The sequence below is a fragment of the Mizuhopecten yessoensis genome, unplaced genomic scaffold (assembly GCF_002113885.1).
Source record: "Mizuhopecten yessoensis strain PY_sf001 unplaced genomic scaffold, ASM211388v2 scaffold6169, whole genome shotgun sequence".
NCBI lineage: Eukaryota > Metazoa > Mollusca > Bivalvia > Pectinida > Pectinidae > Mizuhopecten > Mizuhopecten yessoensis.
Window position 1 is genome coordinate 452773 of NW_018406415.1, and position 62842 is coordinate 515614.

At 35.3% G+C, this 62842-nt stretch overlaps 2 protein-coding genes across 2 annotated transcripts; one reads left to right on the top strand and one right to left on the bottom strand.

The window, feature by feature from the left end:
- Positions 1-7904: 7904 nt before the first annotated feature.
- LOC110451700 (bromodomain-containing protein 8-like) lies at positions 7905-33715 on the bottom strand. Its single transcript, XM_021499836.1, has 20 exons — positions 33620-33715; positions 31834-31924; positions 31302-31371; positions 30060-30109; positions 28945-29064; positions 28200-28280; positions 27638-27699; positions 25964-26076; positions 25327-25479; positions 22409-22547; positions 22117-22245; positions 16631-16782; positions 15956-16118; positions 15488-15540; positions 14911-15059; positions 14399-14479; positions 13249-13317; positions 12606-12783; positions 11355-11441; positions 7905-9852 (listed from the first exon to the last, which is right to left on the bottom strand). The coding sequence occupies exons 1-20, from the start codon at positions 33630-33632 to the stop codon at positions 9769-9771; spliced, it is 2037 nt and encodes a 678-aa protein (XP_021355511.1). The 5' UTR covers positions 33633-33715; the 3' UTR covers positions 7905-9768.
- Positions 33716-36785: 3070 nt separating this feature from the next.
- Positions 36786-60676, top strand: LOC110451701 (V-type proton ATPase subunit B). Its single transcript, XM_021499837.1, has 14 exons — positions 36786-36936; positions 45351-45406; positions 46195-46293; positions 50357-50450; positions 51082-51159; positions 52522-52661; positions 53195-53299; positions 53619-53716; positions 54437-54560; positions 54795-54945; positions 55488-55570; positions 55965-56069; positions 56551-56680; positions 57512-60676. The coding sequence occupies exons 1-14, from the start codon at positions 36822-36824 to the stop codon at positions 57706-57708; spliced, it is 1575 nt and encodes a 524-aa protein (XP_021355512.1). The 5' UTR covers positions 36786-36821; the 3' UTR covers positions 57709-60676.
- Positions 60677-62842: the final 2166 nt, after the last annotated feature.

The following is a 62842-nucleotide window of genomic DNA, read 5'->3' on the forward strand; positions in this document are numbered from 1 at the left end:
GAGACTATATGAAAGCGCTAGACATGTTTTAAACATTGAACAAGTCTAGCTCTTTTATGAAAACATTGAATGTTAAGAAAGGACATTTTATATGAAGTTTCAGTAGTTTTTATGGTCAAAGGTCTATGGTTTTACACTTATATATACCGGTAAAATATGTTACGCGGACGTTTTACTATCACGTTTGTAGTTTCCCATAGCAACAATCATCCTTTTGTGAGACAGTTGGCTATTGATGATAAGTTTAATATGTAAAAGTACATTCAAATATATTTAACTGTCATCACCATATATAGCCATCACATTGTACAGTGTGACCACTACACCGTATATAACCATCACATTGGGAGTGTGACCATTATACCATATATAACCATCACATTGGAAAGTGTGACCACTACACCATATATAGCCATCACATTGTACAGTGTGACCCCTACACCATATATAGCCATCACATTGTACAGTGTGACCACTACACCGTATATAACCATCACATTGGGAGTGTGACCATTACACCATATATAACCATCACATTGGACAAGGTGACCACTACACCATATATAGCCATCACATTGTACAGTGTGACCACTACACCGTATATAACCATCACATTGGGAGTGTGACCATTACACCATATATAACCATCACATTGGAGAGTGTGACAACTACACCATATGTAACCATCACATTGGGAGTGTGACCATTACACCATATATAACCATCACATTGCAGAGTGTGACCACTACACAATATATAACCATCACATTGTAAGGTGTGACCACTACACCATATATAACCATCACATTGGACAAGGTGACCACTACAACTTATATAACCATCACATTGGACAAGGTGACCACTACACCATATATAGCTATCACATTGGACAAGGTGACCACTACTCCATATATAACTATCACATTGGACAAGGTGACCACCTCACCATATATAACTATCACATTGGACAAGGTGCCCACTACACCATATATAACTATCACATTGGACAAGGTGACCACTACCCCATATATAACTATCACATTGGACAAGGTGGCCACTACACCATATATAACCATCACATTGTAAGGTGTGACCACTACACCATATATAACCATCACATTGTACAGTGTGACCACTCCCCCATATATAACTATCATATTGGACAAGGTGACCACTCCACCATATATAACCATCACATTGCAGAGTGTGACCACTACACCATATATAACCATCACATTGGACAAGGTGTGACCACTACACCATATATAATCATCACATTGTAAAGTGTGACCACTACACAATATATAACCATCACATTGGACAAGGTGACCACTACACCATATATAAACATCACATTGTACAGTGTGACCACTACACTATATATAAACATCACATTGTACAGTGTGACCACTACACCATATATAACCATCACATTGGAGATTGTGACCACTCCACCATATATAATCATCACATTGTACAGTGTAACCACTACACCATATTTAACCATCACATTGGACAAGGTGACCACTACACCATATATAACCATCACATTGTACAGTGGGACCACTACACCATATATAACCATCACATTGTAAAGTGGGACCACTACACCATATATAACTATCACATTGTAAAGTGTGACCACTACACCATATATAACTATCACATTGTAACGTGTGACCACTACACCATATATAACTATCACATTGTACAGTGTGACCACTACACCATATATAACCATCACATTGTACAGTGTGACCACTCCCCCATATATAACTATCACATTGGACAAGGTGACCACTACACCATATATAACTATCACATTGTACAGTGTGACCACTCCACCATATATAACCATCACATTTTGCATACCCCCTACCCCCCAAAAACAAATTCAAACTTATTACATATATATCCAAAAACAAAAGCTACACGTCACACAGGTAACTTTCACACAGGTAAGTTACCTGTGAGGTAAGTATGAAACAGTCTATAATTGGTTTGCCATTGTCTTTCTATATCAACACTTTTCTTTGTTTTCTAAAAAGTGAGGAAACTGAGAACACCCCGTATTGTTACTGGTCGATGCATGTGTTTATCGGAGATTAATTTCATTGCCTATTGCAATGTCCATCATTAACTGAATTCAGAAAAACGTCTTTAGATAGGTACTATTATATAAGAAATAACAGACATGTACGTACCTTGAATATTTTAAGTATGTTTCTCTATACTTTGTATTGTAAAGAGAATAAACTGAATGGAATTGAATCGGTGCAATCCACATTAATGTGCTCGCTACATTATAGGATAACTGGTTTCAAGATATGTCAGGAAGGTGGGAGTTGAAAATATGGTCCACACCATATTTTAAACTTCCGGCTGATATAAACTAGCAAGCAAGTCCAACGATTTCTTCAACAATAAGATATTGAAGAAATATTTGGACTTACATGCTAATTCATGTCAATGGGGATGGTTAAAGGAAATATCAAGATATTGTTTTTCAACTGATATTGTAGAACTGAAATTAGGTATATTTAGTACTTTGATACACATTAAATAAGGTTGAATGAGCGAATGATATACTGATGTTCATTCAGTACATCTTGTTTTCTAGCTTCAAACGACAGGAAACAGCCCATTATGATAGACACGCGGGATCCAGTATGATGTCGTCTGGTTACAAAGCAACGGGACAGGTAAGAATATCACAACGAGGTTCAGGTCAGCTACTGGGAAATTGTCTTTCAGATAGAACTATACAAAACTGTCACAATAGATAAAAAGAAAGAATAGACTACCTAATGTTGTATATCAATGCACAAAGCCAGACAAGGTCAAAACTATTTCCTGTACTATATAGACGTATTGTCGATTTAGGACTTAGTGGTACTATAGGTCACAAAAATATGTATCTGAATAGTCCCGAAACATATTGTAACGATTTCCGCCGACGGCTATCGAGGTCCGCTTCGCCAGTTTAGCGAAATAGTAGTCCCAGACTACTTGAAATCTGCCGCATACAAAACGTCACTCCGGGCAAGCTCAGGAATTCTTCTAGAGGGATCTTCTCAGTGTCAGTAACAGTTAGAGTACATGTTAACTCAGTTAAATTAATTAGTAGAAATGAATGACAAAGGCCAGTTAAAAAAAGTATAAAAAAAAATATTGTAAGAAAAAGAATAATTACTTACAATACAAATCATTCAAACATAGCAATCTCAAGCTTTCGAGCATTAAAGCCATTTTGGTCTCTGTGGAGTATAACATATAGACAGATAGACCTTCACCGCCATAGTTGACGATAGCAACTGTTCAAGTTTCAAATTTACAACTTTGCATACAGCAGATAATGTATTCTTAAACAAAAATTACATTTCAACTTTGCCAGATTAAATCCCTGCACCATATGGCCATTCAGTCAATTGTTAGTAATGTTTCGAGTCGGTAGGTATGGTTTGGATGTCAGTAACTCCTATATTTAAATGCAACGACAGCTGTCCCAGTGCAGGGCTGTCAGAGTCGGGCACGTATATAGCTCCTCACCATACCTGCATAAAAATAACTACAAATTAAATACATATATATGAAATAAATCAAATCAAATATACCTTACAGTTGATACACTAGCATCAAAATCATATATTATATGTATTATCTATCCATGTGATTAATCTTAATTGCATCAAATTAAACTCCGCGAAAAAAAGTTCCCAACAACATTTTATTCCCAATAATTGCTGTCAACCCTCCCTCATTTTGACCACAATTTACCAATCTCCCTCATTGAAGTCAAAACTCAAAATCTACATCCTGTTGTCAAATCATCTACTAGTTACAGCAGGACAGTTGTAATGATCATAACAGATGTGTCTAAATCAAATTAATTCTTTTTTGGGTTATTTTGATGGGTATTAAGGGGACAGATAGAAGCAGTTTCAATCGCGTTTCACGCACTTTTTCCCTATTTGAAATGTGGAATGAGGGAGATCTCACTCATTGGAGGTTTCAGAGGTTGACACCTATGTTACAGACTAAGATTCGTTAAATCAGAATCTATAAAAAAAGTTCCCAACAACATATCTTTTTGTCATAATACTAAGATCACAGACAGAGATATGTGGAATTTGGGTACAATCCTGACTGAGTGTGACACCCTTTTAAGACGTTAATGTCATCGATGACTACCAGTTTCGTATTACAAGTTTCTGCCGTAAAGCATAGCATGTGTAAGATAACAGACACAGACAAGTAGTTTTATTCATCTTAATTGTATTGACACGATGTGTATCGTTATTAATCTTACACAGGTGACCGTTAAGGCCCATAGTTTTTTGTTTCATTTGTTGGTGGATTTACGTGGGAATGAATTGGAGGGTGTTTTCCCGTCCTGCATCCCTGGTTGTCCTTGTTAAGTTCGAATTGTTAACGTCTTGAGACTAAGGTATATCTTACTGAAATTTTCAAAAAACATCTTCTAGCTACGACCGTGGCTCGAACATGCCGTTCAAAATGGCACGATTTCAGACCTTATAGGATTAGCTTACCTTTAAATGTAAACGAAGTATGCCTAGATCCTTCGTAGCTTCAATACGCGATGTGTTATTGTTTCGTACATTTTAAACTGTCGGAAACATCTTAGTCTTGTGTCAGGGCCAGGGGAAACTCGGACTGACCAGTTACCACTGTTACCATTGACAGGATATTCGAATAGACAAGACCCCAGTTGCGAAGGTGGTGATGTAATAGTTTGATGTTTAGGTCAAAACCTATGCATGTACGTTAAAAAATTACCTGGTTTTGGCTTTAGGAGGTTATTTCCTCTTAAACTAGCATTTCATGTGCCAGAACAAACTCCATCTAAAATACGAAGGCCAACCTTGTGGACAACCTCGTCCGACAGCAGAGCTAACCCCCTTGTTACGTAAAATAGTCACTAATAATACGAAGTAAACAAACTTATAAGGCAGTAATAAGATCTGCAAAGCTTATGATAAACATCAACCCTGGAGACGCGATAACAGTAGCGTCAACAACACTAGGGAAATAAACAGAGAGGTATGCCTAATAGTGGGTAAAAATTCAAATTCCAGAGTGGCAATAGTACTTAATCGCAAACTGGAACAAAGGTCGAGGTTATCTTATAGTTAAGGAGCAGTACCACAAACTGAATGACAAATCGCATAATTGAACAATAGCATAATGTTATAGATGCAGGCATACTCCGCAGATTTTTTGATGATTGATTGATACGAGCAGGATAAGGTAAATACAAAATAACCAGCATATCAGTCAACCCAAGGATTAGTTCGAATTATTCTGACGTTTTATCGACTTTTTTTTGTAATCGACGACAGACCGATATAAAAAAGTCAATAAAACGTCAGAATAATTCGGACTACCCAAAGATATGTTAAAAATTGAATCCTTCTACTAGTTGCAAATACTCGATTTGGAAGCATTTAGATACTGGGAAAAGAGACATTTAAATTAGTTGAAGCATCTTTGCCAAATGATAAATTTACCAGACCAATTTCTTCGATACCCCGTGGACTAGGCAAGGCTAACTTCCGAAATGTTGTCTGCAAAACGCATCTTCATTTAAGGGGTTTTACGCACTTCCTCTTCTGAAGTGCTTTTTGCTTAGTCGCTATTAACACTGAAGATGCCCGCATGACTTTTAGCTCACCTGCCCGAGGGGCAAGTGAGCTTATGTCATGGTGCGGCGATTTTTCATATTTGGCTGGTAGCTTCATGGGATAGAGCCGGACGCAGTTTGAGAATGAAAATTTCCTTGACCTACTTTCAAAGTCTCAGGGGTCAAATATGTCAAAACATTCAAACGATTTCTTCTGAAAAACTGAAAGGCATAGAATCTTCATATTTGGTTGGTGGTTTCCTGGGACAGAGCCCGGCAAAGTGTAAAAAAATGACCCTGGCCTTCTTACAAGGTCACAGGGGTCAAATATGTCAAACAATTAAACATCTTCTTCTGAAATATCTTAGAGCATAGTGTTAAAATATTTAGCTGGTAGCTTCCTGGGATGGCACCTGACAAAGTTTGAAAATGAAAATAACCTAGATCTCCTTATAAGGTCACAGGGGTCAAATATGTCAAACAACTTCTTAAAAAGAACCAAATAGCATGGAATCATATAATAATATTTCGCTGGTAGTTTCAACAGATGGAGCCGACAAAGTTTGCAAGTGAAAGTTGAGCGATACAGGCCCTCTCAGCCTCTTGTTCTAAAACAAGTTACCAAAACTGTAGTTATGGTATTTATAAAACAGTCAATGTATTATGAAGAGTAATATATGGCTGTAACATAACTCATATAATTAGAGGAAGTTACAGATGAGCACATGAACAACATTTCATCACATCACTAACTGTCAGTATACACCAACATTGTTGGGGGTGAAATCTCTAACAAGTAATAACAGTCAATGTAACATCGGAATTAAGGCAATAGACATGATGTTTCAGTTATTCAGAAGAAGTGGTTTAAAGTGTTTGACATATTTGACACCTGTGACCTCCAAAGTAGGTCAAGGTCATGTTCGTTCTCAAACTTTATCAGGCTCCACGCCAAGAAGCTACCAGCCAAATGTTAAGATTCTATAACTTTCAGTTCTACAGAAGATGTCGGTTGAAGTGTTTGACATATATGAGCCTTGCGACCTTGAAAATAGGACAAGGTTATTTTCGTTCGCATCATTGACCTGGCTCCATCACAGGAAGCTTCTGGCTTAATATTATAATTCTGTGCTTTTAGATTATTCAGAAAAAGTCGTTTAAAGTGTTATGACACATTTGACCCCGAGACCTTGAAAACAGGTCAAGGTCATTTTCATTCTCAAACTTTGTTGGGCTCCATTCTGAGAGCTACCAGTCAATAATGAAGATTCTATTTCTTTCAGTTCTTGAGAAAAAGTCGTTTGAAGCATTTAACATATTTGACCCATGTGACCTTGAAAGTAGGTCAAGGACTTTTCATTCTCAAACTTTGTCAGGCTCCATTCCAAGAAGCTACCAGCCAAATATTATTTTATACTTTTCAGGTCTTGAGAAATCGTTTGAAGTGTTTGACATATTTGACCCCTGTGACCTAGAAAATAAGTAAAGTTCTTTTTCATTTTTATACTTAGTAGGACTTTAGGCAAGGAAGCAACAAGCCAAATATTATGATTCTATACCTTTCAGTCCTTGAGAAAAAGTCGTTTGAAGCGTTTGACATATTTGACCCCTGTGACCTTGAAAGTAGGTCAAGGTCTATTCCATTCTCAAATTTTGTCAGACTCTATCCCAAAAAGCTACCAGCCAAATATTATGATCCTATACCTTTCAGTTCTTGAGAATTCATTTGACTTAGTTGACCCCTGTGACCTTGAAAATAAGTAAAGGTCTTTTTCATTCTCAAACTTTGTCAGACTCTACCCCAGGAAGCCACCGGCCAAATATAATGATTCTAAACCTTTCAGTTCTTGAGAAGAAGTTGTTGGAAATATTTGACCCTTGTGACCTTGAAAGTAGGTCAAGGTCTTTTTTTTTTCATTTTCAAACTTTGTCAGACTCTATCCCAGGAAGCCACCAGCCAAATATTATGATTCTATACAGTTCTTCAGAAGAAGTCGTTTGAAGTGTTTGACAAAGTTGATCCCTATGACCTTGAAAGTCATTTTTGTTTTCAAACTTTGTCAGGCTCTTACCAAGGAGGGTTTTAGCCAAATATCAAGACTCTCGGCCCATCCATTCTTCATAAGAATCGTTTAAAGGAATGTTGAACGATGAGGACGGACGGCGTGCGATGACATAAGCTCACCAGGTGAGCTAAAAAAAATCATTTGGGATTAAAAGGGGTAAAAAAAATCTCAATATGAACAACTCAACAACTTTCTCTGTATTCTTGTTTTATTTGCTTCATAAATCTTGACCAGGTTTATAAGCCTGGCATTATAATCACACTGCGAAGTGAAAGACTGCAACATGATTAATATAAATGTTCAAAACCATGATTAAGGCAAATGTTGTCAAGAAAAAATGATACTGATACAAAATTGGCAGAGCTTTTCTGTTGACTGAGCACTTTTTGAACATCATGAAGTGCGGCTTCTGAAGTAAAAGAGATAAACATAATTATTTTTAGTATACACCAACATCGTTTGAGGTGAAATCTCTAACATGTAATAACAGTCAATGTAACATCGGAATTAAGGCATTAGACATAATGTTGCAGTGTTGTGATTTGGCCTAGACAACAGTACCAATGAAATGAAAATGATGACGTCGAGGACTTGACAATGGCTATAGAACACAAGTTTTTCACAAATATTCACATACATTTTTGTGAATGTGATAATACAGATTCTGAAAATTGGTTTGCATTTCATATAGATTAATGAACCTCATCACAAGCATGTTTTAGTTAAGCAGAGCCAGGCTAAATTGAATATTTCTAGACTTGGTCTCATATAAAATGTCACTCATTTCAGAACTTAAATGAATGCATTATATTAAGGTGAAGGGCACCACTACACGAGCTATACCGTCTGTTATGATGATAGAGAGTTCCAATTCAAAACTGTTTTCTACTTGGGAGTTTTCTCCCTGTAGAAGATAAGCAAAGATAAAGGTTCACTTCCATTCGCAACGTATTCACCTTTTGATACTTAGCTTGACATTTGCTAAATATCAAAATTGGTAAATTGGGATTGTAAGTGAAAAGATCCAAAGTTCAACCCCTAGAATTCAGTTTTGCTGTCTACTTTCAAGCTACTCAAATGTCAAACTGCAAAAACTACTGTAATATATATTTTATCCAAAATGCATCTGTAGAAATTTACTTCTGACAAGGTTTTGAAAATCATCATTCAATCAATTATGCAGAAACAATTCAATTCAGGGTTGTTTTTCCTTTTTGTGAGAAAGGGAGGGGCAGTCTAAGAACATTTTCACAAAACAATCCATAGATGAAAACTTACTTTCAAACTGTTTAACATAATCATCCAAATAATATGTTGTAGTTGAGAGTTGGAACCAATTGACATTCGAAAACGTTTACACATGTCTTACTTAAATTCTATCTATCAAAGTTACTAGCAGGTGGTGCCACTTAGTTATTCCAGAACTTAAAGGAAGTGTCGCCATTTAATTCTTGAAGGACTTCAAGTAGACATGACACTGTTGGAGTTTCTTCAAACCAATTTATTCAAAAATCACCTACTTCGGAAAACTTTCTGAAATCTTCCTAAGCCTTCCTTGCCAAAACTAGAAGGAGGCATCTACCAATCTTGCTAAATGTAGAAGAATTCCAATATGTCCACTAGTTCTGATGTGTTGCTATACAACGTTGATTTCATGGCATATGACTGTGCTGGTAGCTATTTTGAACCACATTTGACATGTTTATTTACATACTAGGTGAACATTCCTGTAAACATGCTATTTGTTAACAATGCTCATCTTCTGTGCGCTTGATTTCAACATGAAAATTTGGTTCTCTGTAAATCTTTTTCCGGGGAAGAAGACTGCTAATCATGGTATTCTTATGTGTTGCCACTTGAAACTCCAAGAACATCTAACAGATGTGGCCACTTATTTATTTCAAACCTTTCACCTGCTGTCACTAATGTGTGCATATTAGCACAGAATGTTGCCTCAAATATCAAAATGATTTCAAGATTCACACTAGATGTCAGCCAATCGTCAAATCAGTTTCAAGAAGGTCTCCCTTCGATCAGCTGAATCTCCCTCTAGGCGTCGCCTCAAGTTTTGCGTTTCTTCGCTTTTCCACCTTCCGTATGTATGTGTGAGTCTGTGGAAAGTCGACGACGTTTTGCCTCCTCCTCCTGGAATAGGAGTCCATCAAGATCAATTAGATACTCATAACAGCAATCAGATACTTTAAACATACATATTCCGAAATTATTCTGATTTCAGTGCTTTTCAGGGTTTGAATTTCGTGCTAGTTGAAGTTTCTGAATATAGTGTGCTATTGCATATATTGATTGTGAGTGCGCCAATTCATCGATGCGCTTATCTGTTTACAGATTGAAAATATGTAAATATTTAAGTCTGCTAAAACAGGCTGTATATTTACGGTAAAAAGACAATACCACACATGTTCATCTAAAATTCTAGATTGCACAAAAGCATTGCACATGGGTACATGTCCATTTGAGCAATGAACAAGTGCAATCTGAAATGTCTGATGCACATGTGTGTTATTGCATTTATGAAATATGAGGCAGTGTTTAGTTGTGCTCAGGATTACGGTCTCCTTTTAGCTTCATGCTAAAGGGAATTTCCCTTTAACTCAGTGGTAGAGCATTCAATATTTGATCTATTACAAATGAGACACTTCATCCAAGTTAATTTTATACAAATTAAAGTAAACTATTATGAGAAGAACATACAAAGTTAAGGACTAATTTAAAGAGAAAACCCACCAACTATAAGAGATCTTTATACAAAGTTTGAACAATAAAAATGGAGAAACTTGCATCAGGGCGATCTATATACAACGTTAAGATCTATATACAACGTTAAGATCTATATACAACGTTAAGATCTATATACAACGTTAAGATCTATATACAACGTTAAGATCTATATACAACGTTAAGATCTATATACAACGTTAAGATCTATATACAACGTTAAGATCTATATACAACGTTAAGATCTATATACAACGTTAAGATCTATATACAACGTTAAGATCTATATACAACGTTAAGATCTATATACAACGTTAAGATCTATATACAACGTTAAGATCAACATTAAGATCTATATACAACATTAAGATATATATACAACGTTAAGATTTATATAAAACGTTAAGATCTATATACAACGTTAAGATCTATATACAACGTTAAGATCTATATACAATGTTAAGATCTATATACAATGTTAAGATCTATATACAACGTTACGATCTATATACAACGTTAAGATCTATATACAACGTTAAGATCTATATACAATGTTAAGATCTATATACAACGTTAAGATCTATATACAACGCTAAGATCAACGTCTTAGATCTATATACAACATTAAGATATATATACAACATTAAGATCTATATAAAACGTTAAGATCTATATACAACGTTAAGATCTATATACACCGTTAAGATATATATACAATGTTAAGATCTATATACAACGTTAAGATCTATATACAACGTTAAGAACTATTTTGAAGAGAAAATCCACCTATTACAAAAGAAACTAAAATATGGCGATCTTTCTTCAAAGTCGGAACTATTACAAATATGAACTTCAACCAGGATAATCCCTTGCTATGTTACCAACAGGAGCAATCCTTAGTTAGTGCCTACCTTATCACTAGTGTTGTCAACTCGCCGTGTCGTGCGCAGATGTTTGGTGTCAGTTGACTGGACCATCAACTGTGTACTCACATATTGCTGTGGAAACAAAGGGTCATTCTAAAACATCACACAATTACTCCTTCATATTGTGATTGATCTCCCTTCAATTAAACAAATTCAAGGCTTCGGAGTGTTATTCGACATCACTAGGATATTCAAATTAATTCCAAAGTACTTCACACACATTGCTGCAAAGCTCTTCTTACTGGGAAAACATGCACATTAAAAACTTGTGTATCCGATGTTTTGCTAACACAAAATATTTCATGCATCAAAAATGTGAAAATCAACATTGAACTGATGTTGGAGAAAGTCTGAGGGACAACCTCAGCTGGAACCTGTGTCAACTCCAAAATCTATGATTTTACCAATGTTGTCTGCAAAGAAAGTCTCTGCTACACCCTGTACCTCAAACTGTAATAGACCAGGCCCCACTTGTATAAAACATCTCAACTCTTGAGATGTCTCAAGTCTAAGATTTCCCATAGACACTACATTGCTTGAGATTTTCCCAAACTTTGAGATGTATCAGTTTAAGTACAGCTGTATAAAACCATGGTTTAACTGTATACATTTGAATGTACTTTGACAAGTTTCATGGTCTGCTTGATCATTTGATCTCTACTTAATGACCATTGACCCTTTACTCTTGACCAATTCCCACCAAAATCTATTCATGTATAGAACATTTTGTCATCATATTATGACATGTCAAGGGAAGCTAAATCTTTTGACTTGTAAATGGGATATCTTCAGTATAATAAGCGGATTTCTGCTTTCATGATATGGTAAAATAAATCTGTTGTAAGGTTCTGGAGATATCTTCCACACAAGCTTTGTATTATGGACGGACGGTAACACTGACACCAAATATTATATCTACTCCCCTTACCTAAGTTGGGGTAATAACAACCCTGTTATTATACCGACCAACAGACTTAGCAGAGTGCTGTATAGTTGTTGAATTTTGCGGAGCTAATATATTGTGGCTGTCCCAACAAGAACTAGTTTGCTGGGATTAAACTTCGCTCAATAAGGCCAGGTAAAAATATCATGCTCAGTAGAGACTTTTTAATTTGGGTGATTGGTGTTTTGTCAAAATAAAGTAAAATACAATATCCAATTATTGTTTTATGAGGCTTTTTCTTGGTTACGACAAATATAGCGAACATAATATAATGCCCTGCGAATATATGGTACCTCAATGTGCTGCATGACATCGTGGTACATCTCAACCGCCATCTTGTACACATTGTGGTTGGAACTGTTGTACATGATGGCATTGGTAAACATCAGCATTACATCACGCTGGAACTCGGCAGTCGTTCGAATGATTCCATTTTCTACATTCTTCTTGATAGTACCCAGATTCATTGGTCTGAAAGATTTAGAAACAAAGATTTATTCTGCAAAACAATTTACGTCTGAATGAGAAGATGAAATATTTCTTGCCTTTTTGATTTGAATTATACAAATTTATTTTGAAAAATCACATCTTTAGCATGGTTTTTTGGACAAATTCTCATGATAACGTCTGAAAACACATGAAAATGCTGGGTTGACAGTTTTTTCACCGAGTCAGTAATCGGGTTTAGTTACACATTCTGGATGCAACATGTAAAATGTAATGCAAAAGACAATCTCAATGCAGCGGTCAAACAATTTCCAGTTCTAAATCTTAGAAACCGGCGAATGACATTCATCTGATTTTCTGCAAGCAACAGACTCACGAGAGGTGTTTATGGAGACACCACTAAAACAACTAGAGCAAGCTCACAAGATATACCCCCTCCCCCCTCACTTCAGCTTATCTAGGTATTCCTTGTAAAGACCATAGACCTACCTGAAAACAATGCTGGAATAACCCGGAGCTATGTCCTCGGTAACTGGATGCATGAACACATTGGCATACCTGTAGAATATCAAGAATTCAATTGTCTTAACTCATTTACTGAATTTACATGTATCATACATTGATTTTTACAGGGATCTGCTTATATTCATACCATATTTTACCACAAATAAGCCCCCTCTCGCAAATAAGCCCCCTCCCCATTTTGGTCAATGTCCTGGGAACAGGGTGGGTGCCTGCAATCAAGCCCCCTCCCTAATTTTGTCTCCATCTCAAAAAAAATTTTTTGTCAATTTTTGTCTCTGACATAAGCAAATTAGCTAAATGGATGCAAAACAACATAAACCCAAGTTTAAATACTACAAATAACTTTGTTTCTGAATTAGGCACAATAGTAAATAGCATGTAGTGACATGTACTCTTTACCGAGTACTGTGATTCTGTATATTTTTTTTTTATATAGAAAGGTAGTGTCATATAAACCAGAAGTTCAAAAATTGCAGTCCCCAATTGCTTTCACCATTTCAGGCTCTTCTGGAGGAAAGCTTATTTTTATTATGACATCATAAGAAATATAAACGGTTTAAAATTAACATCAGGAATTGATGACATCATAACAATAATATATACACAAACTGGTGATGTCCCATGACTAAAATGATTTCTTATTTTATAAAGAGCTCTGATGGACTCCTTCGGAATGGATGTTATTTAAGGAGGATTTACTCTTTATACAAAACACAGAGAGTTACATTATAAAGGGTAGCATATATTTCCTTGAAGAGTAGAGGAAAAAAACAGTTTAATTCTATTTCAATTATTTATAATATTGAATTTTTACTTCCAGGGAGTGAATTTCACCAAAATTTGAATCGCTATCTTTCATAAGGAAGTATTTGAAACATATATATACCATTTTAGCAAATTTAGATTTTTTCCCCCCGATCAGCCCCTTTAAGCCATTCTTTTTACTTAAAGAAATAGGGTGAAAATTGATAAAGATTTGGGAGATTAATTTCAGCCCTAAAATGGTAAACTATCTCATTCCTCAAAGAAATTCTAGGGAAAATTTTGTAGCTAAAAATATCTTGCTGTACATAGTTATAGTGCTGTTACTATCAGCTGGTTAATGGGAACATACTTGTGGCTGGCAGCTGATTTCCACACCAGCATAATAGATTTCTTCCAGTTTTTCCAGTTCTTTTCATCTTCGGTATCACTGCTGTAAACAAGACCAGACACTTTAATTATAAGGCCACATATTTTTACAGGTACTTAATGATACTGTCGTTAATCCTCTAATTATCTGACGTCCGGCCAACACCCGTATAAACACAATGAGCATGTCGATGGCTCAATTGTGGTATGTGTGATATACAGGTGCCACTACCTGTTCAACAAATGAACAGGTTAAAAACTAAGTGTTTGAGTGGCCGGGGATAAACCAGAGTTTTGAGAACACTGGTACTTGAGCAAAGGCAGTCGGAGTAATCCGAGGTTAATTTACAAAGAGTATATAAGTACATGGTCTGGAACAAGCGACGAACAATTCAAGGAACAGGGGGTATTCGAGTAATGCAAGTTTGAGTAAGTGGTGTTTCAGTGTATACAGCAGTCAGTAACAATCTGTAAATTGGTTGAGGGTGACCTTACCAATGGGACAGAGGACTGTTCGGGATGGACTCTGAGAAAGTCCCCGATGTTCCTGTCTGGTTGAGAGAACTTGAGGCTAGGTCATCATCTTCCTCTGTAGTTTCTCCATCACTAGGTCGGGACAAAGAGTCATCCTTTCGTTCGTCTTCCTGATCAACAAATAATAAATAAATTAAACACAATAACAGCCAAAAGTCCATGGTACAAATAATTTAAAGCGCAGACTTCATATTTGTTACAAGTAATTTGAATACATGACGAGGCAAAACCATAATTATTTGAAACAAAAAGGCTTCATCTGGACATTACAAACAAATCAAACAGATTAGTTTTGCATGGCCTTACAAAAAACAAGGAAATTAATTTGATGGAGCCTTACAAAAAACAAGGAAATTAATTTGATGAAGCCTTACAAAGAACAAGAAAATAATTGGATGAAGCCTTACAAAAATCAAGAAACTAAGTTAGTGTAGCCTTACAAAGAATAAGAAAAGAGTTTTGTCTTTGCTTACATGCAATGCAAAACTGATTTCTTGTGGGTTACAAACAACAAAACATAAGTTTGGCGTGGCCTTACATGTAATGCCCTCCTTGGTCTTCTGGATGGTCGTCTGCCTCCGCGGGACCTTCCTGTGACAGCACAAATAGAAACCCTTATTCATTAATTTGTGTTACGGTACAAGTTGAACATGTACAATATGTCTGCCTTTAAAAGATCTTTTCTAAATCAGAACATATAGAGCCTATCATGCACTGAACTTCAGGGGGAAAAACCAGATCGAATCCCATCCCCTGACTTTTTACTGATGGACAGATAGTAATAAAATAATTGGAGGTTCTTATATACCGCTTTATCTCATCCTAGTTCGTAGGTGGTCTCAAAGCGGTTCACAAATTATTATCCGTGGTTATAGGGCCTTTGCAACCAGCCAATACATTTCTCAACTCCCTGGGGATGGAAATATTTTTGTTGGAAGAAACATCTAATACAGTCAATGTTTCTCTCCAAGATACCTATTTACACAAGGATGTGAAAACAACCCACCCCTTCCTCGACGTCGAACAACATTTCTGATGTTGTCAGACTCGCTGAGTTTAGAGGACACACTACTGGCTGGGGAGAGAGGCTCCTCTTCTTTGATGGAAATTTCGTCATCCACGTTGATGAAGCTGGCACTGTTTACATCAGCAGACTCTGTGCTGTCCTCCTAAAGTCATGGCAACAGTTAAAACAATGAAGCTACCTCTCCAATGTTACATCTTACTGTATGTGAACTCTGAAGAAGATATAGTACAGTAAAACCTGTCTAATCTGACACTCTGTGGGGTCTAAATATTGTGTGAATAAGACAGGGTGTAACATTTCACAATAAAATATGTTCATATACTTAACAGAAGAAAAGGTATTGTCTGAAATTATTTCTGTAAAAATATTTCCCTGTAATAGGAAACTCAAACGGAGAAAGCAGTGGTTTTCTTGCCTCAAACGGAAAAATTGATTGACGTCAACAACAGATATGGGAAATAAAACGTAGGATTAATTTTTTGAAACACTCAAGTTTCTTTTTACAAGATCTTAAAACTATTACCACACCTCAGTGAGCTGAGAACTTTACAAAATATTTTTCGATAGAAAAGGGACCATTGATAGCTCCTGTAGAATTACAAGAAAAAGCCGAGGAAAGGCACCATACCACGGTCTGAAATCAGTCAAACCTACTGGAATATCATCCACTTTGTGTATCGACATTTCATCGTCTTTGCTCATAACATCTATTGTGGAGTCCCTTGTGTCATCGTCATCCTCTGTTGTCACTTCGTTCTTTTCGTCTTCCTCCTCCTCTGTCACAACCTCCTCTGATACCATGATGTCTGAAAACCACAGAATCGTATCTCTAATGTATCGATTAACAGAACCTTATATATGCCTAACTCTAATTTATTGAATCTCTAATGTACCGAATAACAGAACCTTATATACGCCTAACTCTAATGTATTGAATCTCTAATGTATAGAATAACAGAACCTTATATATGCCTAACTCTAATGTATTGAATCTCTAATGTATCGAAAAACAGAACTTTATATATGCCTAACTCTAATTTATTGAATCTCTAATGTATTGAATAACAGAACCTTATATATGCCTAACTCTAATGTATTGAATCTCTAATGTATCGAATAACAGAACCTTATATACGCCTAACTCTAATGTATTGAATCTCTAATGTATCGAATAACAGAACCTTATATACGCCTAACTCTAATGTATTGAATCTCTAATGTATCGAATAACAGAACCTTATATACGCCTAACTCTAATGTATTGAATCTCTAATGTATCGAATAACAGAACCTTATATACGCCTAACTCTAATGTATTGAATCTCTAATGTATCGAATAACAGAACCTTATATACGCCTAACTCTAATGTATTGAATCTCTAATGTATCGAATAACAGAACCTTATATACGCCTAACTCTAATGTATTGAATCTCTAATGTATCGAATAACAGAACCTTATATACGCCTAACTCTAATGTATTGAATCTCTAATGTATCGAATAACAGAACCTTATATACGCCTAACTCTAATGTATTGAATCTCTAATGAATCGAATAACAGAACCTTATATACGCCTAACTCTAATGTATTGAATCTCTAATGTATCGAATAACAGAACCTTATATACGCCTAACTCTAATGTATTGAATCTCTAATGAATCGAATAACAGAACCTTATATACGCCTAACTCTAATGTATTGAATCTCTAATGTATCGAATAACAGAACCTTATATATGCCTAGCTCTCTAATTTACCGGTACTGAATTGATATCAAACAGAATCTGAATGAATATCAAACAGACTCTTTTCTGCCAAACTCAAATGTATTGTATTATAGTAGGAGCGGAAAAATGCACGACCAGACTGGGGTTCGAACCCAGAACCCTCCTAACTCTAGAAAACCGCTCTGCCAATTGAGCTACCTGTTCACCGACGATCGACCCAGTCAAGTTCCACTACAGAATCATATATAACAGAATGGTATGTGCCTGAATCTCCAATGTACTGAATGAATGTCAAACAGAATCTCATAATGTACAGAATTAATATAAAACAGAATCTCATAATGTATAGAATTATTATAAAACAGAATCTTATATGCTTACCTGTAGCTTTGTTTTTGTCTAACATAATCTTACATGCTTCATAAAGTCAAATTGAATCTGATTGCCCATACAGTAATGTACTTAAAATAAGTTAATTATGTAAATCAGAATCTTGTACTTTTTTTTAATGTAATGCACTAAATCACATCACTCCTTAATGTACTACTAAACTTTATCAAATACAATGTTATATCCTTAACTTCACTAAATTTACATGAAATTGAATGTTTGACCTCTAACTGAATGAAATGATATATAATTACATTCCCCAATTCTGTAACAAACTGAATAATACCCCTTAAGTAACATCTCAATGAATATTTATTACAGCCCTTAAGTAACATCTCCATGAATATTTATTACAGCCCCTTAAGTAACATCTCCATGAATATTCACTACATACCCTAAAGTAACATCTCCATGAATATTTACTACATTGAATATTTATTACAGACCCTTAAGTAACATCTCCATGAATATTTATTACAGACCCTTAAGTAACATCTCCATGAATATTCACTACAGACCCTTAAGTAAAATCTCCATGAATATCTATTACAGCCCCTTAAGTAACATCTCCATGAATATTTACTACATACCCTTAAGTAACATCTCCATGAATATTTACTACATTGAATATTTATTACATATTTATTACAGCCCCTTAAGTAACATCTCCATGAATATTTATTACAGCCCCTTAAGTAACATCTCCATGAATATTTATTACAGCCCCTTAAGTAACATCTCCATGAATATTTATTACAGCCCCTTAAGTAACATCTCCATGAATATTTATTACAGCCCCTTAAGTAACATCTCCATGAATATTTATTACAGCCCCTTAAGTAACATCTCCATGAATATTTATTACAGCCCCTTAAGTAACATCTCCATGAATATTTATTACAGCCCCTTAAGTAACATCTCCATGAATATTTATTACAGCCCCTTAAGTAACATCTCCATGAATATTTATTACAGCCCCTTAAGTAACATCTCCATGAATATTTATTACAGCCCCTTAAGTAACATCTCCATGAATATTTATTACAGCCCCTTAAGTAACATCTCCATGAATATTTATTACAGCCCCTTAAGTAACATCTCCATGAATATTTATTACAGCCCCTTAAGTAACATCTCCATGAATATTTATTACAGCCCCTTAAGTAACATCTCCATGAATATTTATTACAGCCCCTTAAGTAACATCTCCATGAATATTTATTACAGCCCCTTAAGTAACATCTCCATGAATATTTATTACAGCCCCTTAAGTAACATCTCCATGAATATTTATTACAGCCCCTTAAGTAACATCTCCATGAATATTTATTACAGCCCCTTAAGTAACATCTCCATGAATATTTATTACAGCCCCTTAAGTAACATCTCCATGAATATTTATTACAGCCCCTTAAGTAACATCTCCATGAATATTTATTACAGCCCCTTAAGTAACATCTCCATGAATATTTATTACAGCCCCTTAAGTAACATCTCCATGAATATTTATTACAGCCCCTTAAGTAACATCTCCATGAATATTTATTACAGCCCCTTAAGTAACATCTCCATGAATATTTATTACAGCCCCTTAAGTAACATCTCCATGAATATTTATTACAGCCCCTTAAGTAACATCTCCATGAATATTTATTACAGCCCCTTAAGTAACATCTCCATGAATATTTATTACAGCCCCTTAAGTAACATCTCCATGAATATTTATTACAGCCCCTTAAGTAACATCTCCATGAATATTTATTACAGCCCCTTAAGTAACATCTCCATGAATATTTATTACAGCCCCTTAAGTAACATCTCCATGAATATTTATTACAGCCCCTTAAGTAACATCTCCATGAATATTTATTACAGCCCCTTAAGTAACATCTCCATGAATATTTATTACAGCCCCTTAAGTAACATCTCCATGAATATTTATTACAGCCCCTTAAGTAACATCTCCATGAATATTTATTACAGCCCCTTAAGTAACATCTCCATGAATATTTATTACAGCCCCTTAAGTAACATCTCCATGAATATTTATTACAGCCCCTTAAGTAACATCTCCATGAATATTTATTACAGCCCCTTAAGTAACATCTCCATGAATATTTATTACAGCCCCTTAAGTAACATCTCCATGAATATTTATTACAGCCCCTTAAGTAACATCTCCATGAATATTTATTACAGCCCCTTAAGTAACATCTCCATGAATATTTATTACAGCCCCTTAAGTAACATCTCCATGAATATTTATTACAGCCCCTTAAGTAACATCTCCATGAATATTTATTACAGCCCCTTAAGTAACATCTCCATGAATATTTATTACAGCCCCTTAAGTAACATCTCCATGAATATTTATTACAGCCCCTTAAGTAACATCTCCATGAATATTTATTACAGCCCCTTAAGTAACATCTCCATGAATATTTATTACAGCCCCTTAAGTAACATCTCCATGAATATTTATTACAGCCCCTTAAGTAACATCTCCATGAATATTTATTACAGCCCCTTAAGTAACATCTCCATGAATATTTATTACAGCCCCTTAAGTAACATCTCCATGAATATTTATTACAGCCCCTTAAGTAACATCTCCATGAATATTTATTACAGCCCTTTAAGTATATTTATTACAGCCCCTTAAGCAACATCTCCATGAATATTTATTACATATTTATTACAGACCCTTAAGTAACATCTCCATGAATATCTATAACAGCCACTTAGTAAAATCTCAATGAATATTTATTACAGCCCCTTAAGAAACATCTCCATGAATATCTATTACAGCCCCTTAAGTATATTTATTACAGCCCCTTAAGAAACATCTCCATGAATATTTATTACAGTCCCTTAAGTAACATCTCCATGAATATTTATTACAGCCCCTAAGTATATTTATTACAGCCCCTTAAGTAATATCTCTATGAATATTTATTACAGCCCCTTAAGTATATTTGTTACAGCCCCTTAAGTAACATCTTCATGAGTATTTATTACAGCTCCTTAAGTAACATCTTCATGAGTATTTATTACAGGAATAATTTTGCCGACTGTTCAATTTACCTATGCTCACCTTGAGTTATCACCTCATAACCTGACCAAAGTATTATAAGACTCTTTCATGCCCAAGGGTGTAGGATAGGGAAAGTCCATCCTCAGGATTTTCAAATTTGGCAAAACCCTCCGCTTCTATCCTACACCCTTGGCCATGAAAGAGTATTATTCTCTCATTCCAGCTAGATATGTACCAGGATAAGTTCAGACACCATGAAAATGTATTTGGACTGGCTACCATTTCGAAAATATTAACTTTTCCCCTGAGGTTTTTGACGAAAAAGCAAATCTTATCAACGAGACTTAGCATACCTCATATATGCAAACATAGTTTACGCAGAAATATTTATCTCCTCTTTCTAACGTGTACGGTAAATATATCATAAAAGGTTTCAATTTCAACACATCGCCTTTTCTGCATTGCGGCATCAGAGATTTCCAAATTCGTGACATCAATTTTTGTTGAGCCATTGTGACATTACGTCAAGTGAAATTAGGTTTAAGATAGAAATTTATTACACCCCTTTCTCACCCTGGACAGCTCTATCTTACACGACCGGAATTGAGAGAAAAAGCTATTCCTTATATTTACAGCACTTTTCTGTGAATGTTTCATAACTATTTCATTTATGATTCTGATGAAGAGACAAAAAGTTCATTTCAAAACTTAATAATAAAGAGTTCTCGCTTCAATAAAAGTAAGTCTGAAACTTGCATAAGCCTCGGTTAACTCCGCCCACATTTACTGTTGATGATGTCACATAATTAAATGTGTCTCGCTTGCAGAAAATGTGCATGTCTCTGCAGACTTGTACTGTTGTCAACGTCATGAAAACTTGTCACATTCTATGTTCAGGTTATGAGACAATAACTCCAGTTGTTATTGAATGAATGTCAGTGCAGACTATAAATATAAATAAGGGGGGAAAAAGGGATGAGTTCATACCTAATGTGTGGTCGTCAGTGGTGATGGATGCAGAGTCTGTTGCCCCGCCTGTCAAGTCTGCCTGTGGTGTGTCCTCATCAAGCTGACCCTGACCAGGCTTCTCCAGCAATTTGGTCATGGTGGGGGTCACTGAAAATTACAGCAATACAGCCAGTAACATTACAGCAATTCAGTATATAACTTTCATTATATAACTGGGCAAGTCAAGTTTTAATGAGTAGAGGTGAATGAGTTAATAAGAAAAATGTGTTCTCTGTCCTCACGATAGGAGAGAGGCATCACCAGTTCTCACCATATGAGGATGACGAGTCCTCAGTACTGGAGGCGGGGTCATCGTCTTCCTTGATGGGCGGAGCCTGTGGGGCAGCAGTTTTACTTGCAGCCTTGGCTGCCAACTGCTGTGCATGTAGTTCTTGTTTCAACTCAGCTTCCTACAGAAAAAGTTAACATACCACATTGAACTAGCATTATTATGTATAATTATATGGATTAAGAATATAGACTAAACAAGCAAATTCATGGAATTTATATCCCCCGCTTGCAGGACATATTGTAGGTAAACATTATTGAGGTTAGGTTTCATGTGAGTAACGTGCTGTTGAGACATATTGTATAGCTTAAAACTCGAAGAAAAAAAAGCCTTATACAGAAATTAGACTTTTTATTGAACATGTAGGTATATAATGACGTTTTTTGTTAATCAAGGGGCCATAACTCTGCCAAATAAAGTCTGCTTAAAGTGGCCATCAAACTTACTTAAGGCATTTAACCCAAGTATTAAGTTTGAAGAAAATCGGTTAACATTTGTTGCAGTTATTGCACGGAAATGAAGCGTGACAGACAGAAGGACAAACCCCAAATTAATATCTCCCATTTCGGTGAAAGGGGGGGGGGGTGATAATAACAAACAATATGATATAGACCTTTTGGTCTCAAACCCAACCCCCTTACACCATCACAACCAATATTACTAAATATATCACAAAGAGGGGAAAGTTTGAAATCTGTTGCCTACTAAATAATAAACAGAAATGCATTAATTGATATAAAGGCCTAATACAACAGGAGTACCGCGTGGCGGAACAATATACACCCGTCGAATGCCATATAGTGTTATATACTTTCTTACATTCAAATAAGATCTCTCTGCAACATTCTTAGAGTGGTTAGCTGACATGCTATAAAAAAAATGTAGGAGAAAATCTCCAGACAAAAAAATCAAATACTGAAATGAACAAAGGGAAATAACTTTGGCAAAATTCGTGGAATCAAAATTCTTTTATTAAAGGGAGACACAACTTCATAGCATGATTATAATGTATACCAAATTTCAAAGAGATCTGTTGGAAAATGGAGGAGGAGATTGCCAGACAAAAACCAAATACTGAAATAAACAAAGGGCAATAACTTTTGCAAACATTGTCGAATCAAAATTCTTTTCAATGAAACACAACAACATATCATGATTATATAGCCTTCTAAGTTTCAAAGAAATCCGTCAAAAAATGGAGGAGAAGATCGCCATACAAAAAATCAAATACTGAAATGAACAAAGTGGAAAAACTTTTGGAAAAATTGTCAAATCAAATTCTTTTAAGGGAGACACAACTTCATATCATGATTATAATGTATATCAAGTTTCAAAGAGATCGGTCAAAAAATGTAGGAGGAGATTGCCGGACAAACAAAAGTTTATGCTGGACGGACGGACGGACGGACGGACTACCCCATACCATAACACTTCCATCAAATTTGACGGGCGTATAAAAATGTTGTACCTACCAAATACATGCAGTTTGGTTCCTACCCAGAATATGTTGCCCTTTTATAATGGGCAGAGTAAACAGTCAAATATTTGTTTGCTCTAATCTATGTAGTATGGGCCTGCATTGATCACCTGGTATTATCTTACACTCGTAACCTTAAAAGTATTCAGAAGAAGTTGTTTAATCAGTTTAAACACATTTGACTACTGTGACCTTGAATATAGGTGAAGGTCATTATTGAGAACAATCCTCAAAGTTTATTATTTGAGCATGTAACTGGCCACATATCATCATCCTAGGTCTTTTGGTTATTCAGAAGAACTTGTTTAAAATTTTAGCAAACAAATTTGTTAGCCCTTTATCCCAGCATGCTACTGGGCAAATATCTTCATCTTTGGTCTTTTGGTAATTCAGAAGTTATTTCTGTGTTTTTTTTAAAGAAAACTGACCCCGAAGACCTTGAATATGGATGAAGGTAATTAATTTGAGCAAAACCTGGTAGCCCTTCATCTCTACTGGCCAAATACCATCACCCTTGCCTTTTTGAATATTCAGAATAACTCTTTCAAATTGTTTTTAACACATTTGACTCCTGTGACCTTGACTATGAGTCAAGGTTATTCACTTGAACAACCTTTGTAGCCCTTCAACCCTGCATGCTACTGGCCAAATACCATCACCCTTGCCTTTTTGAATATTCAGAACAAGTCTTTTAAATTGTTTTTAACATATTTGACTCCTGTGACCTTGAATATGAGTCAAGGTTATTCATTTAAACAACCTTTGTAGCCATTCATCCTTGCATGCTACCGGCCAAATACCATCACCCTTGCCTTTTTGAATATTCAGAATAAGTCTTTCAAATTATTTTTAACATCTTTGACTCCTGTAACCTTGACTATGAGTCAAGGTTATTCACTTGAACAACCTTTGTAGCCCTTCATCCCTGCATGCTACTGGCCAAATACCATCACCCCTTCCTTTTTGAATATTCAGAATAAGTCTTTCAAATTGTTTTTAACATATCTGACTCCTGTGACCTTGATTATGAGTCGAGGTCTTTAACTTGAACAACCTTTGTAGCCCTTCATCCCTGCATGCTACTGGCCAAATACCATCACCCTTGCCTTTTTGAATATTCAGAATAAGTCTTTCAAATTGTTTTTATTACATATTTGGCTCCTGTGACCCTGAATATGAGTCAAGGTAATTCATTTGAACAACCTTTGAAGCCCTTCATCCCTGCATGCTACTGGCCAAATACCATCACCCTTGCCTTTTTGAATATTCAGAAGAAGTCGTATAAATGTTTAAAACATATTTGACCCCTGTGATGTTGAATATGTGTGAAGGTCATACATACCAATTAGTGTAACTTTAATTACCTAGTACAGAACAAAATTTCCAAAATGTAGTAACAATTCTGTTTTCCTTCTATACCTACCAACTGGTTGACAGTGTAGTGTTTACTCTGTAACAAAGAAGATAGCAGTTCAGATGTAGCGGAGGACTTGGGCTTGTCCTCAACAGGTGTTGTGAGGTCAGTCTTCAGGGTCAAGGCCGTAGTGACGGAGGACCCTGAAGGGCCTTCAGTGGCCTAGAGAGAAAAAAAAATCATTATAATTATCACAAAAGTGTTTTATAAAATTGCTTCCAATTTTTCTAAGTAATCAATTAAGTAAATGTAATAAACCATGTTGAAAATACTCTATTCTCAATCAAATATAGATGTGTTTTGCCGAAGTTGATCCTTTTAAATAATTTCCCATTGGGAGATCTCAAACAGTAAAAGAATATTAAATCTATATGTATTTATTTAAATAACCCCATGGGTCCTTTTGACAGGAGATGACAAGCTAGATGAGTTTCTACTTATAATTCATAATGAGACGGACAAAATAAGTAAACAAAGGGCAATAACTTCATATTTAGTGGACCTTATTTCAGTATGTATCACTCTGGCATCCTTAAAGGTGCTAACACACAAAATTCAGCAATTGTAGGTGACAGGGTGAAGAGATGTACTGACTAACGGACAAAATGGTAGTGCCGTGGGGGGATTTTAATAAGAGACATCTCACCAGAAGAGGGGTTGGCTCCGTACCGGGCTCCTGTTTAATATTCTCCACATCTATCAAAGTATTTCCCTGTTCAGCAAACAGGCGACTCACAGTTCCTTTACGGGGCTTGTTGGCTGAAAATAGATTTTTGCAACTCAATATTATCATTGTAGTAGACAGATCTGAACATTTAAATATCATCAATGATTCATCATAATGGTGGACTAGGACAGAGCTTTCTAGGGGAGATCTCAAAATAAACATTACATGAGTGACCAGGAAAGAGCTCTCAATAAACATCATGTTGGACCAGGTAAAAGGCCCTGTAGGGAATGTCTCAAAATAAATGGAAGCACAGTGGACTGGGGCAGAGCTGTTTAGAAGAAATCTCAAAATAAACATCACCTTGGTTGACCAGGGAACAGCCCGTAGGGGAGGTCTCAAATAAATATAACTATGGTGGACTAGGCCAGCGCTGAGTAGGGGAGATCTCAAAGGGTATCATGATGAGTGACTAGGGCATAGCTGTATAGGGGAGATCTCAAAATAAACGGAATCATGGTGGACAAGGGCAGAGCTGTGTAGGGGAGATCTCAATATAAACAGAATCATGGTGGACTAGGGCAATGCTGTGTAGGGGAGATCTCAGTGAACATCATGGTGGACTAGGGCAGAGCTGTGTTGGGGAGATCTCAACGAACATCATGGTGGACTAGGGCAGAGCTGTGTAGGGGAGATCTCAGCGAACATCATGTTGGACTAGGGCAGAGCTGTGTAGGGGAGATCTCAACGAACATCATGGTGGACTAGGGCAGAGCTGTGTAGGGGAGATCTCAGCGAACATCATCACAGCATATCTCAGTATAAACATCATCAAGGTAAATTTGGACACTGAGGGAAACTTACCCACAGATGTCATGTTTAGATTTGTCCTTGAGAAATTTTCCCCTGAAAAATCTCATCATACACATCTTCATGGTGTACTATTCAAGCACAGCTGTCACAGTTAGATTTACCCTAAAAAAACCTTATCCTAGCAAGATACAAACCCAAAGAGTAATGGAAAGATATTGACTGAGAATTCTGTGTACTGAAGATTTGAACCAGAGAAATATCCATCCTATAGATCTGTACTGAGGAGATAACTATACACCAATATATCTGTACTTGAGTCATGAGATACCCGTCATACTCCAAATATTTCTCAGTGATACGTGCCCAAGTTTTTTGTTTGTTTTCGTTTTATGTCCTATTGACAGCTATGGTCATTTAAGGACGTGCCAGGTTTTGGTGGTGGAGGAAAGCCAGAGTGCCCAGAGAAAAACCACCAACCTGCCGCCAGTAACTGACGACCACCCTACATAGGCCTCCAACCAATGAACCAGTGGTAAAGGGCTAGTGATCGTAGATAGTCAGTAGTAAGGGGCTAGTGATCGTAGATAGTCAGTGGTAAAGGGCTAGTGATCGTAGATAGTCAGACGCTCTAACCACTTTGCCACCGTGGCCCCTGTGTTCCCTGTGTCCAAGAGAAATACATCTCTGAAGCATAGATTTCCTTGGAACCAATTTCAAAATGTGTCCAAGAGAAATTGGTCCTAAGAACGTCTGTACGTCAGAGATGTATTCTACAGAGGGCTGAATGTTCGAGAGAACGTTGTTCTTGAGAAACTTTCAAAAAAGAGTGTCCCAACTGACCTTCAGCCTCCTCTGCTAGCTTCCTCTCTAGTTGTTTGGCCTCCTCTGCAGCCTTTTTCTCCCTGTCACAAAAACATTCAAATAAAGCAAGTCAGCTCCTGGTTATAAGTCCACATTATTCATCAATACATCATTAAGGAAATCATTTTATTTGCGTATATATGCATGTTTTCGTGTTTTTGCACACATACTTATTGATTCATGAGAACATTTTTTTTCGATAGAAACTTACAAAAACTAATTTCTTTCATAATTTGGTCCAACGATACTCCACATGCTTCGTTAAGAGAAAGGTGATCTTGTTCTTGTTTGATAGATTTCCATGTGAAAAATAAAAAATAAGTTGGAAAAAGATTACCCGACATTTTTTTAAAGAAATTAGCCGACCATTAGCCAGGGGACACAACTCTGTCTTCTTTATAAGCTTGAATGTGTAGAATAATGTTTTTGTTGTGTTTTACTGTATTTTTAAAAGTCACATAATGCAAACTTCCAACACAATATCTGATAAACACTTGATTCAAGTGTAACTTGATTTTGTCATCATCAGTGCGTCACTCACATCTGCATCTGTTGCCATATATCAGCCAGTTTATCATCCATTTGTCCAGATCGGATACTTTCCATTTCCTTCTTCAGCTTCCTGTCAACAGAAACAAATAAAAACAAAGTAAGTAGAGGCTCACATAGAAATTCATCTAAATGTTATGTTTTGGCAAGGAAACATAGCCTGTTCCTTTATGAATTTGGGAAAGATAGCACTATTTTTATAGAAATTGGGAATATAATCCTCATTTTTTGGTCATTTTGGGGTTATTACATTGACCAGGCTTTGATTAACTTGGTCCTGAAAGCAACTCGCTGCTAAAGAATCCCTGTCCCACAGCACTGTGTTTTCCCCCCATTTATACTAACTTTCCCTTAAGTTCCGTTTGGATATAATAGTAGCACAGTTTAGCCAGGACACTTCCATAAACCAGGTAGCTCAATCCGTTAGAGCACTAGTACAACAATCTGAAGTCCGGGGTTCGAGTCCAGGTCTAGCCCCACTCAGTCTTACACTCAGAAAACTGTTGTTGATTATATTTTGTTCATTTCATCTTTACTATTCCTCACTAAAGTCTCGCAAGGTATCGTTTTCTTTTCAGAAATGATTTATCAAAGCTTAAGTCATACCGAAAAAGACAGTTTTCAATACTTAGTACAGGGCAGTAGTACAGGGATCCTGAATTCGTATAAGCAAACATCAAAATATATTATCATCAGCTATATATTCATATAATGTAGAAAATGCCTGTCGCTTGTACTTGTATCTTTGTTGCTGTTCAGTGACTTTCTTCTTCAGTTCTTCCATCCTTTCTATGCTGAGCTTGCGGATGATTTGTACTCCCGGTGTTTCAATCTCCCCTCGTTCACCTCGCTTCCGCCTGAAATTTACAAAGGCTATAGTGTCTGCACACTCGAACAAATTACTTCTTCATTTGTAGGTAAATGTGTGAGGTATCTGTACATGAACATGCAAACCTTACACTTTTTTTTTTTATATTTATCTAGTGCCCTTTAATCCCCCTGTTCCACTGAAGTTTTCCAGACAGACTTAACTCATTCACCCCTAAAATTTCATAATGAAATATTCCAACATTTGAATTGGAAGAGTTCAAATTTGTCTTCTTGGGTAAATGAGTTCAAATCAAACTGTTTCACAATCAAACTACTTTTTAAGAATTCAAATAAAAAAGCAAAGGACATTATTTGTTCCCGTAGTCCATGAATTTGTGAGGTTGATCACATTAATTTTTTGCCAAAGGCTGCATGTGCTTGACCTGCAATAATCTCTAAGGAATGCTACACCACAAGGTATAAGAAGGTATAAATAAGGGGTCACATTATTGATTTTCTAAATCCAGGATTGCTTAAAGAAGTATCTGTATATTCTGCTGTAAGTGTGAAATACATATGACATTCAATGGGTACCATTAAATTTTCTTAATTTCCATTATGAAGTAATTAAAACAATGTTACTGCATAAAAAAAGACAGAGAATCAACAGTCTTTTTTTTGTGTACAATAATATGTTAATGATGTCATGGCATGCTTGACAACAAGGCTATGTGCCATTTCTAATGACAGCTATTCAAGGCAATTCTACAATAATCTGTTAATATCTGATAGGATTTGCTTCAAAATATCATTAATTGCGTAGCTAGGTAAATACCTATGTGCATGTAGCATAGAGATATACCAAACACCACCACTTCAACCATGATTTCCTCAGCATCTGACCAGAAGATCTGCAGTATCTTGACACTGTGACAGTTATCACTACTGATCCATAACAGTGTAAAAGATATCAGTTTATCAAGTTCTTAGACTTCAATATGTCACTGGCAAAAATTGTAATAAATATACTGGTAATTCTTACTTTGGTGTTTCTGCCTTTTCCAGTAATTCTGCATATTGAAGGGCACAGTTCTGTAAAAAATAATCAAAACAGACAATATCACATAGTCAGCTTACAACTCTGAACGGACTCATTCAATTTTCTGTTAACACAAAAATAACAGTTTTATAAATATTTACAAATGTTGATCAGTCAATCAAATGGAATTTATAACAATGAAATGTGAAATACATGTAACAAAGACATATATACTGCAAGCAATACATGATCTCCTGGGGACAACCTTTGCTATCAAAATTAAATAAAGCGTCATAACTTATAGTGAGGCACATGAACCAATTTTGGTGTGTGACACCCTGCAATCTGCAAATGCAAGTAGCTGACAGAATATATCAGAAATGCCCTGGACAATGTAGTTCTTGGTGAAAAAGGGAAGCATCCTTGTGTATAAAGGGGCATATGACCTGGTTTGATATGTAACACTCCACCATCCCAAAATTTAACAACTGTAGGAGGAGTATATATGAGACATGTCCCGGACAAACTGATTCACAGTGAGCAAATGGTCATAACTCTGGGCATTACTCTGGGTGTGCGATCTCAATTTAATATATGACACTACCAGGTACGTAACTGGACCATATATAAATGATGTTGGGGTGTGGGGTGGGGTGGGTTGTGGGGGGAGGCTGCAGATTTGAAATCTAAAAGCACTGTTGAGCTATCTAAAATAAAATAAATAAATAAATATACAACATTTGATAGTGCCCTATCTAGCTAACATATATAAGCCACTCTAAAGCGCTTTACAGTACATAGATATACAACTTAATACAATGAAATATACATTAACCAATACAATTTTGAGGAATTCGCAGGAGCTGCCTTATCAGGCGCTAACTATTAGTCCTATACCACCTGGCTAATATCTCTCTATGTGTGAATGCCTGCGTGTGTGCTGAAGATATATTCTGTTCTGTTTGTAGTAGGACCGTACTTCCAACGGTATCATTTATAGTGCCACCTCACTTGAATGCCACAGCACAGATAGATGTTTTTGAGGGCATTACTTGCACGTTTCATGTACTAAGTATTTATGTTGGTTTTTTTGTATCAGAATCTGTCACTGGTGTGAGAACATCAAAAGAGAACTGAGCTGCCAATTGTTTACAGTAAGTCGGAGGACATTCATATGAGCCCATACTATTGTTCATTCTTTTAAGAAACACCTGACAAAAAATTGAAGCTTTGATGCATAATTACCTTCTGTGAGAAGCTTTCTGGTGTGTGATTGGGTTCTCCATAGGGCCTGATGGCTCTGCTCACTGATACCCTGTACAACAATAGCATAATAGCCAGTGTTAGCCTGTATTTCTGATAATCATATATCCAAGAATATTTTCCAAATAACTGTTAGAAGTGAGGTGTTTCCTTGTAAAATGCATATTTCAGCTTGATATTGATCAATGAGACACATTTCTTTGAGAAAGTGTCAGAGCTTAAATATGTTCTTTTCCTTTCAAGTATTTCAGTGTAGGAAATTAAATGAAAAATTATTTCATCATTACCCTCATCATGTCATATGCTGAATTTCTGTGTTTTCTATCATGACAAGTCACACAAAGTATACAATTTAACCCCTACATTGTGACATTTAGGGTTTCTTCTGGTTTCACTTGGTTACATATATGTACATACCACAGGCATGATCCGCACCTTCATATTATAAAACTTCATCTTCATCTTTTCATACAAACTTTATCTACACATTGTGATGATAATATAAATCACAAACCAGTTCTGATCCCCACTTCTCAATACGGAACATGCCAGTGCAAGTCTTTCTCTCAAAGACCATACCTCCAGCGGTCCTTGGTGCCGGAATTCTAGAGGAAAAATACAAGAAAAAAAATCAGAGAGATTTACTTCATAAATCACAGGAGCCTAAAGTTATGTCAAAAATTAATACTAACAGTATAAGTACTTTTTTTTCTAATTTTTGAAATAACTGAATTCAGCCTCCTGTGCAAAATTCCAATGATCAGTAAGCATACCTTGAGTTTTATACAGGCGATTTTATTCAAACTAAATTGGCTAGCTCTACAAAACGTTCATATATGCTAATTGACAGTGACTGGCATGTTATCTTTGGGTACATCAGGTTGGGCACAACGGCGCATATGGGTAATAATCCCGCATTTGGGTAACATCTTTGTATGTTATGGTTGAATATTTACATTCTGTATGCTTAGACCCATTGACAAAAATTACATTCATAAATGCATAACACAGGTGTTCATAGAATCTCAGCACGTGGGAACTGATAGTAACCTGATCACACTGCGTAGTAATACACTACAAAAACTACTCACTCGGAACGACCGAACTAGATGCTTAATACTTACATCTTAAAATATTATTGAACTGTGCTTTGTGAAATATCCACGTATTCACGTGTCCTGTGCTACAAATAAACATTGAATATGGAACTACATTTTGTTGTGTTATTGTTGTTGACGTCTGTCCGTTGCTAAGATCTCTCACGATAGAGTCACATTTCCCCGCGAAAAAACACTGTTCTCGCCACTGCGTTGCACCCGTGTATAAGCGGGAACAAACCCTGTTTATTTGTTTTATTTGTTGTTATATCGATCCACTGAAAGGATTCGTCAATGTAAATATAAGGAATGATATTTATTTTTTCAACATTTATGAGGTCATACGCGATTCATGTAAAATATGTCCAAAAACCCATTGTTGTTATGACCTCATAAATGTTGAAAAAATAAAAATCATTCCTTAAATGCACTTCGAATCTACTTTCACTATCGTATATAAAACATAAAAAAAATGTACTTCACTATCTTTATTAAAAATCGCTATTTATATGGTTATTATAAACAACTTTTGGTTGAACGTTTTTTCGTGTGTTGACATTTTCAAGATTTTAGATGTCCCGACTTTTCTAAGGCTTCAAAGGTCGTGAAATACTTTCAAAACCAAAAACTGTTCAACCAAAAGTTGTTTGTAATAACCAATAGATATGGCGATTTTCAATAACGTAAGTGAAGTACAAAATTTTGGTTTTTTATATAGGATAGTGAAAGTAGATTTGAAGTGCATTCGACCATAACATACAAAGATGTTACCCAAATGCGGGATTATTACCCATATGCGCCGTTGTGCCCAACCTGTACATGTAGGCCTACCTTTTCTTATTCTATTTAGTCATACCACAGGGGCAAGCAACTTGTCTTCTATTAGTAATAGTAATGTTTTAGTCTTGAAGTCGCTGGGTATTGACAGACGAGCGAATTTCATGTTAAAGGAATGACTCAGAAGTAACGAGCTTGGTACGTTCGATTATCGTCGAGATGAACAACTTGGCCCGCGCAATTACAACGTAACAAACCAAAGAGATTCGGCCGGTCGGGGAACCAGGCAGTGTTTGATTAGGAATGTGTAAGCTAATCGGCTTCTCTTTATTGTAATAGAAAATAATAATACAAAGTTGATCAGCATGACTATCAGGCACTGTCAGGACCTGGAATTCGCATGTTTCACACAATAAGAATACTTACTGGGGGTCGCCATTTTTCCCGGAACTTGATATTAGTATTCTAAAATTAAAAGCGGATTTTTTTTGTCCGGGTCGTCCTCGCTGACAGCATTACAGTCAACTTTTAAATAAGATAGAGAAATGAAGATATGTGTAAAATATATGCTAGAATACATTCTTTTTCTTGGTTTTTCTTTAACCCCCCACACCAAAATAAATAGAAGAAAATTCCGAAAAGGGCTACATATCAGTAGTATAGCCACGGACTTAGATAACATCTAATTCCGTGGTATAGCCCATTATTTGAAGGATTTAGAAAAAACGTCAAGAATGTGTAAGTTAAAAAACAGAGATGCAGAGCTCTGCTATTTCTCTAAAATAAGCTGAGTATGTTTACAAGCAAACGAGCAATCACATGCACAGCAAGGATTCATGTAATAACATTACTTTTTTTTTCTATTTACGTTCGATTCTACTTAAACATTTGATACATTAATGTGTATCAGCAAGATGAGAGGGAAAAAACAAGAGAATAACGAAAACCGTAATTCGAACTCAAAATTAACATCATTGTAAAAACACTTACTCGGAGAATAAGACCAGATGTTCCAGAAGAGTAAGCGTCTTCCGCAGGCTTCATTGACGACACTCGCCATGTAAATCAAATTTCAAGTCCTCAGAGTGAGACTGAATCTCGATAGTGGCAAAGAAACCATTTTATTAAAATCCATATGTATACATGTCATATATAGGAAAAAAATGTTTCACAATGAGAACATGATGGCGACAGTAAAACTTGCCGATTTTCCATATAGGGCTTTTTCTAAATCATGCATCAGCACTGCTTCTTTGGATGAACCTAGAATGGAGCCAAAAAAACACAACAGATTTAAAGAGGTGCTTGATCTCACTCAAGAGATTAAATATCAAACCAGAAAAATTATCTACGCACTTGATAAACAACAAAAATTCAACGAAAAGTAATTAAGATAAACGAAAGATTGGGATTTGTATTAAAAACTGTTCACCACTGAAAGGAATTTGTGATACACCTTACAGAAGAACTAATTACATGGACATGGACTCAATACGATCAGGAAAAACTCCAGTTTTCTACGAAGTTGAAGTATGTCAGATGGCCAACCATATCGAAATTGCAACGATAGGAAACGGTATCTCTAATTGAAGTTGTGAAGCCTACGGACAGTGGCAGATATGGTCGAGAAGAGCAATACTGGGAATTTTCTCTATCATTATTTTACGAATAGTCTCAAGGCACGTGTTTTTAATTAAAGTTTTCATATACATCAGATTAATAGAGTCAATCATGATCATACGTAGGTAAGGTGGGATATGGATATATAAGTACTTGGATGCAGAATTTGGTGTTTGAACTTCGACAATGCCTCAGTTCTGACACGGAATTAGACCGAAATTCCGCACCCGACGGTAAACTATTCATATTCCACAAATTCACATAATCATTGCCTTTTTTTTCTCCCACCTAATTTTGACCACTGTTAACCGAAATTACAGCAAAATTTCTAGATATACACAAACTAATTCCATATTTGGAAAGAGTAGCAAAAAGCACGGTATACTGGGTGTCAGATCGTTTCGGTAACAAGTCGTTTCGGTAACAAGAAGGACCCAAATCGGGCACTTTTTTCCGGGTCGTTTCGGGAGTGTCAAAAGTCGTTTCGGGAAATCTCGATTATTTTCTACTGTTTGTTCTGCACACGTGTTTGTTTAGTTACTTTTTAATTGAATACTCGATTTTGTTCTACTATTTGTTTGTTTAACACGCACGTGTTTATGTCTGGTCGTTAAGCACACGTGCATGATTATGTTTGTTTTGTTTACTTTTTAATTGAGTAGTTTTCAAAATCTCAGCAAAACGAACAGTAAGGAGATCTTTGATTTCATAATTTTAACTTAGGTTTACAAAAAAACGTTTGGAGATGCTCCGAGTACCTCAGTGAGGAGATCACTGTTTTCATAGTTTCAACAATGCCTAGGTTTAATTTAACGCATTCTACCACAGGTAAGTCTCAAATCTAAAGATCTATACAGAACCTTCAGGGCAAGCTAGTTTGACAGTCCTTGATCATGAGATGGTGTCACTCACCGACGGCAACATTGCCACAATCAATCAAACGGCGTTTTAGCGTGTTTTTTTTAAATTGTGGCATCATAATAAAACCCCGTAATCTGATTGCAACCTTATTTATGCAATTCGTTAAGAAAAGTACTTGCTTGGCAAGTTGCATGGATGTTTTTAATTTATTTATGAATGATCAATAATCTTATCATTTTATAATACGCATTCATAAAAGCTGTTCATCAGTTAGATCACGGACTTACAAAACTAATCTAATTCCGTGGTTAAATATTCAAAGGCTTTAAACGGCAATTAAGGAATTGATAATTCCAATTACAGTACCCAAATCGGGACACTTTTTAGTGAAATTGTGATGTATTTCATACCATCCCAGTCATTTTTGTTCACTTTTCCTAAATAGATATCATCATGATCTTTTCATTTCGATAACACGGCGCATGATTCTATAAATAAACCAGGAAATATAGTCATGGTTACGTAATCGCGAAACAGGTGTAGCTGTACCCAAATCGGGACACCCCTACAAGTTTTGGCTTATATTTGGAGATGAATAAAATATTTAGAAATACATGGCATATCTTTGGAATATTAAATAGTCAATGGCCGTTCTGAATGATTTTTTTTCCAAACTACCATTAGTTGTGAAATACAGTAGTATTGTGAAAAAATCACATACACAAAATTCTTGTGACGTTTTCCTTCAAGTGTTCCGATTAGGGTACTGTGACGGTAGCTTTGTAATATACGCATGTTTATGAGGCATTTCTTTAAATAGATATTGGAAATATAATGCTAAAAAAATTCCAGGAAATGTATTCAATTTAATTTAATTTTTCGAATGGAGGCTAATCTCGATTAAGACATACATAATTGATGATTTCTTTCCAAAGCAATACGGCAAAATAATGCGTTTGATAGAATTATATTGTTCCCTAGAACAAAATCAATACGAGCATTATTTCTGAAGGTCACCTTTAAAGCTTCCACATACACATCAGAAATATCGATGAACAAAATGCCACGGGCCGGCGTCATCGTCACAAGTTACCTCCCTTAGAGGAACTCGTGACATGTAAAATCACATGATCAATAACCTTTCAAGATGGCGAAAAGCAAGGTGGATATGAGCTCTCTAAACGGACCTTTAGATGAGCTTGCGGGAAGAAAAATACAACAACTTGCAATTACAAGGGATTATATTTCACAGCCTAGGCTAAGTATGTCTAAATTTTGTTTTATATTGTCCATATGCGCGTAATTCTATTATTTTTTGCTCGGTTACATGAGCAGTCGGTCAGCTGGTGACCGGCCGAGATGTAATTTCGGCGATAAGCTATGTATCCGGGTGGTTTGTACCTAGTAGCATCGGAATTCACTGGACTGACTTCTTTTATAAAGGCTCTTACCTTGAGAAGTCAAGAATACGTACCTTAGTTATTCAATCACTGTAGGGTAGAAAAATTGACCGTGTGTGTAGGTACAACTTATTTAGAAAAAAATACAAGGTCCTACTTCAAACGGCTTTATGGAGAGTAATAAAGATATCCATTGCATATTACTCTCCAGAATAATAATTGTTTAGTCTTAATTTAGGTAAGAGAATTTTCGCTTTTCAAAACAATTTCTTCAACATAATTAAACACACCAGCTTTATTTAAAGCTAGCATTTTTTCTGAAAACAATTTATTCCTGTGAAGGATAAATTGATTTAGAAATATATTTGTATAGGGGACACATGAAGAAAGCACAGTACATGTATGACAATGTAATGTTTTATACACTGATATGGGTCACAGCACATTTTTTGTATATCAAGAACCAGTATCACTTTATGTGTATGGGTATTTGTAATTAATTCATGCGAAGAGTGTAAATTAATATTAGTGTCTCCCAATTATTTTTGTAAAGATGAAAAAGTTTGAAGAATAATGCATATAAAATCAGCAGCATGGAGGACACAAAACCCCCAAAAAAGTCACTGGTTGAAACATTAGTTGAAGTGCTGGGGGTGTGTTTTTATCTAGCAAAACAATTAACTTCTGGGAAGTAATCGCAAAAATCTAGGTACCAAAATGACTGAATACAGAAATGTCTGTATCCCTGACCCCATTACCACTGAAATAATATGGGTCTGCTATTTGTTGGTGACATGGCAACTCACAGATCCTTTTTCTGGTCAAACTTAAACTTTGCCAGTAATATGCAATGGATATCTTTATTACTCTCCATATTCATAACAAGTACATTGGAACACGTTTTCACATTGACATGTCCCAATATTAAATATTTGAAAAAATGTCTCATATTCCCCTATGATATCAATATTTGGCATTTTAGGACAAATGTCACTGCTATTAAATCTGTTCTGTTGAGCCATTTTAATCTATAGAGTTTTTCTTATTGGTTTGAAATGGTTCTGTGTTTAAATCAGTTTCTTTCCAGCTGCATATATATACATTTCCATTTAATGTTAAAAGGCAAATATCCATTTACTGACCATATATTTGACAAACTCTTTAATTGTAACTAGCATTAATATGTAAATGTACATATATGGATGCTTTTTGGTTTTGTGCCAGAGGGAATTTCCCTTTAGGTAAATTTGAAGAGAGGTACGTGGACTTGAGAGATGTATGGGTTTAGCTTGTTCGATCCCTTGGTGGTCTGTTGCAAATAACAGAATCATTCCAGGAATTACCCACTGTTCCATAAAATATGATGGTTTTGATTTTAATGTGATAGGAATAGAAAGGTGAAGCAATGATTGAATGGGCAAAACTACTAAGTAGTTTGGCTTGGTGCATTTTTTTTGTGCATATTGGACTCAAAATAAGCTAGCTAGGGCAAACATAAAAATTTGCGCCAGATAATGCTGTAAAAAAAGAACATACGGACATTCAATAAATAGGGCTGTCACTGAATTCAGAGATGGTATCTAGGGAAAGTAATAGCAGAGACCTAAAGTAAAGGGACCGCCGACTCCCAGTGGCGGGAAAATATGTTACCGATTTCGCAGTACCCTCACCGGGTGTCATACAATATCAAGGCCGATAACTCGTACAGTCTATTCGCCATTGGTAAACACTCGAGTGCCGTCAATAATTTTTTGTTAAGCATGGATTTCACACAACATGAATTAAACGAACTGTTTGAGGTATGTGTGTTATTCTAATATTATATTCCCACACCTAAAATAGAAAAAAGCAATACCTAAAGCATTATTCGTGGTCTATAACATATAATGTTCACGAAGCAGCCGAGTCGGATTTTTTCAGATTTTAGTCTGTGGTTTCACTTTCACTTCACCGGTCAGGTGCCGTTCTGGTGATAACCTCTTGTGAGAACATTCGCCTATTTTATATGTCAATACTTTTCCACAATATATTTTTAATCAATGTGCCTCGTATGTATACTATGCTACGCAGTGAGCTGCACCCACATGTACAAGCTGACAAGTACACATGCCGTGATGATGATGGTTCCCTTGTTGACGCACTCTGGTTCCGGCCCGGGTCCTGGACAGCAATATACATATCCTAAACCTTCTTGGACACGTCCCGTGTATACTTTAGGCCATGTTGCTTTATGTTTTCAAAATTAATCATAAGAATAAGAAAGCAGAAATTAATAATAATAATCAGATTGTTTTNTCATAAACAAGCATGCAACATGGCGGAGCTTCAATTAAAAAACCCTCCCGCAACCTTTCGTTCGCCTGTTTGGCAGCATTTTGGATTCTGACTAAATGTCCCCGATGAAAAATCACTCTCCACTAGCTGCATGTTTCGTAGATGTAAGTTTCAAGTCAGGGAACACATCAAACATGGCGACGCATTTGAAGAGGAAGCATAACATTTCGTCATCCTGTATCGTGTCAAAATGTATCGTATCGTGGGTAGATATCGTGATACGTATCTTATCGTGGCATAGGTGTATCGTTACAGCCCTTATCTACAATGTACAATAAATGTAAAGATACTTTGTGTAATGACAGTTTCTGTAATGGAGAACGAATTTAACCCACACACAGGCGATTGCACCTTTAAAAGGACTAGGGGCATTAGGAGTCATTTCATCAAGGATCAAGAATCAGTTGTTATATTCATAATCTGGAATAAATGAAGTACGCAAATACAAATTTTCAAATTCATCCGACAACTGGTATAGGAGATATGGCACGACAATTAAGAGATGTATAAACTGACATTTTTCATAATAAAATGCATGAATACCATCTGTTGTGTGTTATTTACATTCAAAGTTGGCCATCAAATAAATATTTGACATGCTTGATTAAACACATTGTCATACCAGTGTTCATTCGTAGAAAGAAAAAAAAATGTTTGTCACATGTTGAGGCTTTCATTTCTGCATTCTGAATAATAACAAATTAAACACTATATTTCAACTACATCTGCATAGCAATGCAATTTTGTTGCCTATGGTAAGGCATCTACAGATGTGCATTGAAAAAAATCTGCACCTGGAAAGGTAGCCTCAATTAACCAATATGATGTTTATAACAGACAGTGGTAAATGAAATCAAGTTGAATTTGTTTTCTTTTTGTGAGGCCGAAAATGATCCATAATGCGCCAAGTCCTATGGAAATGATACACTAAGCCACAAATGAATTACACAGCAATATACAACAGAGATCACTGTGGTCATCAAGCTTACAGTACAACAGAATTCTTGAACAGGTTTTGCATTTTAATCAGTCCCTGACCTGTATAGAAAATGAATAGGACCCACTTATTTTCAGGAATATTATTAATGCTATTCAAAATATGCAGAAGGATCTTATATAATCTGAAAAGGACCTTATTTGTTTAATACCCAGAATTTTCATTTCCTGCTTACAGACAGGTTTTTAGTTCCACTTTATAATTTGATTGTTTCCTCAAATCAATCGTACCAAGTAATTACATAACATTAGTGCTGTATTAAACTAAAATAAGGTTCAGTCCCAGTCGGAAAAGATCAATCGAGATTATAGACAGGTTTTTTTTGTGAGTGCTTGGCCCACTTGTATAAAACATCTCAAAGTTAAGGTAAATCTCAAGCAGTGTATTGTCTATGGGAAATCTTAGACCTTGTCTGATAACTCCTTATTCTAAAATTACAACATAAAAAATATTCGGCCAGCAGTAGTACTCATACGTAATCTAGAACCCCTTAGGTGATTTCAAGGTTTGAATACATAAATGTATTTATCATATGAATACCATGTTATGCAGTGTCATAAAGCCATCACATAAATTATGTTTATGTAACGTGTGTAATATCACTCCGGAGATGACGTCACAATCAAATGGGAACAATTTTCATCGTTTCAGAGGTGGCCATCCAAAATATTTGTTTCAGATCACAATTATACAGTTTACTTTGTATTATATGATAAAAAGAATCTATAATTTAGATTAATGTTACTCGTTTTGGATTTTTCATATTTGCTCCCCAGAGGCGCGCAAACATGAAAAATCAAAAGCTTGTTTCACATATCTAATAGGAAGGGAAACTTATGACAGATCCTCTATATTAATACCACCCAAATTTCAATGCCCTGGGCAAGGTTTGAGTACTCCAGAGCAATTGGTACTCCAGTGTTAGGCCCTGCCTATCATCTTGCTCTTTGCTCCTTACATACTTTGTGACCAAACAGTTTTACACATAGAAAGAACCTGGTACTTTATACATAAACAAGATGTACATAAATAGCTGGTACTTAATACATAAACAAGATGCATGTACATAAATAGCTGAAGGAGGAAGCAGTGTCCCAGTGCTCTAACTGAGAATTGTCCTTAACTGTCGGTAAGTCCTGCTATTGATTCTTCGATCTCTAGCGTAGCGCAGTATGCCCTAGCCCTCCAACACAGACCTGGGAACTGATGTAAATGCTCCATTGAGATTTAATCAATATAGCACTGCAAGTCCCTCCTTACAATGTTTGTCTACGAAATAGAATTGGTGTTTTTGGAAGTGGGACTTGAGGTTATTGCGCTCTGCATTGGACATTTATAATTATTTCAGGTTGTTTACACTGCTGATATATAGGGCTCTTATTAATTACTTCAGCCAATTCAGCATATATGTATGTTTACAGGTACTTCTGCAGAGGAATTATCATTATATATTAATTATTTATCAGGGTCTACTTGAAGAAGATACAAAATGTATGCTACTTCACTATGGCATGTACGTACATGTATATCTAAAAGTGCACCTCATAATCGCCAGTTTAATTATATGTAGACTTTCTTTCATACATAATAACAGGTGAGCACTTGTACTTTTTGTCATCAGTATCTGTCATCAATATATAGAATGATGACAGCGCCTTCATTTCTAAATGGATTTGGTCAAGCTTCATTTAGCATTGAAATATAAGAAATCATAATATACAAACAAGTGTTTGTTTCAGTGTGATGTCATATGACAAAGGTCAAGGTCGAAGTATAGTCTACTATTTGTAGAAGATCTTTGTTTTCTAAAGCAGCTTTATAAACATTCACCCTCCCAAAGAAAACTGTACATGTTGATTTACAAATGTGCAGAATTACAGATACATGTAAAATGAAATTCGTTGATTAGAGAATGAAAATCTCCAAATAGTAAGAATGGATGTGTTTCTATTAACTTACCAGTGGTACCAGTACATTTTGACAAGATGTTAGGTCTGCTGTCTTACAGACTGTTGTGGATTAGTTTAATTTGTACCATTAACTCATTCACGTGCACCCCTACATATCTTAACTGGACTAGTACTGGACTTGCCCAGTCATTTGTTTGGTAAAGTTTAAATGTGACTTTAGGGTTGAGTGAGTTAATCATGTTTGAGTATATTAACAGTAGTCGTTTCAGTTATTAAAAACCTGCATATTTACTAATTAAAGTCAATTAAGTAATTAATTAAGGTACATAAATCTTATATTAGCTTAATTCATAGGTATATTTTAAAGGTAGCATAAATATCATTAACTAGGGGGAATAGCTCTAGCATAAAAACTTACCTGGTAACTGTTATATGTAAAGTTGTACTGTCTAAATATACACTGATTACTGATCATGAACTTCCCTAGGTAAGGTTCAGGGTTATATGCCAATTAAATGTTTTAAGGAACATGGATGTAATATTTCTCAACATAAATCTTTAAAAATGTTCATAGAGCATGTATGATTTCTTCGTTTCACAAGATTGATAAAATGATTCATTCTGACGTGGAGATTCAATCCCTAGATGTCTTTACTGTAAGGTAATTATATACAAGGAGCGTGTATTCTATGCTCCCGGACACAATATTTGTTGCAAATGTTAATACCTCTTTGCGACACAAATGTGTTTTTTTTAAAACATTTTGACTCATAAAGAAGATCTGCAAACTTGTATAGCCTTTGTGTTAGTTCAGAGAGAGAGAACGAGAGAAAATAACCTTTCAAAGCCGTACAGAGTAGCTAGCATAAAAGAGGCTGCCTATCTACCTGAAGTGTAAAATTGATAAAGAAATCACAATTTTACACTTCTAGTACACTGTACGTAGTGTCAATAGCTTGCAGAGATAACATTTAACTGGGTGTATACAAACTATACATAACTGTATAGTGAAGATCGTACCAGATAAAACACTTACATATTACCCCTATATCCTGTCGTCAGTATATAGTATTATCAGGACATGACTGTGCGTAATACTTTATATGTATAATCTTCATAGTATAGCTTATACTTTTACTCCATGTTATATAAGAACCCTTCCTACAAAAATATATCTTTGTGGGATAGGGATATACCATATGATGAGGATTTATCATTTAATGTGTCGCCTATGAAATTTGTCGAATTCCAGACTTCTGATTATTGATCTGAGGATGATGTGTTCCTTTCACACAATGATTCGTGATGAAGGATTACATTTTCCCCACAAAAACGAATATGGGGGCATTATTCTAATTCACAGAATTAGCAAAACATTAAACTGTCTCTACGTTGGAGAGAAAATACATCCTCCGACTACGAAGATCATGTCACAAAATAGTTTATTCCATAAGTTTGGTTTGGTTTCTTTGTGATTTACGTCCTATTAACAGCCATGGTCATTTAAGGACCTGCCAGGTTTTGGTGGTAGAGGAAAGCCGAAGTTCCCAGAAAAAAACACCGACCTACGGCAAGTACCTTGCGACTGCCACATGTAGGCCTCAAAACCACGACCCAGTGGTCGAGTACGTACTAGTGGTAGCAGAATGTCAGACGCCTAAACAACTTGGCCACCATGTTATATTCCGTATGAGTAAACTGTGAATCAAGTTGACATTCTTGTTACTTTAACCAGTTTTATGTTTTAAAATAATTTCAAATATCTTAAATGAGAATGATGCTGCAAGAAATCACCCTTTATACCATCCTGTGTATTGTATATAATTACATAGCACCATTGGATTGTTTTGGGTGGGTTTTTTTACGAAAAGTTAACAAAATATAAGATACAAGTACTATTTACCTGGTACATGTAATACATTTTTGCCGAAAGTTATAAAAAAAATGGACATGAAAATGGAAAAAAACAGACAAAAAATGAACATATACATCTGTATGTGTCCTTATTTTCAAATGAGTACATAAAAAATTGAAAGAAACAGATAATAAGTTTCACTTGGCCTAACAAGATCAGTCATTTCAGGAAGTGTTGGGGTCGTTATATTGGTGTAAACGGACCTGGCAGGTTCTAGGTATACCTGTATATAACATGCCTTAGGTTATGTGTTACTGAGTCATTTATTTATACCTTTATATTCAATCATAAAATATAAAGGATGGTTCAGGAAGATTTTTCGTTTTCAATGCTTAATTCCAATCTAGAGTGTGTTTGAATTAAAAGCATTGATTTCTGTCAATTAAAATTGGATCTGCACTTCCTCCCAATTTCGGCTACATTGATTCTAAGTTGATAGCACCTGTTTTTAGCCATGAAAAGTACCTGTATGAATTTGATACGCCTTGAATTACTATTATACTATGATATGAAATTTGTGTTACTTCTGATCATGAAGACCCATAGGAATACGTACAATGTAATATTACATGTTTGAAGAGTTTAAATTGTGCAAGATGGGGCCCCATAGATTCCAGTTATTCAAATCATACAATACATATTACATTTATATATATATATATATATGTACATGTATTTGCATTATCCGTAGATTACAAATGAGACTCGACTGCATAATTACTTTGGTGCAGTGTTGCTGAAAGCCTGGTTATCTTAACAGTACACAATGGAAAACTTCAATCTGGTTTGTCTGTTGAAAAATATTGAAATTTTTAATAACAAAATGAATTTTTAGGCATTCAAAGTCACTACATGAAGGCAAGAAGCTAAAAAATATTTGTAAATTTCAAGAATTTCTCAAAAATAACATTTTGAAATTTAAGCTCATCAAGTTGAATAAGTTTGCCCTGAAGCCAGCATGTTCTATCCGTACATATATACCAGCATGCAAATTAGTATTTCTGATCTGAGAAACTGTCAATGATATCACGTCACCACAGCTGGTACCACTGTAACGTACTTCCAGCGATTTATCATTGATTTAGATCAGTTTCCTAACGTCCATTATTTTACTTTTCAGCCTACAAAACAGTGTCGGGTGTAAATGGGCCCCTGGTTATATTGGACGATGTAAAGGTAAGTTTAAATTTATACTTTACATCAATTTTACTATTAGGCAAGATAAAATTATATTAATATATGCAAGTTTTCAATTCAATTAGGATTTTGAGAGCAGGTAGATTAAGGAAGTCAAAAAGATTTTCTTATTCAAATATTTGTTTGTCGCATCATGAATGAAAGTATTAATTTGCAACAAAATGTCATTCTGATTGTTTCAAAAAATTATAAACATTCCTAGAATGTACTTCAGTTGATTCTGGATGAGTGGATCTCTTGTTTTAGCCCTGAAAATGATTTACATGTACCATATTTATCCAGCAATAATTATAAGCACACAGGGCTAAGACATTAAATCTGACTCAAAGTAGACGGTGGACTTATTTTAGGACAATGAAATAGCATTGAGCTTTTATACTGGACTGTACATGACATGGGTGGGCTTTTTACCGGGTTTTTGGTGAAAAATACAGGGTACTATATATATATTTATATGGTTTTTACTATATATATGTATATTGGATCCATCGCAGTATTGAGAGGCGACTAATGAGACATTCCGTTTCACTGTGTCTTGAAAAAGGAGCGGATCGCTCCGAAAATTTGACAACCTAAACTTGTCCACACTGTTGGAATTACTTCTTTGCCCCATATATATATAGTAGGAAATATTGATAGGTAATTTTCAGTTTTTTGTATCTTCGTAAGCTATTTTACTGATAGAAGCGTTTGCAGTCTACTAGAAGCCAGATATATAAATTACATATACATCGTACATAATCCTTGTCGTATTTTTCTGTCTGTAGTTTCCTAAATTTGCTGAGATTGTGGAGTTGACTCTTGCTGATGGCACACAGAGAAGTGGACAAGTGCTGGAGGTCAGCGGGTCCAAGGCTGTCGTCCAGGTAATTGTCAATGATCTTATTGACAGGATTTGAGGATTCTTAACACTTGCACATATGATAATAATATCCTATAATATGATCATGACATTAGGATATCGTAAACATTGAACATATTGGAATTTTAAAGTAACATGTAAGTTGGCTTTCCTTTTGTTTATAACTTTAGTTAAATAAAATAAAAACATTTCAGACCTATCCTCCCTTCTTTGCTCTCAAGTGTAAGCAGAAACAGCTATTAGTGTCCTTGAATAATCACTGTAATCTTTTGTGTCTTTTTGCATTGTCTAAATACTAACTCATTCACCCCTGAAGACACATTTGAACTCTTCCAATTCAAATGTTGGAATAGCTCTTTATGAAATTTCAGGGGTGAATGAGTTAAGTAACAAAGATACCAGATGTAATGGAAAACAAATCTGATGTTCACCGATTCCACATGCCCACAGCCATGACCAATGTAATAGTAAATATTTGTGACAAAGAAATATATTACACTACATGTCAATACATGTACACCTTTCAAATATCATGATATGTTTGTGAAACACTTAGTCATAATGTACAGCCCCTAAAATCTACAGCAGACAGTGAGCTGATTCAACAATAAACCAAAGGGACCTTTGCTGACAACTTTGGATCACAATTGTTACAGTAGTACTTTTCTAGAGACTAAATATACATAATTTGAATTATTTAACTGCTTTGATATAAGTCTAAGTATCTTTGTTGCCCATCTTAGCAATTCTTTCCTCTTCCATTACGGCACAACAGCCTTTGAACTTTCAGTTTCATTTTCTGTTGCATGTGTCACATTAACCATTATAAACCCTCGGTCATTAGAAAAACCTTTCCTTCGTCGTGAAATAAGGTCCTCTCTTTAGGAATACAGGTTCTCGGTGGCAGACTGATAAATATCCAGCTGTACATGTAGTGCTAATGTCAGCCTGACTTAATTGAGTATCTGAGCCTGTAAAAATCATTCGCATTTCAAAATATAGTCACTGTGTCTGCCCTGTCACCCCTCCATAACTTTACTCTACCATGCATTGAGCATGCCGAGTCCATTATGGTCTACAGTGGTGAAAGGGTTAAGAAGACATTTCCAGTTATATATAAATGTCTATACGTCATGTTGCAAACTCATATAAATGACATTTTCATTTGCCTCATTACCAGTGAAAATTGGTCAGTAGATGAGCTCTATAAATAGATCCTTTCTTATTTAACACAAACCTTATGCACATGTATTCTCAATATAAAAGGATTCTTTAAAAAGAAAAATTCACCCAAACTGTCTGTTTGAGAGAATGAAGTACATGTAAAAGAAGCGTGTAGGATCTGTTTGAGAGAATGAAGAACATGTAGAAGAAGCGTGTAGGTCTATCACAGAATAAACAGTTTTTAGCCTTCCTCATTCATGAAGATAGTAGGATTTGAAAATGTACAAGAGCATTGCAAAACACTGGGTAAACAGCCTAAAGCAAAATAACATTGATTTAATATATTCTCTTCTGAGATAATTACATTTTACTTGTTTATATGAGATTTAACATTAGATGAGTGGGGGACAGAGTGGATAAAATTGCTCTTAACCTCAAAATATGAAAGGAAAACATTTAGAAGACTTGATTTTAAGATTGTGATGTCTATACTAATTCTTGTATTTTGTGTATGAACCAGTGTTCTCAGTATATTTTCAAACAGGTGGTTGACCTGAAAATATTAATCAGTTTAATGCTTCACATGCTATATTATTGTACCTCATCTTTAGAACGAGACTGTCTGATTGGACAATACTTGTCACATAACGGCACTTCGCCTTTGTGAAACATGATTATCATCAGAGAAACAAAAAATAAATGTATAATGTTGACCTATACATATTGTGAAAAAAATAACTGGTTCAAAGTTGATGAATTGCAGTCTACTGGCTTTGAATGAGAACACTGAACAAGCACGTATGCTGGGCATTCTATATCAAGTTCCGTAACTTGTTTGACCAACATGGCCATAATATGACGTTTTTTTTGTGAATACTGGTAAATGATCATAATCTTTTGTTTTATCTCTATGTCGGACTAAGCATTAAAGTTATATGAGCTATGACATTTATTGTAACTGACTCTTTCAGATACATGTTTAATTATGTTTAAGTGTTGGGTAGATGATAAAAAAATGCCAAGAACTAGTACTGGTATATGGTACTTCTTTTGAACTAGTTTATTAAGAGGTAACTAGCTAACATACCGATTATTTCAATAAATACATGTACATTTATTTCAAAGTTTACTATATTTTTGACAGGAGAAACACACGCACCTTATAGATCATTCTAAATGTTAGTACAAAAACTGATCATTATCGATGTTCCATTGGTTATGTAATGTACGTGCAGTCGAAGATTGATCATGAAAAGAGAACCAATTCCCATCACATGATCACATAGTGTAATACAATACCTGTCTGAACAATTCATTATTTCATTTATAATGATGGTGCCCCTCTTGGCTAATTACATGTGCTTGGCACGCTTATTATTTGATTAAGCTGACAATGCTTAAGATACACAACTTTTACACTTTTAATCTGTGTATAGTTTTTGAAGCATGGGTAGCTTAATAAAAAGCTATCACAACAGTAAATTTACAAACTGCATGCTTTTGCTTTTGCTAAACAAAAAATCCTTCAGGAAGAAGACTTGGAATTATTTGCAAAGTTTAAGATATAGTAAGAAAAATGTTTTTGAAAATTGTCATACATATTACCTGAGGCTGACCAGGCTTTGAATTTACTGTATAAATGCTTATCTGCTGCGGACAGCCAAACATATTTGTTTACTTCACGAGATTGCTCTCACACCCGGCAACAGAACCCTCTGACCTGCTCCTAGCATTTGTAGCTTAAATTTAATGTCATGATCTGGTGCCTGGGAGCTTTCCTTCACAGGCCTGAGAAATACCTGTTTTAGTATAACCCAATACCAGTGGATATACCTGCCCTAAATTTTTATGTCTACCCTGCAATATTTTCCTGAAGGTCATGATCAGGATATTGAAATCAACACCTGAATATATAAAAAAATATTGTGTGCAATAACAGGATTTTCCTTAATCTGTTCCCTGTCGTTTATCGGAGATGTTACCGGAAACACGTATATATTGATTTTACTGGATATAAACAAAGACAACCTTAAATCACCAATATTTCGGGCTTTTATAGGTCTACTTTGGATTCAAATTTTGATCCCATTACCTGTTGGTTAAAGGACCTGTTTTTCTTACATTCTCTTAAAACATACCCAATTAAAAGAAAAAAAATCTTTTTAGCTTGTATTCGTATTCAGATGATACATCTAACAATTACAAAAAAAACATCATAAATAAGTGTGGTGGGGGGGGGATTGTAGTCTTAAAGATGATACTACAAAGAAACCCAGTTAATGATATTACTGTGACACAACTTTCCTTATCCAAACACCACAGGTCCCTTTTCCTTTTTCGTGGTTATCTTAATGTAATTTATTTTTTTTGCTTATTCAACAAGTCTGAATTAGTGTCAAAGCAGTATATATATCTATCTGACGTGTATCGTTATGTGCTAAAGATAAATACAGTATAGCATTTAATTGTTAAGTGTGAATGTTTTTTTTGTTTTTTTATATGTCATGGATGTACAGAAAAATCGTTTCAGTCCTTGCAGATAGTTTGAAGCGTGACCACTAGAACAAGCATTGTAAAAATAAGCGATTTTCAGTATGCCAAAAATAATATAACTATATTCCTAACTTTTTACCAAAAAAAATATCTTCTGCTGTACAATAACCAAAGTTGATATTTGTATAAGTTGCAGGATATAGGTACTCTCCTAGCTTTCTGGGCATATTTTGTCTGGCCATCTGCATTTCACATTTTTCACCTGTTGTAATCCGCATACTCTATATATTTTATAACCCTGAACAGTTCAAAACAAAGTTTACTGAAATCAACAAACTCCAATCTGATGATGGTCAATTGACCAACTGGGTACAAGACCTTCGTAATCTAACTTTGATATTGTTGTGCAGGTGTTTGAGGGAACACATGGCATTGATGCAAAGCACACCACATGTGAATTCACCGGAGATATTCTCAGGATGGCTGTGTCTGAGGACATGTTGGGTAAGTAATTGAAGAAGTCTGAATCTGGTAGGTTTTATAAACCTTATCGATCATCACTCGCTTGATATGTTGTTTCTCCAAATTCTGTAAATTTCATTTTCACTTGAGATTTATTTAATTTTACCAATGATAATAATTCAATTACTTTCTGACTGTTTTGTACTTTTGAAAAGAATTAACACAGTTTAATTGTGATGATGACACGACCAGGTAGCTCATTAGTTAGAATGATAGTATAACAATCAGAAGTACTGCGTTTGAATCCCTATCTAGCCCTGCCCCCTGAATTTGAACACTCACAACATTGTTGTTAACCCTTGCACCACTATTGACCATAATGGACTCATCCAGATCAATGCATGGAAGAGTTTACTAAAGTTACATAGGGGTGAAAGGGTTAATTACATTTTATTTACTTTACCTTCATTATTTTTCATGAAAATCCCACAAGGCATGTTTTTCTTTCCAGGAATTATTTATCAAAGCTAGAGTCATGCCAAAAAAAACCAATCCAATCCTTAAATACTAATTTTGGCAGTGGTACGCGATTCTTAAATAGAAAAAGGTGGATGTATTTAATTTATATAGTGTCGATGTTAATGCCATTTCATATTATGGTTTGTGCTTGCAGGACGAGTATTCAATGGGTCTGGTAGACCAATTGACAAAGGACCACCAGTGGTGGCAGAGGACTTCCTTGACATTCAAGGTATGTTACTAGAACTGCATGATGTTGTAATACAGTAATAATGTATGATACACTTTTTTTTATCCAATCACTGGAGACTTAACAAATAAGGTTCATTTGGCCTAATTCCTTTTAGAGGTATTTGATATTCACGAAAAATAAGTTTAGCCAATGTTACTATTGCAAAATATTTCTGTCAGACCTTTTCAAAAGTAAACGTCTTAAGAATTACGTATTGCCATACATGATTTGACGGAATAGTAGTTGTCCGGAAATTTGAATGTTGGAAAACAGAAATAAAAATAAAATAACAAGGAAACTGCAGGAATCGAACTTGGAACCTTTACATGACAAAGGCCACACTTTACCTATGTTGCTATACAGGAAATATACAAAATGAGGGACCAATGTTTTGGGCCACTAAGTATATGAAAAACTTGACAGGGGAAGTCACTCTAGGCCAATTTCAAACCTTCAGGTTTAGCTTTTATTATCAAGGACTCGGTAAACCTTATCCTTGGCATTAATCTTAAATATAACTCCCTGAAGGTCTTCCATCGTACTTCTCTTGAGAGCAGGTATTGATTGTTACGTCATTGGTTCGTGTGAGAAAATTATGTCTTTTTCTCAAAAATTGATGACGTTACTCTCACAAACAAATGACGTAACAATCAATACCTGCTCTCAAGAGAAGATAACTCTGCAATACGCATAAACGGAATACTCCAAGTCATAAAAAGATCTTCCGGAACTCTTCTTTGCCATTAAAACTGCTACAGTGGTACTATGTATGATGGTATGATGGAAGACCTTCAGGGAGTTATATTTAAGATTAATGCCAAGGATAAGGTTTACCGAGTCCTTGATAATAAAAGCTAAACCTGCAGGTTTAAAATTTGTTAGTTTTATACTGAAACACCATTTCCAAACAGGTACTTTGTCTATGTAATATATGACATCACAGCTACTCCTACCGTTGGGTGAATCTAAAGAAATCCTGTACAGGTATTGGGAAAAACATGGTATTACTCAAGTATACGTATTATTGTGTGATATGTTCCCTCCCATATGGAAATAAATATGATTAAACTGCAGATATTTAACTAAAGTGCCGGGTATTCTTTTCTACAAAGGTCTGTCATGTTAATGAAGGCCATTAAAAAAAAAATAGATATCGAAATATTTTAAATCTGTTTTGTGATTCTTTTTTATATCTCTACATGTTTACAGTTGTACAGAAAATCTCAACCCCCTTTTCTCTAAAAATTAGACCTAGAAAATCTAAATGCTTGAAATGAGTATAAAATTGCTTTATCTTGTCCTGAAAAGTTTGTATGAACTCTATGTAGAAAATAATTACTTTAATTTGTTTGTGTTAAACAGGCCAGCCCATTAACCCCTGGGCCCGTATCTATCCCGAGGAGATGATACAGACCGGTATATCTGCCATTGACGGCATGAACAGTATTGCTCGTGGACAGAAGATCCCCATCTTCTCTGCTGCAGGTCTACCACATAACGAAGTGAGTCTACCTTTTTTCAAGAACTTATTTTGGAATTCATCATCAATTATTTTGTGCTTTGTATATATAATATACAGTACAAGATAGCATAACTCTCAGCTCGGATATGGATGACTTTGTCTTCTATTTTTAGCAGTGTGATATTTGTTACTGTAAGCTAAATTTTCATTAGATATGTATATAGTAGATAATAAATAAACAAGTTCTTGCAAAGGAAAATATAGAATAAAATAACAGGTATCCAAGATCTATCGCTAGGCCTTTCTGCCTTCTAGGGCTTCTTCAGTATATATATTTGTGTGTAACTTCATACAATGAGCCATTCCAATTTCTGGAATATATCATTGAAAGATAAATCATGAAAAAAAGATATTTTTGAATATCGCATCATTTACAGTATCTAAATAATAACAGAGTGTATTCCTGAAAATAAGCTTTCAAGGGAATTTATGAACAATCAGAATGATTGTATGTTTCTCTTTGTGATTAGAGTTTTGATGACTTCACTAAGTTTGACTGTCGCTTGGTTACAGATTGCGGCCCAGATTTGTCGACAGGGCGGTCTAGTCAAGCTGCCAGGCAAGAGTGTCCTGGATGATCACGATGACAACTTCGCTATCGTGTTTGCTGCTATGGGTGTAAGTGTTTTGATCGATACTATCTTGTTCACGGCGATAGATATTAGTGTTATTGACTGTTCATTTTCCTGGCATCAGAAAATCTAGACTAGGCAAATGTTAATTTGTTCTTCACAGGTACTTTTATAATATATATTTTATGATTATTCGAATTCATTACAAAATTTTGAAAAAACAAATTAAATAGTGAAGTTTCCCTGTATACAGTACATCAGACAGTATTTCTCTCTGTCACACCCCAGCAACTTCTTTATTCTGTAGTTTATAATAAGCTTCCACTAGAGTGTTCCTAAACATTTCTGGTCATACTTGTCCACAGGTCAACATGGAGGCTGCTCGATTCTTCAAACAGGACTTTGAGGAGAATGGATCCATGGAGAATGTGTGTCTCTTCCTCAACTTGGCAAATGATCCCACGTAAGTACCTGCAGCTAGACCTTACAGTTTCAGGGGGGGGGGTAAATTAAGTTGTTTGAAAAGTTGAATTTTCATTTTTACATGGACTGTTCATTTGGAATGAATTGTTTCTTATTGAGAAAAAACTGAGTAGTCAATATTTCTCCATTTCAAGTTAAATTTACAATTCACATTTCTTTAGATTTCTCATGATCTATCAAACTTAAATTTTAATTTGACCAAAAAGTCAGATAACAGGTTAAAACTTCACTTAAACAGCCACAGATGACATTCTGAGATGACATAATATTATTGGTTACCCACTAGTGCGTATCACCCTGGACATTGTTTCATTGCTCAATCTTATTATGACGTCGAGTAATAATGCTTCGTGACCTCATCTTCTAGCATGATGTCATAGTTAATGGCAAATGTTTCACTGATCAGAAACAGGAATAACATATTCCGAAAAGGAACATGGAAGTTGTTGGAGAAAAAGGTCCCCAAACTCCTGATGGTTGATTATCATGTTTATCTAACTCTCATTATTTAATTTTCAAAATTTTAAAAGATACTCTGTAAACCTCATGTCTTTTTACAATCTGAAGATTAACCGACTCAAGTTAAACATGATAATCAACCATCCCTCTTTGGAGAACCTCTATATCACATACCACAGAACACTGATGAATGTAAAGTTTTTGTATGACTTACTGTGACGATGTGTTGTGACTGTTTCAGGATAGAGCGTATTATCACACCCCGTATAGCTCTAACAGCTGCTGAGTTTATGGCCTACCAGTGCGAGAAACACGTTCTTGTAATCCTCACAGACATGAGTTCCTATGCTGACGCTCTCCGAGAAGTAAGAACAGCTTTGTGATTCTAAAAACTGTTGAATCTGTTCTGGGATGTACTGTAAAGTTTCACTTGTGTAAATGATCGCCTATGACTCTTTCACATTGGCAATGCTTCAGAAATCTTTTATAAAATTTAAACATTGAAAATGTATTGGTATATTTCTTTCCCAAACAACATTGTGTTATAAGGCATAGTTTTGTTGATAAGCAAATCTTTCACTGCACTTCTGCATCTGTAGGTGTCTGCGGCCAGAGAGGAAGTACCGGGTCGTCGTGGTTTCCCTGGTTACATGTACACCGATTTAGCCACCATCTACGAACGTGCCGGCCGAGTAGAAGGAAGGAATGGCTCCATCACACAAATCCCAATCCTTACCATGCCAAACGACGGTAGGTTCATAAAGAGGAACCAGTCATGAGTAAATTTTACTCACTAAAGCTGGTAGATTATACTTTAACTCATTCACCCATGAAGACACATTTGAACTCTTCCAATTCAAAAGTTGGAATAGTTCATTATGAAATTTCAGGGGTGATGAGTTAAAGGAATTAATCCACTTAAATGATATAAATAATAAACAATCATGTCATAATTACAATATATAACAAAACTACATCCAAAAAATATTTGATTCCAGGATTTTTTTAGTGTTTAACTTGAAAATACTTCTTTTTTCTTTTTAAACAGAATTTTGTTTCTTGTTTGTGTGGGGTTTGATGTCCTCCCAACAGCTAAAGTGTTGTAAAAAGGCGATATTTTTTTCCACTAAAATTGATGGAAAATATTCTTTGATTTAGATATTTTAAGGTAAAACTTATGTGCTTGATAGATAAATGAAAATATGTATATATATGCCATGATCATTGTTTTATAATTGTTCCTTTTTTTCTGGTAAAACAATTTTTTATTGACATTTTTACTAAATTTTCAGACATCACTCATCCAATTCCTGATTTGACTGGTTACATCACGGAGGGACAAATTTACGTTGATCGACAGCTTCACAATCGACAGGTAAGAAGTTTCTAAAAACTGATTTAAACATTTAAGGGGTAACAGTGTACACCACTGAGATTGTGAAGAGTTAACCTGGGCAGGTACAGAATTTTATCACACTCATCACAAAAAATGTGTCGAGAATATTTCTGGAAGGGGACCAACAGATTGGTTTTTCAATATTTCATTTGATGATTAAATAATTAAATGAATCTTTAAATGGATTTATCACTTAAAAATTCCTATTTTCAATGCCACCATTATACCACCATTCATTTATAAATTACAAGATTTGTTGAACAGACCAAAGGGTGGGGTGGGAGGGATGTTATAGAGCAGTAGAGAGTTTAATATTTGAAGTTATTATTTCATGACTGTTGAAAACTAAGAGAAACACTGACTTTCTTTGTAGATCTTCCCACCTATTAATGTGCTGCCCTCCTTGTCGAGATTGATGAAGTCTGCTATTGGTGAAGGAATGACAAGGGAAGACCACTCCGATGTATCCAATCAATTGGTAGGTGGAGCTAGTGTTTCAGCCGATTGAGAATTTGTTGCTCTAATTCAGTTAACGTAATCATGTTGCAGTTGATGAAGCATTTGAAAAGAAAGACTTAATTGAAATCAACCAGATTTAAATGTAATTTTAATCTCTGGAATTCTATTTTTAGAAAATGTCATTGGTTGTATAGGGAGTAGTCTAATTCACTCTGCTCAGTCGTTTACATATTTTGAATGTAGTTTATTCCGGGTGTAATTATGTGTTAAACGCGATAGTATAATGTTCACTTGTGCTTTCTTGTAAATACTTTAAACTGATGTGTCGATATTGATCATTTTGTAACACATGTGTTTAAGAAACTTCTAACTTGTTCCAGTATTTTAGAAACCGACAAATTCTCCTTTTATGTAAATCTAATCCAGGAGAATGATCTTTTTAGATACATTGTATATACCGTCATAGCCGAAGTTGAGCCTTCCTATTTCACTCGTTACAGTATGCCTGCTACGCCATTGGTAAAGATGTCCAGGCCATGAAAGCAGTGGTGGGAGAGGAGGCCCTCACGCCTGACGATTTACTGTACCTAGAATTCCTTACCAAGTTTGAGAAGAATTTCATCGCTCAAGGTAAGTATCTTCCATCCCATGACCGTGTATATATGAACTTGTGTCAGTGCCAACTCCTGCCTGTTAATGTCCTATACACAAAATAATCATTTATATCACTTCGTAGTAAAACACTGATGTAAAGCCCCTCATTTTATTTGCCCCTTTACTTCCCACCAGCATTTCTCAAGATCACCTTTTTACCAATTTCATTACAATTCCTTTACATGTCTTCATTGATTTATAGCCAGAATCTTTATAATGCCATCATTTCAGTGCACAAATAATGGAAGTATAATGAGGTTTTAGTGTATTTAGTGAAGTATATTTGTCAAATCTTAGAAATATAGATATTAATGTTCCAAGATCTGACAAGTATAACTAATAATTGGATGGGTGGTCGGGTAGCACAGTGAACAGCGCACTAGACTTTCACAAAGACGGCCAGGGTTTGATTCCCTGATCTGACTTGAAAGAGGTATAGGGTCACCCGTCTAACAACGCGAGTTTCTCTGGCTACTTCAGTTTCCTTCCACATCAAGACCCTTCTTGGGCTTTCAACCGGGCCAACAAGAGTGATTAATATTATTAGTTGATATAATTGTTTCATAATTGTTGTCAAATAAATAAATTTTATATTTAAATAGAATAAAGAAGTAGCCATTTTGAGATTAAAATTTGAATAGTTTTCAAAAAATATCAATATCATAGTTACATGCCACTAGAAAAAAAAGAAAAAAGAAAAACTTTTGAAACACAGAATGTCAATCTAATTGTTCTGTTCACTTAATAATTGTTTTGAATGTTCAAAATAGAAGTTCCACGACTTATATTTGTGTTTGATATTTACAGGCCACTACGAGAATAGAACAATCTTTGAAACGTTAGACATCGGATGGCAACTCTTGCGAATTTTCCCCAAGGAGATGTTGAAACGAATTCCAATGAACACACTGGCTAAGTATTATCCACGTGACGCTCACAAGCAACAGCAACAAAAGTCAGCAGCAGCGGCAGCTGAAGCTGCTGGACACAGCACGCAACTATAGACATGTTACCATAGCGATTTCACCCGTTGTCACCAGAGGTTTCATCAGCTGCTAACATTCCACATTTACCGCCTCAGTTCTGTCAATGTCTTCTTCAGTGTAATACAAATCTTGCGAAAATAATACCAATGCATTAAACAGACCCCCTCCGAAGGTTGCGACTGGAAAAAAATGCACAGTACCGTGGATTGTTCCGATTCTGAGGTTCGCTGATCTAGAAACTTTTATATATGACATGGTCATCGTATAAGATGCTTGATTTTTAATATGAGGTCAATGATTAAAAAACAATGTCTTTTGCATTTAGAAAATTTGAAATGTAAATAGATAGAAAAACTATTATTCTCCTTTATAAGTGTATATCAGTGTTTAAGCCCTGTGTTAATCTGTCTTAGTGTTCATACTGAATTAGCTGTCCATACAAAATGTAGTAGAATTCTTTTGTCTCTTTAGGTTGTCACTATTAACTGATTATTTTAGGATATATTCTATAAAGAGTCTGATAAATAGGTTTCCATTAACCATGAACCTCATCCACATTAAACTTATTTAATATTGTGGAGCATTGTTCTTCTTAGACTGGCTATGTTCAGATTGTAGCTATGATTTCTTTATGCCTTAGGGATTGCTAAATCATAGATCCTTATACCATGACAGTAAATTTTTAAAAAGGTGAATTTGTTTTTTCCACTTTCTCAGTCTGTCATTACAGTCAAAGAAAGCAATACTGTCAACATTTGTACAGGGTAGTTTTCTGAAAATATTAAATTGGAGAGGGACCAATCAAGGTTTACAGGTAAGGGAAAAATCTGGAGAGTTGCTGAATGGATGTACAGATATTTAAACTAACAATATTAATCCAGTTAAATTTTCAATAGAAATAACCATCATTAGACATTGATTGTTTTAAGTACTAGTTCCAGAACATTTTCCTTACTGCTCAGTATTGTTTTCAATGGTAAAAATAATAATCATTGGGCGAGGAGGGGGGCTGGACACTGCTGGTAGACTGTAAACATAAATTCAGGTTCAGGTCCTAAAAGTCTTTGTCAAGAATAAACAAACACCAAACTATAAGGCTCATCCCTTTTTCATAAACGAACAATTCTAGTCCATTTTTTATCTGATCAAAACCGAGAATATTTGCAAGGGGAGATAACCCGAAGTGGGGGAGGGGAGGCTGGTCAGAAATGAGATGAAATATAAATATAATCATGATCAAATAATTGAGAGGTGGTGAAAAAGAATGAGAAACAAATCAACTTGTGTTAAAGCAACAAATGTCTTATAGGTAACTAGTTGATGCCCACTTATATGATATTATGGATATATAAATATGAATGCAAGACAAGCATTTTATCGATAGTGCTTGACTTTGAAAGTGACGGTGGTGTATTTTGATTCATATGATTTGAGAATTTCTCTCAAAAACATTAAATTGTCCTGAAATTTTTAATTTTGAATGGAATTTAAAATAGACAGTTTTTTAAACGGTGCATGTAGATTTCTTAGTTTAATATCTATATATATATATATATATATATATGCAGTACAAAACACAGAAAGAAATATATCATAGATTGATATTGGTAAGTTAGTATAAAAGTAAAAAGTGTATGTTTTTGTGATAGGTAGAATTGTACATTGTGGGTGAGAAATGTTGTAAATTTCATGAATGTTTACATATATTGTGATTTATATAGCAATCACTTAGAAATAGGGTATAATGTTCATTCCTGTGAAATAAACAAAATGTATTTTTTCGATACAGAAAATTTGTAGTGCTGTATTGATGTTCAGTGGAATATCTATGGGTGAAGTCCATGAAGATAGCAAACATTCTGCCTTTTGCTGCCAGACACAGTTATCTCCCTTGATATATAAAATCACAGTATGAAAGGATTCATCTATGCGTACAGTTATCTTCCTTGGTATTTAAAAGTTGTAGTTAATTTGCGATAACCTGTGCGTGCAATCTTTTATTCCTGTCAAATATCTCAATATTGGATTGGCCAGTTCAAATTGATAAAATTCAATTCTTTGGTAGAAGGAGTAAAAAATATAACAAGGAAGCATATTAATTCCTTTAATTTTCACAATAATTAATGAAGTTCATTATCATGGAGACACCATTTTGTTTATTTCACTAGAATGTACTTGAAAAATGTGTAAGGTAGTGCATACTGTATTGTAGTATACTGTCGCTCATCAAGGGTTGCATGTGATTCCAAATCTCTCCCCTCAACTGCCTTGGTAAAATATCAATGATTTTCACCGTTGTTGGGTATTAATAAAACCTCTTTCAAAACTGGAAATTATTCCAAATCAAGATTTATTTAGTTCCAAATCTATTCGCAGGCTTTGGCATAATTGTGGTTTATATATTATATGGTTGATCCATACTTATTCCATCACAGAAATTTAACGAGCACCTGGAGTTTGATAAATTGGTTCGACAAAGGTACTATCAAATTCACTTTAAGAGTGGTTCATCCTAAACAGAAGTTTTATTCATTTGGTATTGAGGGATATAGAAATTTGTTGAAAATTTACCAATAAGACGAGATGGGATTGTAAGTAGGCTTATAGCTAGCCTATCATTCACCATTATACATGTAATGATAGAAATTATCAGCACATATTGGTATACATATATGAATATTTGCTGTCATTTCATATGTCATATTTATATACTGTATCAAGTATTATTATTCATTTACATTTCCTTGTTATGAGTTTTGTTTTGAAATGTGATCTGGGATAGAACCTGTTGGGTATTTAATAAAAGGATCAAGAATTTACGACAAATTCAATAGTCATTAATTTATGTTTTATAATGTGTCCTTTCCAGTTTGGATACTGAAAGTATATTCTGAAAACAGAAATGATTTGCAATCATTTTTATTCACATGTTCAAATTGAAGTGTGAATTTCTAATCTGGATGTGATTAAAATATTATTGAAAATATCTTGGTTTTGTTGTGTATCTATTGTTTGTGGGTGTGGGTGTTGTTGTGTATCTGTTGTTTGTGGGTGTTGTTGTGTATCTGGTGGGTTGTGGGTGTTGTTGTGTATTTGGTGGGTTGTGGATGTTGTTGTGTATCTGTTGTTTGTGGGTGTTGTTGTGTATCTGTTGTTTGTGGGTGTTGTGTATCTGTTGTTTGTTGGTGTTGTTGTGTATCTGTTGTTTGTGGGTGTTGTGTATCTGTTTGTGGGTTTGGGTGTTGTTGTTTATCTGTTGTTTGTGGGTGTTGTTGTGTATCTGTTGTTTGTGGGTGTGGGTGTTGTTGTGTATCTGTTGTTTGTTGGTGTGATAGTGTAAATTGGTTACAGTTGACACATCACATTACAGTTGTAATAGTACTTGCTGTTATTGGATTATGACAACACTTTTAGTTAGTATATTTATCTAAGGACCGTAGAAAGAAAATGTTAATATCACTCAATACCTCGACTTTTGAGCCTTCCCTTTCAACTCTTTTGTCTTTTCAACTCATTCACCCCTGAAGACACATTTGAACTCCTCAAATTCAAAGGTTGGAATAGTTCATTATGAAATTTCAGGGGTGAATGAATTAATAGGGATACCATGTATAATATCTAGAAGAATGTACCATCACAACGTCACCATCAGAATACATAAAAGCTGACAGTGCAAGTTAAAAAGCTTTCAATTGAGTTGGGTTTTTTTAAGGTTTTTTTTCTGGTTTAGAGATCTTCCCCATCTCTTCATTCTACCGTTTCTAAGGAAGTGCAGACATTTTAATTTGTCTTTACTTGGTAACGAGTATAGGTCTCGCTGGGTATAAAAAGCGCATTACCTGTCAAACCGGTTTTCATTTGTTCAATATGTGTACAAGTTGACACTACTTTACTATATTTATATAGAACACTTTCACTCAGGTTTTTCACCAACATTTTGTATCGGATCAGTTGAATAAAATTGAAATGGAACACATCAAAGATATTTATCTAAGAAAAGTGGAAATACTGTAATGGTAAAATTCAACCAATTTAAAAATCTAATGCAGTGTTTCGAAGAATTAAGGTGAGTGTTTGATTTTTAGCTCACCTGCCCGAAGGGAAAGTGAGCTAATGTCATGGTGCAGCGTCTGTCGTCCGTCCGTTATCCGTCAACTTTTCCTTTTAAAAGCTTTTTCTGAAGAACAGACAGGCCTAGAGTCATGCTATTTCGCTGTAAGCTTCGTTGGTAGGAGCCCGACAAAGTTTGAGAACGAAAATGACCTTGACCTACTTTCAAGGTCACAGGGGTCAAATATGTCAAAGGCATCAAACGACTTTTGAAGAACTGAAAGGTATAGATTCTTCATATTTGGCTGGTAGCTTCCTGGGATAGAGGCGGACAAAGTTTGAGAATGAAAATGAACTTTACCTACTTTCATGGTCTCGGGTGTCAAACACTTCAAACAACTTTTTCTGAAGAACTGAAAGGTATATAATCATAATATTTGGCTAGTGGCTTCTCTGGATAGAGCTCACCAAAGTTTGCAAATAAAAATAACCTCAACCTACTTTAAAGGTCACCGAGGTTAACAACATTTCAAACGATTTTTTCTGAAGAATCAAATGGAATGGATTCAGAAAATTTGGCTGGTAGCTTCTTGGGATAGAGCCAATACATTTTGAGAAGGAAAATAACCTTGAGCTCCTTCAGGGCCACATGAATAAAATATGTCCGCTTCTGAAGAAGAAACAAAAAGCACAGAATCATTATAATATTTGGCTGGTAGTTTCAACAGATGGAGCCGACAAAGTTTGCGAGTGAAACATTTGTAGTACAGTATAATATTTAGTGAGACTATTTTGCTATGACTACTTTAATATTCAGATGAGCGATACAGGCCCTCTGGGCCTCTTGTTGATATTGGTTGTAATGCACTGTTTATACCCAGCGAAACCCATACTCGTTACCAAGCAAGGAAAAAGCTAAAATGCCGGCACTTCCTTAGAAACGATAGTCGGAAGATATGGGAAGATCTCAAAATCAGAAAAAAATACTTCGGGTTTTTTTTTGTTCTAATCTCAGTTGAAAGCTTTTTAACTCAAAATTTGCATGGGGGAGACCCCCACACCCCCCTTACGGGAGTGGGTCTTCCCCCTCCCGTACCCCCCC

What these genes read in the sequence shown, in the direction of transcription:
- LOC110451701 (XM_021499837.1), top strand. Translation starts at nt 36,822, where the DNA reads ATGGCGAAAAGCAAGGTGGATATGAGCTCTCTAAACGGACCTTTAGAT. An exon ending in GGTCCAAGGCTGTCGTCCAG is followed by an intron (nt 46,294 to 50,356) that starts GTAATTGTCAAT and finishes ATTGTTGTGCAG; the next exon opens with GTGTTTGAGGGAACACATGG. An exon ending in TGTGTCTGAGGACATGTTGG is followed by an intron (nt 50,451 to 51,081) that starts GTAAGTAATTGA and finishes TTGTGCTTGCAG; the next exon opens with GACGAGTATTCAATGGGTCT.
- LOC110451700 (XM_021499836.1), bottom strand. An exon ending in GGACTCGTCATCCTCATATG is followed by an intron (nt 22,246 to 22,408) that starts GTGAGAACTGGT and finishes TGTAATTTTCAG; the next exon opens with TGACCCCCACCATGACCAAA. An exon ending in CACTGACGACCACACATTAG is followed by an intron (nt 16,783 to 22,116) that starts GTATGAACTCAT and finishes TGTGGTTTTCAG; the next exon opens with ACATCATGGTATCAGAGGAG.